Below are 72,089 nucleotides of genomic sequence, written 5' to 3'. Positions count from 1 at the left end.
TTTTAATGAAACATTAAATACTGCCTTTAGGGTAGTTGTAGAAACAAACTCTTAGGATGCACAAAGAATGGGATAAAAAATATTACTGAACATTTAGGTCATTACATCAATAGATGACCCCCACCTGGAGCATTGTCACCCTTCCCAGAAATGATATAACAACAAAGAGAAGGGTGATGAAACGGATTCAAGTTAGAGAGAGATTTCCATAGGAGGAGTGACTGAAAGGAGAGCGAATGTTATATTTAGAGATGGAATATTTAGAGATATTCTAAATAATGACAGATATGGAGAAGATAAATCGATCACTACTAATTATTCTGTCTCATAATACTAGAATTTAAGGAAATTCAGTTAACATTCAAGTATCAGAGGGGTAGCCGTGTTAGTCTGAATCTGTAAAAAGCAACAGAGGGTCCTGTGGCACCTTAAAACTAACAGAAGCATTGGGAGCATAAGCTTTCGTGGGTAAGAACCTCACTTCTTCAGATGCAAGTGAAATTAAATTCAGTTAAAATTAAAACTGATAGGAAATTATTTATACATTAGATAGATTCATGTATTTTAAAGTCCCAAGAGATCATTGAGATCTTTTAAGCTGACTGCTTGCATAACACTTGCTATAGATTCCTGTATCTTTCTCCAAAACGTCAGATTGAACTAGAAAAATATCTAGCATATCTTCTAGAAAAATATCTGGTCTTGATTTATAAACTTGAAGTGATGGAGGATCCACCACTTTCCTTGGTAAGTTGTTCCAATGATTAATTACGCTCACTGTTCGAATTTGTTTAGCTTCAACTTCCAGCTGTTGGATCTTGTTATGCCTTTGTATACTAGACTAAAGAGCTCTCTACTATCAGAAATTTTCTCCCAAGATAAGTACTTATAGGCTATGATCTTAACCTTTTTTGGATAAGCTAAATATATTGGTTTTGTTAAGTCTATCGCTCTAATGCAGATTTTACAGACCTTGAATCATTTAGCACTTTCTGAACTTCTCTGAATATTTTGATGGCTTGTTTTTAAAGTGTGGACACCAGAACTGAACACAGTATTCCTGTAATTGCTTCACCAATGCCATATATATGTGCTCTTCTCCTATTTATTTCCCTAGTTATACATTCACGGATCTTGTTAGCCTGAGAGGGGGTGGAGGGTCATGTTGAGTTGCTTGCCCACTAAATCCTTTACATATGTAGTTATATTAGCTAGGTTTAAAAATATAAGATATAAATGCTCATGCTTCTGTGCACAAGCCAACCAATAACTGACTGAGGCTAGAAGGAAATGTTCTCTACGGGCAATTTATTCCATAACTGTCCACTACATACATTATTATACTTGTCTTTGAGGACTGGATACTAGGAACTATTGGAGAAAGGATACAGGTTGAGATGGGACAATGGTTTGATTCAATTTAGAAATTCCTATATTCTATAATCTAGTCTCTGAAATATCTTCTACTTGTTAGACTAAATGCTATAGACCAGATCCTCAGCTGTTATAAATGAGTGTAGTATGGCTCCACAGAAATCAATTTACACTGGATGGGTATCGGGTATACATTACTCCCGTTATGTTGTCAAGGTTGTGGGAAAAGATGGCTGATTTACAATCCCATGGTTTTTTGGGTGGTAAGGGACCATCTGCCAAAATATTTAGCTTCCTCTTTAACAATTTCTGCAAGCTTGCTATGTTTTGTCAACAGAAAAAATCTGCAGCACATTGGAAACTAAAACTGTGAGGACAGGTAACTTCAAAATAAATAACATGCAGGCTACTGTACTGATTGCATTATTCATTTTCACATTTATATTGAAAAGCTTCCTTTATAATGCAAATGAAGTTGCCACAGAAACCAGTGATCCTGCCATAAAATTTAGGACCAGTTTTGTGTGGGGAACATGGGGTCTTGGATATAACTATCAGTGATAGGATTAAATTAAGAATCGGAAAAATAAAAATAGTTATTTTGCTGGTTGCTGGGAATTTAATGATTACATAGCTGTGGAAAAGGCCTCCTCTTCCTTTGTATCTCATCTTCATAATTAATGGTCCAATCTTGCAAATACTTTCTACTGGACAGTGTGATTCTGTCGTAAATAACACTGTTAACTACAGTAGGGTTACTCATGGTAGTGAGAGTTTGCAGGACTGAGCTTTTAGATTGTATGATGTTACCTTCTCCGTTTATCTTTGACAGTAAAGTCCCAAGCATATCTATAGCACTGCAGAAATGATTGTTAATATACTGTGGAGAGGGAGGTGGGGAGGTCTCTCCAGGGAGTTCTCCCTCAGTGGCTTCATATTCTCCCATACCCTGTAATTTCTACCCTGGGGAACCTGTGAGAGATTGGTTCTACCTATGAAATTTCCATAAGTACCGAACTAAGTGCTATTAAATCCATGGAACAGAAATGTGATGCTAAATTGGATACTTATACTCCACGACTGCTAAAAATTAGAGGATAAATGGAAATGCTTGAAGGGGCTCATTCAGCTAAGAATGTTCAAAGTGATCGTTTTAAAAATTTAAGGGACAGCCTGAAAAATTTTCTGCTCTTATTAAAGAAAATGCTATTTTACACCATAACTTAGAGCTCTTTGGGAACCAGTATAAAAGTTGATATTTTAGTCTGAATGGAGTGTTTGAAGGAAAGAGCGATATTGATACAGTGGTTGGTATCTATTTCTTTTTTAAACTGCTGCTGGAATTTAACTTTTAAAGTAGACAAAATATAATTCTAGTGGAATTAGAGGGGCTAATTCTGAGACGCACGTTCCAGAACTGCCTTACAAAACAGCTAGTTTCCTGTCTTTCACGTACTGGCTTCCTAAAACTGAAATAATGAAATATGTTCCCTATTTGAGGCATCATACCCATATTTCTTGATTTGTGTGTGTGTGTGTGTGTGTGCTTCTATAGTAACTCAGATATAACATGGAAAGTCAGATCTGCTTACATCAGGATATTTACCAACAAGAGCAGAAGTCCCAGTCTTAGAACTAGACTTTTTCTTTAACAAGAAGACTTTTAATAAAAAGTGACCTTTTCCATATAAGTGTCAACATTGTTATTTTCTTTCCTTTTGGAATAATTAATAATAATGCCCCATTTTTTTCAAAACTTAAAAAGCATTCTTAGTTTTTGTAGAAGAAAATTTTAAATTAAAATGTTCATAATGATTCAATACGTGTTTTTTTTTTTATTTAAAAACTTTTCAATAAACACATACAACTGTGGCCTGTTTACACCACTTTAGTGGTGTAAAAAAGGCTGTCCTGTAAATTAGAATTGGGCTCCGAGTAAGGAGTGAGTAGGATAAGGCCCAGCCTAGAGTCCAAATCTATCTTCATCCCCCACAGACAGAAATTTACTTTCTTCTCTAAGACCTGGTCTGTGCTTGAAAATTTTATTATTATCATGCTTCCTATAGAGGAAAAGCTACGTTGATGTAACTTTACGCTGATATAACTGCATCCGCACTGGGAGGGAGGGGGTTGTACCAGTATAGTCAAAGCAGTACAACTTTCTAGAGCAGAAAAGGCCAAACTAAACACAGTGGCCAACATAAACTGTAAATTAGCCAGATCCCATTTTACATTCACCTGAGAATTAGCTCTCTTCCTGAGGGTTAAAATTACCAGATTTTGTTGTCAGTACAACATAATAAAATTGAAATGTGTTATGCTGCCTAATATGTCCTGTTGCCCAATGAAATTTAAATTAGACATTACAGAACTTAAAGGAAACACAGTTATTCTTAGAATAGAATCCTCGGTGGATGCCATACTGCTTGCAACATTTAAGACAAGACTGGGCACAACACTAGTACAGACGCTCCCCGAATTACTCAAGCGTTCCGTTCCAGAACGCCTTGCGTAACTCGAATTTTGCGTAAGTCAGGAATGTATACCCGACCGTTACGCAAAAAAAACCCCCCAAAAACAACCCTTTCTAGTTTACAGAACTTTCTCCATAAGTGCAGATTTGCGTAAGTCGGGTTTGTGTAACCCGGGGAGCGTCTGTAAATGTACAGCAGGAAGCTATCCTGCATTGGCAGATGGAGTGGATAACCTAACAGGTCTCTTCTATGCAGTGGTGTTGTCTCTCTAATATCCTGGGACTGACACAGCTACAAGGTGGATGAGGTAATATCTTTTATTTAACCAACTTCTGTTGGTGAGTGTAGTAGTTCCGGGGTGGGGCTCGTCCCTTCCTGGGGCGCCTGGGAGCCAGGCTGCCCCGCGACAAAGCTAATAACAGTTCAGGGCTCAGACCTTTGGGCAGGGGCTGAGCACACAATTAACAGTTCAGGGCTCAGACCTTTGGGCAGGGGCTGAGCACACAATTAACAGCCCCGGCCCTAGATCAGGGCGGGGCAGCAAACCAATAGTCAATCAGCGGCCCAGGCCTTGTAGCAGGGGCTGGGTCAGTTTGTGGTAGCCCAGGCCCTAGGTCGGGGCGGGGCAGCAAACAAAAGAGGCCCAGGCTCCTTAGGCAAGGAGGAGGAGAGACTGCCACCCAGTGCGGGGTGGCAGGGGGGAACACAGGCCCACCCACTCCACTGTGTTCCAGCCCGGGACCCTATCCGCAGCAGTCTGTCTGCCGCGCAGTCAGTGGGGATCCTGACCGCAACACACTGACATGGGTTCAGGGTCTGCTATCCCCAGGCCACTTCCCATCTCCTCCTCCATGGGTACCTGTTCATCCTGAGTCTCGTCTGCAGTGTCCCAGATCATGGGCTCCTCCGGGCCCCGAGCACCAGGTAGGTTCGTCGCTCCCTCTGGGCCCTCGGCGGGGGGAAGCTCAGACCGCTCCCCAGGATACCGGGCCCTCGGCAGTCTCGGCCAGTCCTCCTCTGGATACGGGGCTCTCGGCAGGCTCGGCCAGTCCTCCTCAGGATACCGGGCTCTCGGCAGGCTCGGCCAGTCCTCCTCTGGATACCGGGCTCTCGGCCGGCTCAGGCCCGTGGGAGCTCAGGCACCAGCGTCTGTCCTCTCCCACTGCCGGCCAGCTACTGAGCGCTGTGGCTTGGCTTTTATACTTCCTGCCCCGCCCCTTGACTTCCGGGGGGCAGAGACAGGCGGCAGTGGCTCCGCCCACTCTGGCGGCTGTTCTGGCTCGTCCCTTCCAGGGGCGCCTGGGAGCCAGGCCGCCCCGCTACAGTGAGAAAGACAGACAAGTTTTTGAGCTTCACAAAACTCTTTCTGCATAAGCTCGAAAGCTTGCCTCTCTCACCAACAGAAGATGGTCCAATAAAAGATATTACCTCACCCATCTTATCATTCTTCTACCTCTGACTTTTATGAGTCTGTATTCCCCCCCACACACACACACTTTGTGTTCAGGCTCCTTGCTGATTTTGTAGACTAATTGCAGGGATTTATTATAATAATAATGTAAAAAGAAACAAAAAATACCTCTGCCCACACACTGCATATAGATTGCAAAGCTGGTGTTTTGCTGGTGTTTTGCAATCACTTTTCCCCTGTGCTGCCTTGTTCTGTGAAATATTTATCTCCAATGCAGCCAGAAAGTCTACTAGCCCCTGAAGTCTGAGAATAATGGTACTAAACGTAATGCCCAAACTTGGCACCTCCACTGCATCCAGCTGTGGTGGTTAAGCCTTTTTAGGCACATTTTCTCACTCTGTGTGTGTGTGTGTGTGTGTGTGTGTGTGTGTAACCCTTAGCTCTTTCCAGAAGGAAAAAAAAAATATCAATAAACTAGCAAATTGTCTGCCACTAAAAAAACAAAACAAGGACAAAACACTCTCTGTGAGGACTGGGCCATTCTTGATGGCCTTTTTTAATTTGCGTTTGAAACCATAACTGTAATATCTTAGCTCATTGTCAGAGATAAAATGAAATTGCTGCTCAAACTCTTGGAAGTTAGATAGAAGCTCCACACAACAGGGAATGGATTCTGAGCAAAGGGAAGCTTTTACACACTATAAATTATTCCCCTGCAGTTTTTGGTGGGTAATACTAACTGCATAATCTGTTGACAGTGGGTGATTGATGTCAGGCTACGTATCAGATTTAGCTGAAGATATGGGGGTAGAACTCTGTTGCAATTGGTATGCATACCATACATTTAAAAATAATTGGTCTGTTTTTGCTCTCACACCAGTTTAACATGAACATAACACCATTGACTTCAGTGGAGTTACTCCTGATTTCCACCAAGGTAACTAACATCACAATCAAGATAATTTAACATTGACAATCTGGCCAGTTACTGCCCTTTCTTTCTTCTTCCTTTACCATGACACTTTTAGAGCCCTCTCCCCAACCCAGTATGAACTAGGCCTAACATTAGAGTTACCATATCTCATAAATAAAAAAAGAGGACCCTCCACAGGCCATGGCCCCGCCCATTTCCCCACCCATAGCCCCGCCCCAACTCCGCCCCTTCCCCCACCCTAACTCCGCCCCCTCCTCCCTCCCACTCCCAGCCAGGGGGAAAGGGCTGCCCCAGTGCTACCAGCTTCACGGTTTGCCGGGCAGCCCCCAGACCCTGCGCCCCCAGCCGGCGCTTCCCCAGCGCAGCTGGAGCCTGGGAGGGGAAGCGCCCAGCCGGGGGCGCAGGGTCTGGAGGCTGCCCAGCAAACCGTGAAGCCGGTAGCGCTCGGGCTTTGGGCAGCCCCTATGCCTCCGGACCCTGCGCCCCCAGCCGGGCACTTCCCCTCCGGGGCTCCGGCGGCTCTGCGTAACTTACACTGTATAAGTTACACAGAGCCGAAGAGGAGCAGAGCCCCCGCAGCTGGAGGCTCTGCTCCTCTTAGGCTCTAAGAGCTGGGCTGCCCCAGCGCTACCGGCTTCAGGCAGCCCCCGTGCCTCCGGACCCTGCGCCCCCAGCCGGGCACATCCCGTCCCGGGCTCCGGCGGCGCAGGGTCTCCAGGCACGGGGCTGCCCGAAGCCGGTAGCTCTGGGGCAGCCCAGCTCTTAAACAGAGCCTCCAGCGGCTGGGGCTCTGTGTAACTGACACTGTGTCAGTTACACACAGCCCCGGCCGCTGGAGGCTCCAGCCGCCCCTGCTCTATTTAGGAGCCGGGCTGCCCGAGCGCTACCAGCTTCGGGCAGCCCCGTGCCTCCAGACCCTGTGCCGCCGGAGCCCGGGAGGGGAAGTGCCCGGCTGGGGGCGCAGGATCTGGAGGCACGGGGGCTGCCTGAAGCCGGTAGCGCTCGGGCAGCCCGGCTCTTAAACAGAGCGGGGGCGGCTGGAGCCTCCAGCCGCCGGGGCTGTGTGTAACTGACACAGTGTCAGTTACACAGAGCCGCAGCCGCTGGAGGCTCTGTTTAAGAACCGGGCTGCCCCAGCGCTACCGGCTTCGGGCAGCCCCCCTGCCTCCAGACCCTGCGCCCCCAGCCAGGCACTTCCCCTCCCGGGCTCCGGCGGCGCAGGGTCTGGAGGCACGGGGCTGCCCGAAGCCGGTAGCGTTCAGGCAGCCCGGCTCTTAAACAGAGCCGCCATTTTCCCGGACATGTTCGGCTTTTTGGCAATTCCCCGGACGGGGGTTTGACTGCCGAAAAGCCGGACATGTCCGGGAAAAAGAGGACGTATGGTAACCCTACCTAACATATCTAACTTCAGGGGATGCTGTATGGCCTGTTTACTTTCCTTAGCTCTGAGGCAGTTGTGGTGATCTTGGTGGGAGATTGCAAAGATCTTAAATATATTTCATGAGCTGGATTTTTACATATGTTTATTATTGGACAAAGGAAGGTTACTGGTGCAGTCTTTGTATTATTGTGCTTTTAAAATATCTCAAGAAACAAAGGATAGGCACTCCCTTTTATGCAATGAGATTATAAATCAAAATAATATAGTTTATGTTATTAACACCTGCAATTAAACATGTCTGAAGCTGATTGGTACTTACTCTGGTAATTTCCATATTCATTACTTTCATTCTGTGAAGCAAAATTTCTTACATGAGATGCTGGTCTGCTGAGTATATATAATAGGTTTCCAAGTATCACCAAATGTATGGAAGAGTGGCAATTAAATAGCAGAGAGAGGATTTATTTATTTTTCCTTTTAGGATCTAATCCTGCACTCAGACAATTCATATGAGGAAAAGTGAGCATGATTTGTCTCCTTGGCCTAATAGTCTAATTTTGTTGCAGTCAAAGTTAAGTTCTTTCCATTCTTAAAATGATTCTAAGTCATGAGACGTTAAAGGTACTGTATGTGCTTTAATGTTTTTCATCTCTGGATCCAAACAGTGTCCTAGGTCACAATTGCAACATTAGCCAGTATCAAGATTTCCAAAGTGGATATTTTGACACTTTCTATAATATCTCTAGACCCTGTGGCGCAATTGGCAGTTTGAAATAACTACCAGCCTCTTCTGCAAAGAGTTCAAGTACTAGGAAGAGCAGTCAGAAATGACTAATGAGATGCACTGGCAGAGCTGTGTGAGACCTCTTACACCACAGCTGCCTGTACTAACCCCAGCACAAGATGAGTTATTGATGCAATTTACAATAGAATTCCAAAGGAATTATATAATACGTATGAACTATAAAGGAAAAAGCCAGACCCTCAGCTAACCTACATCAGCATAGTTCCATTGAATTCAATAAAGCTCAGGATCTGCCCTAATGAATGTTAGCTCAATGCTCAATGCTCTGAGAGATAGAGATGGTCAAAATATTTCTGATATAGATTTCCTGCCCCCCGCTGTTTTTATCCACTTGATTTGATCAAAGAGGAATGAGGCCCCTCATTCAGCATAGTACGCACGTTCTTGCCTAACTTCAAATGTGCAGTCTAGTTTAAGTCAATGGGACTACTCATGCCTAAGTAGTCCAATTGTTGAACCAGAGCCTAGGCCAGTATGAATCAGTTGAACATCTTTTCTCCATGTCTTCTTTGGGTTTTCCTTAATGGGAGAGGATGCCAACTACTGATATGCTTAGGTTTTATTAAGAATCTGATAAAACAACATTTCAGTAACTTTACAAAGGAGGGGAGCAGCAAAAGTATTGCAGTGTTGCAGGGTGGCAGAAGCAAAATAAAGTGCCTTGATTATGGTCAGAAGTGAAATTTGGAAGATTAAAATAATTACAAAAGAAAAAGAGGGATAACTGGCATCTAGGTATAAGCTGTATATGTGGTGCTGCAGTTTTGGATGGGGAGTTGTACTGATTGATTTTGTAGAATTGTCACCATAGTTGTAGGCTGGTATATTCAAAAAATTGCCCACAAAAAGTTTTTTGGTTCACAGGGTGCCTGGGAAAGCATGTTGGTATCTGCTGCCTCTTTTATTACTCAATATGAAACAAATTGTAGCTAATAAAACTTACATTAATAGCAGTAAAATTGGATGGTAATAATTAATTTTCTGATGCCCTGTCCACTCTTAACATTCTTCCATATTATTTAGAGTCATAGAGTCATAGACTTTAAGATCAGAAGGGACCAATATGATCGTCTAGTCTGACCTGCTGTACAACACAGGCCACAGAATCTCACCCACCCACTCCCGCAACAAACCCCTAACCTATGTCTGAGCTACTGAAGTCCTCAGATCATAGTTTAAAGACTTCAAGGTGCAGAGAATCCTCCAGCAAGTGGCCCGTGTCCCAGGCTGCAGAGGAAGGTGAAAAACCTCCAGGGCCTCAGCTAATCTGCCCTGGAGGAAAATTCCTTCCTGACCCCAAATATGGCAATCAGCTAAACCCTGATCATGTTGGTAAAACTTACCAGCCAGACACCAAGAAAGAATTCGCTGTAGTAACTCAGATCCCATTCCATCTAACGTCCCATCACAGGCCATTGGGCATATTTACCGCTATTAGTCAAAGATCAATTAATTGCCAAAATTAGGTTATCCCATCATACCATCCCCTCTATAAACTTATCAAGCTTAGTCTTGAAGCCAGATATGTCTTTTGCCCCCACTGCTCCCCTTGGAAGGCTGTTCCAGAACTTCACTCCTCTGATGGTTAGAAACCTTCGTCTAATTTCAAGTCTAAACTTCCTGATGGCCAGTTTATATCATTTGTTCTTGTCTCCACATTGGTACTGAACTTAAATAATTCCTCTCCCTCCCTTGTATTTATCCCTCTGATATATTTATAGGGAGCAATCATATCTCCCCTCAGCCTTCTTTTGGTTAGGCTAAACAAGCTGAACTCTTTGAGTCTCCTTTCATAAGACAGGTTTTCCATTCCTTGGATCATCCTAGTAGCCCTTCTCTGTACCTGTTCCAGTTTGAATTCATCCTTCTTAAACATGGGAGACCAGAACTGCACACAGTATTCCAGATGAGGTCTCACCAGTATAACAATACTAACACCTCCTTATCTCTACTGGAAATACTTCGCCTAATGCATCCCAAGACTGCATTAGCTTTTTTCATGGCCATATCACATTGGCGGCTCAGTCATCCTGTGATCAACCAATACTCTGAGGTCCTTCTCCTCCTCTGTTACTTCTAACTGATGAGTCCCCAGCTTATAACAAAAATTCTTGTTATTAATCCCTAAATGCATGACCTTGCACTTTTCACTATTAAATTTCATTCTATTATTATTACCTCAGTTTACAAGGTCATCCAGATCTTCCTGTATGATATCCTGGTCCTTCTCTGTATTGGCAATACCTCCCAGCTTTGTGTCATCCGCAAACTTTATTAGCACACTCCCTCTTTTTGTGCCAAGGTCAGTAATAAAAAGATTAAATAAGATTGGTCCCAAAACCGATCCCTGAGGAACTCTACTAGTAACCTCCCTCCAGCCTGACAGTTCACCTTTCAATATGACCTGTTGAAGTCTCCCCCTTTAACCAGTTCCTTATCCACCTTTCAATTTTCATATTGAGCCGCATCTTCTCCAATTTAACTAATAATTTCCCATGTGGAACCGTATCAAATGCCTTACTGAAATCAAGGTAAATTAGATCCACTGCATTTCCTTTATCTAAAAAATCTGTTACCTTCTCAAAGGAGATCAGGTTGGTTTGGCATGATCTACCTTTTGTAAAACCATGTTGTATTTTGTCCCAATTACCATTGACCTCAATGTCCTTTACTACTTTCTCCTTCAAAATTTTTTCCAAGACCTTGCATACTACAGATGTCAAACTGACAGGCCTGTAGTTACCCGGATCACTCCCACCCCCCTTTCTTAAAAATAGGAACTATGTTAGCAGTTCTTCAGTCATACGGTACAACCCCTGAGTTTACAGATTCATTAAAAATCCTTGCTAATGGGCTTGAAATTTCATGTGCCAGTTCCTTTAATATTCTTGGATGAAGATTATCTGGGCCCCCCGATTTAGTCCCATTAAGCTGTTTGACTTTGGCTTCTACTTCGGATGTGGTAATAGCTACCTCCATATCCTCATTCCCATTTGTCATCCTGCCATTATCCCTAAGCTCTTCCTTAGCCTCATTAAAGACTGAGGCAAAGTATTTGTTTAAATATTGAGCCATGCCTAGATTATCCTTAACCTCCACCCCATCCTCAGTGTTTAGCGGTCCCACTTCTTCTTTCTTTGTTTTCTTCTTATTTATATTGCTATTGAATCTTTTACTATTGGTTTTAATTCCCTTTGCAATGTCCAACTCTACATGGCTTTTGGCCTTTGTCATTTTATCCCTAAATGTTCTGACCTCAATAAGGTAGCTTTCCTTGCTGATCCCTCCCATCTTCCACTCCTTGTAGGCTTTCTGCTTTTTCTTGATCACCTCTCTGAGATGCTTGCTCATCCAGTTTGGTCTACAACTCCTGCCTATGAATTTTTTCCTCTTTCTTGGGATGCAGGCTTCTGATCGTTTCTGCAACTTTGACTTGAAGTAATTCCAGGCCTCCTCTGTCTTTAGATCCACAAGTTCTTCAGTCCAATTCAATTCTCTAACTAATTTCCTTAATTTTGTAAAGTTAGCCCTTTTGAAATCAAAACCCCTAGTCACAGATCTGTTTTTGTTTATCCTTCCATTTAGTTTTAACTGAATTAGCTCATGATCACTTGAACCAAGGTTGTTCCCTACAACTATTTCTTCTATGAAGTCTTCACTACTCACCAAAACCAAATCTAAAATGTCATCCTCTCTTGTTGGTTCAGCAACTACTTGGTGAAGGAATCCATCAGCTATCACATCCAGGAAAATCTGAGCCCTATTATTATTACTAGCACTTGTCCTCCAGTCTATATCTGGGAAGTTAAAGTCTCCCATGATCACACAATTCCCATTAGTATTTACTTCATTAGAAACATTAAAGAGGTCTCTATCCATATCCAAATCAGATCCCAGTGGTTTATAGCAGACCCCAAGCACTATCCCAGGGGAGGCTCTAGTAGCTTTCTTCCCCAATGTGATTTTTGCCCAGACAGACTCTGTCTTATCCATTCCATCACATCTTATTCCTTTACAGTCTACCTCATCATTGATATACAATGCTACTCCGCCACCTTTGGCTTTATTTTTGTCTTTCCTAAACAGCACATACCCTTCAATACCTGTACTCCAGTCATGACTACTATTTCACCATGTTTCTGTTATCCCTATAATTTCTGGTTTCACTTCCTGCACCAGTGGAACTCTAGTTCCTCCATTTTGTTACCTAGGCTCCTCACATTGGTGTACAAACATCTTAATTTTTGCTCTTTGGCTTTGCTCACATTCTTTACCCGATAAGGCACAGACATTTTACTGCCAGTATCACCTATTAGACTGGTATCTACATTATCCTTCCTCCTTATGTCCATTCACCGACCCATGGCTGTATCCTTTCTTACTTTTTTTTCTTCCCTCTCAATGTTAAAATCCATCATGGAGATTACCTGGACATCTCCCAACCATCTTCCCCAAATTCCTAGTTTAAAGCGCTCTTAATCAGCTGTGCCAGCCTCCATCCTAGAAGTCTATTTCCCTCCCTACTCAGGTGAAGTCCATCCTGAGAGAACAGTCCTCTGTCCATGAATGCCTCCCAGTGGCCATACATCCCAAAGCCCTCCTTATAGCACCACTGCCTGAGCCATGTGTTGATCATCATAATCTTGTTACACCTTTGTTGCCCTTCGCTAGGAACAGGCAGAATCCCACTGAAGATCATCTGAGCCTCGATTTCCTTGAGCATCTTCCCCAGCCTGGCATAGTCTCCCTTGATACGTTCCAGTGAGAATCTAGCCATATCATTTGTTCCCACATGAAGGACATTCAGTGGATTCTTTCCCGCTCCCGTTAGGATCCTCTTCAGCCTCAGGTCCACATCCCGTATCTTAGCACCCGGCAGACAGCACACCCTTCTGTTCTCTGGATCAGCTCTGGTTACAGGCCTTTCTATTCTTCTCAGTAAGGAGTCCCCAATCATGTAGACCTCCCTTTTCCTGGTAATGGTGCGATTCTCTGGTCTATCCTCTGTTCCCTCTGGCTGAAAGTCCTCTCGATTCCTATTTTCCCTTGCAATCCTCTGCAACCCATCCTGTATCCTCCTGGGGCTCATATTTGGTGTTGTTATCTCCATTGACTCTTCCCCTCTTCCTATAGAATTAGCTGCTCTTCTCTTCTTCCTTGCCCTCCCACCTTCAGTGACCACCTGCTGTGCCCGTTCTTCATTTTTCAACTCTGCAAACCTGTTCCTGAGCTCTATTTCTCCTTCACTAGCCTGTCTTTTCCTCTACCTGGTTCTCTTAGGCAGATGCTTCCACTGTCCACTTTCCTCACACAGCAGTCTCCCATCGGAGTTCTTTGGTCCTGCTTCCATCTGCAAGTCTGAGCTTTTCCCTTAAGTCTCCTCATGTCTTTGCTCCATCATCAACCAGAGTTTCCACCTGCATCTCCAATCTTCTGATCTTTTCTTCCATTAGCTCTGTCAGGTGACACTTCATGCAGTCAAAACTATCTCAGGTACCCCCTCCAGGATCATGTACATACCGCAGCTTCCACATGCAGTCATCTTCATTGTGTCTTCCACTACTTGGGTCACTACCACTGCTGCCTCTGTATCTGTCATAGCCTTCCCACCTAAGTCCAGCCACTACAAATGCCTTCTCCTCCAACAGAACTCCAACTCAAACCTTGCACAGTGACTCTTTTTCCAATATTGCCTCCAATATAAAAAAAAAACCACTTATTATGGTAAGCTGACAGTACAAAAGCAGGAGCCCTATTGATATTTCCTATTGATTTGGCTGTTTGTAGACAGCTCTTCCATTTTTCTCCCTATCCATTTCTTTCTTTCTAATGAGAAATACTAGTAGTGATAATCTTTGCTGTTACATGAAGATGAGGAAACTTGGTCCAAATTACCACAATTGTGATCCCCACCCCCCATCTAGTGTTGCTGGGGAATCAAACTACAGCTGTTTAGGGTGAGATTCATTATCTGCATGCTAGCCTCCTTGCTGGATATTGGAAACTTCTATTAATCTTTTCTCAGCTAACTTAGGTTCATATGTCCTTTTGCGGAAGATACTCCTATTCATAAATCTGGCATGTCTAGGGCTTGTGCTGCATTGCCTTTATTATTATTGCATCACTGTTTTCAGTAATTTAGTTTTAGGACTACAGATATAACTGCTAGGGAAATATATGACTGACTGTTATCCTAACATTTTATAGCTCAGCCTGCACTACAGTTTCTTTAAAAACTTAACACTTTCCCTGTGACTTCAGTTTAACAATACAATTTTGTGCTCTGTTAATAAGAGCTGCTGGTATCATGGGATATTGGAATAATCTCTTTTCTGCAGTGCTTTTGACTTATTTGACATACAATTTTGCAGTGTTCCAAAGGTAACATTTTGCATTTTGACTACTAACTTATTACACCATAACATTTCTTTTTCCATGTAGTATCTACAGAACAGTCTTCCTCACTACCGTGACTCATGTGCATTGTTGGTCCTTACAGTGTTCTACTTGAAGACTTAAAAGAGAAAATGAGGAGAATAATCATTCCTGGACTTATTCTTAAAGCAATATGTGCAAAAGCTAAACAACAATCATGTAATCATCCTGAGCCACATTTCTAACTGGTTTTGTAAAGAGAGAACCACTTATTTAAATATCAGCCGCAAACGGGAAAGTCATTTCATTTTTCAAAGGGCAAAGGTAACCATCAATCATCATTTCCAACAGCTTTCAGAAACTGTTACAAACCAACCTCCCCAATGACCTCTTGTCTATTTCTCCTGTTGACCACTGAGCTAATCCACTCATCCCAGCCCCCCCGCATAATATTTTCCTGCCATTCATATTCCAGCTATCCTTTCTTCTTCCTACCTACATATTCGCTCATAATCTTTGCTCCTCTGTTCTAAGGCATCTGACCCCCAAATCATTGCTTATTCTTTGTGTTTCACTCATGTACACGTGCTTCTTTTCATATTGCATTTCTTACTTGGGAAATCTCTCATTGATCAGTCCAGGGTTCAAATTTTAATAAGTGCATGTGTTCAGGGGTGCATGAGGATCAAGGGGCGGGTGGTACAGGAGAGAAAACCAAGAAGCAAAGCATGTGTCAGTTCATTTCAACTTTTTATTTCTGTTAAATGAGTACTTTTGTATTCTTTTTGTGGGAGGAGGGTACACACAAACATCACACATAAAAGAATGCAAAGAATACTTATGTAACAATTATTTTTGATTACTATGGTTTATGGGCTTGTTCCTTACAGTATTTCACTTGGAGACTTGAAAGTGGAAAATTAGGAGAAAAATCATTCTTGGTCCTTGTGACACTGGTAAATCAAAAGCCAGCTCTGGCCAAGGGCAAAGGCTTTAGCTATGAACTGTCAAACTCATAGCTGGAAACCAAACTAGCTCACCTGTGTGTTAGTTTTGTTCAAAATAGCTATTAGTCTTCTAAGAATGTATTTAGTGTTTAGACTCTATGAAATGCTTGTAAGTCGCTGCATGCATTAATCTCACTTGTAATGTCTGTATTCCATGCTACAAGGTAAAATATACATTTTTGTTTTATTATTGTAAAAATACCTGCTCTGAACTTGTGAATTCAGATGGGAAGAGTGACTTCCCACTGCCCATCCAAGAGGATTATCAAAAATTAAGTAAGCCATTGTAGGACAAAGCTTTGTTGATTGCCCCATCCACTCATGGAGCAGTACATGCAGAAGGCCTCATCCCATCAGTTTGAATGTTGGAAGGAGGAAATAAAACTCACAAACATGAAGGTTTTTTATCTCTTTGCTGTTTAGAGTCTTGCAATTGCTGGAGCTAAGAAATAAAAAAAGCAGAGATCCCTGGGGCTGACCTGGGAAGACATTCAGTGCCGACAGATCACTATACCTCTGTTATCTTTTGGAACCACGGACTGAACTCATTTGTGCATATATGTTGCCTGTTTTAACCTGTAAATAACTCTCATTTCCTTTTCCTAGTTAATAAACCTTTAGTTAATTACTGGATGGCTACAGGTGTCTTTGGTATGAGATCTGAGGTACAAATTAATCAGGGTAAGTGACTGGTCTCTTGGGACTGGGAGCAACCTGAATATTTTGTGATTTTTGATGTATGTGACCATTTATCACTAAGTCCAGCTTGCCCGGGTGGCAAAATAGACTGGAGTGCCCAAGGGAACTGTCTGTGACTCCATGGTAAGACTGTTATAGTGATCTAGGAGTTCACATTTGTTACTGGTTGGTGAAATCTGATTATAGAACATACCACCTATTTGGGGTCTCTGCCCTGCTTTTTACAGTCTGCCCTGAGGTTGGACCATTCCAGACAGTGCAACAGACCTATTCTTAAAGCAATATGTGAAGAGCTAAACATTACTCGTATTCCATTTTACATGTTCACAAACATGCTTTGAGAGAGAGAGAGAGAAAATTGCAAATTGAGATGCAAAAACTAATAGGTGAATGAGAATATTAAATAAAAATGAAGTCAAGTTTAATTATCAGAGTTTATATGGAGTAAAATTAAAATAAATGTTGCATTTAAAATAGATTGCTAGTCTGGTCATGTAGTCTTCCAATGTTTCTACACTTACCCGGTAGTTCGGCGGCGAGCGATCGAACTTCCGGGTTCGACTTATCGCGTCTTGTCTGGACGCGATAAGTCGAACCCGGAAGTGCTCGCCGTCGACTGCGGTACTCCAGCTAGACGAGAGGAGTACCGCGGAGTCGACGGGGGAGCCTGCCTGCCGCGTGTGGACCAAGGTAAGTTCGAACTAAGGTACTTCGAACTTCAGCTACGTTATTCACATAGCTGAAGTTGCGTACCTTAGTTCGAATTAGGGGGTTAGTGTAGACCTGGCAAAACTAAACAAAACTAAGTGCTAGCTCCTGATACCCTTATTTTCTGCAAGTAGGACTTTAATTGATGGGCCTGCTCAAGGACTAAAATACTACTCAGTGTGAGTAAGGCTTTCAGAATCTGGCCCTAAGTTTATTCTATTTTTATTAATTCTTGTGCTAATACCAAACAACTACACATTGAAGTTTCCACTATAAATTTGACGAATGTTAGATTCAGTCTGTGAGATACAATGTTCATATTTTCTGATTTGAATTAATAGTGTAATGAGAGAGAAATGTTCTTAGGTGCTCTGCTGAAAACTAGTTCATTCTATTTTAATGTTAGATTCCAGCACTTGGGACATTTTCATCTTCCATTTCATTATCAGCTGCTACTTTCACCAAGTGATCTTCAATTTATAAACTGTCCATAGTAGCCAAATATTTTTCCAGCCCTTCTCCTAATCTAATTCCTGTTAGGATTTTAAACTGTCTAGCATCTTAATCCTCTGTCTATGCTACTGGAAAATCTTATTTTCCTGTTACAATACCATTTGTTGTGGTATTTTTTCTAAAGATACCTTTTTATCCATCTCCATTACCCAAGGAGCCTTTGACTGAGGAGGAGGTCGGATCTCTTGAGAAAGAAGCAGTTGAAGAAGTCTGGAGTAAACTTCCTCTTCCGTGTAAGGAGGATCCATATAATCAGGCAATAGTTCCTCCTGGAATTGAAAACTATTCTCAGCTTCATAGGACAATCTCTTCAGCCACAAAGCATGTCCAATAACATGTTCTGTGTCCGAACACTGAGATATAAACCTTAAAGGGGTTTTAATCATGTTATAATTATTGAAGACAAAGTCCTAAAATACTATATAGAAAGGCCGGTTGAAACTGGCTGCAAATGAGTAGCACGTCTATGACTCCACTTAAAAAAATATATAGCACCTGTTATGAGCTGAGTTAAACCTTTTATGGGTTGAATTAAAATCTTATTGGAATTGATGTGTGAATGCTATCTTCTGTTAAGTTGCTGTAAAAGACAGTGAAGGGGCCATATCTAAAACAAGGCCAAATAGTGTTTGCTCAGAACCTAGTGTGTTTGTGGAGGTTTGACTGGTTATTGTTCTGACCGGGGTGGATGTATGTGCAAGAAAGTGAAAAAGACAAGTTAGGGTGAAGGTAAGAAATGGAGAAGGACTCGGGGTGGGGGGAGTGAAGAAGCAGTGTGTGTAAGCATAGTGTGACACTGGGAGAAGCCTAGAGAATGCTTCTGGGTCAGGGAAGCTAGCTGAAAGAAGCTTGGATCTGTAAGCTAAGAAACTGCTCTTTTTGCTTTTGGTTCCTCTTGCCTTTACAGAAGCAGGACTTTGTAAATTCCTTGTAAACAAACAAGATTGCATCAAAGAAAATACCAAATTCCATCATCAATTTCTACTCCCAACTAGAAGCAGGACAAAGGGGGATGCCAGCCATGAGAAAATCCCTGTTTACCACCTGAGATGTCTGCTGGATCTAACAAAGACTATACCAGGGGAAAGAATTGGGCCCAGACTAGGAAGGAGTCTAGTCTGTGAAAGAAGTTGTTGGAACATCTTTGAGGGTGAGCAGTTTCTTAATGTATTAGGCTTAGACTTGCAAGTTTGGTTTATTTTGCTTTTGTGACTTTCTTTGTTCTATTACTTGAAACCACTTAAATCCTACTTTTTATACTTAATAAAATCACTTTTGTTTATTAATAAAACCAGAGTAAGTGATTAATACCAGGGGGAGCAAGCAGCTGTGCATATCTCTCTATCAGTGTTATAGAGGGCGGACAATTTATGAATTTACCCTGTATAAGCTTTATACAAAGTAAAATGGATTTATTTGGGGTTTGGATCCCATTGGGAACTGGGTGTCTGGGTGCTGGAAATAGGTAACCTGCTGGGTGGTTCTCAGTTAAAGCCTGCAGCTTTGGGGGCGTGGTTCAGCCCCGGGTCTGTGTTGCAGCAGGCTAGTGTGTCTGGCTCAACAAGGCAGGGTTCTGGAGTCCCAAGTTGACAAGGAAAATGGGCTCAAAGGTAATTTCAGCACATCAGGTGACAGTCCCAAGGGGGTCTCTGTGACCGAACCTATCACAGGGGGATATTGGATTTGAAGGCCTAGACACATCACAGACCTGCTGCTACTCCATTGAAATCAATTGAGTTTCAGCACCATAAAACAGGTGTAACAGTGAAACATCAAGCCCAGTGCTGTAATATGATGATGACCAAATAGTTAATTTAAATGTTAACTTTCCTAATAGGTTGAAAAACCTGGATCAAGATCATTCAGTACCATGAAAATAAGGGAGTCACATCATTAGCACAAACTAATTGGTGGACTCAATTTATTTGTATGTTGTTAACATTATTGTGGCTGGTTGTTGTAAATCTAATTATTGTCAAAGTACTCAGGGTTTTTTTTTTTTTTTTTTTTTTGGTATGGACTTCTATAAAAAAATAAAACCAGTGTTCCAATTAATTTACAGTGTAGGTGGCAAATAGCACATGGCATCAGCAGAAGAATACCACCCATTAACTGCAGACACTTGATCAGTTTTGACATTCTCCATGGAAGGATCATAGACTCCTCTGTGACAAACCACCTGCTACAACTTTCATGCCTTCTATTCAAGAGCCGCAAAGTTGCAAACATATTGGAATTGACCCAGATCCCACTATAGTCAAAGGAAAGACTCTCACTAAATGCAGTGGAAAACTGGATCTGACCCATATTCTTGTGTATTTCAGAGTACTGTTCTCATACCTGGGTAGACAGTTGTTCATCTGTTTTAAAGAGTTATGGGTAATACTATCAAAAGTGCCAAAGGGCCATGTCACCATGCCTCAGTGAGTCACAGCTGAGAATACCAGATTCAGAACAAACTACTGAGAAATGGGGCAGACCCACCCCTAAATGGGATTATTCTTCTATAAGATATACCAAGCCAGTAACAAAACTAAACTTCTGTCTCACCACACTGATTAACAAGAAGTCAAAAATGCAGTCTCCTTAGGTATGCTGGCCCTTGTTTCACCACCCAGACACTAGACATAATAATGAGTGGTTACTTAAAATCAATTTCATCGAACAAAGGGTTCATCTAATCCCAAGAGATCAGCCACATAGCCAGGTCAATATATAACTCAGAATTTACCCAATAATCATGCTGTTGCCAATCCTTTAGTATCTAATATCTAACAGTTTATTTAAAAGAGAAAACAAAGAGGAGAGAGTTATAATGGTCAAGGGAAACAAATACATACGCACATTGCAAAGTTCTTGGATCAAGTTTGTAGCAGTTATAGAATAAATTGGCTTGTAAAGTCTCTGGCTTGTAAAGTCTCTGGTAACTTCCAAAAGTTTGGAAGGTCCTCAGTCCATTGGTTGGATTGCTCCTTTTAGTGTAAGTCCAAAGTCCCAAATGAGAGCAGGAAAGAGGCAAAATGGAGATGCTTCCAGGGGCTTTTATGTCATTAACCATGTGGAGGGGATGTTCTCAGTCTTAGTTTTGGGAAATTACAGACACAAGATGGAGTCCAAGGTCACATGAGCTAGTCACATGGCCTTGAATGATTTGATGACTCATAAGAGCAGCCATTATCCATATTTTGGCTAAAGTGTCCACAGGAAGGCTCATTGGGTGGGGGACAAGCTTCTTCTATGCCCTATTATGTTTTTTAATGGGCCATCAACTTGAATAGTTCATTTACAATGTGCTGGCCAGACTGGATGTAAATTACCTTGTGGGTGTTACCACAGGAGCAAACACATTTGTAATACTAGTACCTAGTCGATATTCATAACTTTAGATACAAAGATGATACATGCATACAAACAGGATAATCATATTTGATAGATTGTGACTTTTTCATTGATACCTTACATGACATACTTTGGATACAATTTGTTGCAATTGCGTAACAGTGGCAATATTAATGATATAAAGAGTCATGTTTCCATCATACTGTGTCACAGACCAGATTTACAAAGGTAGTTTGGCTTTCAATGGCAGTTAGGTGCCTAACCTGTTTAGGCACTTTTGAAAATCCCCTAGGTGCCTAGCTGCATTTTTTGGTGCTAAATACCATTGTAAATTTGGTCTGAAACCTCACTCATAACTGCTAACTATCACCATTGAACTATTGTATTCGTAATAGGACAAGGATGGAGATGATGCCATAGTGAGATTGATACTTGGGTGCTACATACTGCGGTTACTCTGTTAACATGGAAGTCAATGGAATTATGGTCCTGCAGGTGTTAAAACTAACAGTTTCTGACTATAGGCTAGATTTTTTTCAAAAGAGCTCAAGATCCAATTTTCAAAAGTATTCAGCGTCCACAATTGGGGCCAGATTATCAGAGAAGCTCTGTTCCCTTTTAGGCACATACACAAGGGCCAGATTTTCAAAAGGGTTTAGCATTCAAAAAGGTTTAGCATCCAGCAGCTCCCATTGTTACACTTATAATCAGTTTTTCAAAAGTGCTCAGTATCCAATATGCTGAGCTGTTCCGAAAATCTGCCCACTTCTGAAAATCTAGCTTTACAGTACAATGGACATTGAGAGCAGGCCACTTAATGCAACAAAAAAGTGAAAATATTAAATACAATACTATAAATTGTCAGCTAAATATTAATTACATTAAAATTTAATTAATGATTGTTTAATCACTACTTTTCACTTCATAATTATTATCAAATATTTCTTGCCTGTATATTATGTTGAGCTCTGTCATTAGCAAATATCTAGTTTCCCCAAATTCAGAAAATACTCATTTTATGTATTACCTTTTTGCCTATTGCTATTCCATTCTTCAGAAGGTAGTTTAGATGATGGTACTTTGCTGATAATAATATGCAAAATATTACCTATTGTGAATGTCTTTTCAAGGGCAAGGCAATAACAGTCCTCAGTTTTTAGACACCTAAATATTATTCTTGCCTTCATTTTTAGAACTGATTTAGAGATTTTGTTCATTTATTTATTGTGTGAAAAATTATGATTCTGAGAAAGAAATCATTATCCAGTTTTTTAATGGAAAACTGTCCTCTAAAAGTTCACATTTTAAGCCTGTAAGCCCCACAAAAGTAAAATCCTAAATATACACACCCAGAAGCCATTCTGCTTAAGTGTCATCTGATATCACAAATCACTTGCCATCTGCAAACTCAGGGAAAAGTCAGGAGAAATAAAGGATTTCAACACTAACTGTACACAAAGGTTTTCAGACGGACTGTGGGTGAAATTCTGGCACATTGATTGGAAGATAATTTTGTAGTTCTCTTCAACAGAGTTAACATTTTACTCTGTATTTCAGCACAGTGTATAAGTGCCTGAAGACCTTCTATATTTAGTGATTCTTTATTCCTCTTTAATGTTCTTTCCAACTCTCACTTCCATTTTTTTCTATGAATGGAACAAAGCTGACACTTCTAACACCCATTCAGTACCCGAAAAATCATCCAGAAAATCACTAGTGAGAACCCACTTATGCACAATCAGTGCAGGCCAGCTAGGGATTGAGGGGAGCACAGGAAGACTGGCTACTCCTGAGCTCCATTGCCCAAAGTCCTTCAATTCTTGTTCTTCAGTGGGCTGGAGCTTTCCTCCTCTTTCCAAGCTCCACAAGAGAGAGGCTCCTGTCATTGTGGTGTTTGAAGCACTGGAAAACCTGAGGCTGAACTCCAGGTCGCTCTGTCACTGCACTTGCCATCTACAATTGATTTCTCCTTGCAAAATACAAACAAGTGAGTGGCTCAGATGAGGGATGATACTATGTTTTCCAGCCTGAATGAATTCTATCTGTGACTTTCCTTCATTTTCTTTCCGTGCAACCAATAGTCAATCCAACAAATCACATTCCCCCTTTATTTTGTGACTTTGCAAAGTCAAACTCCAGCATTCAGCAAGGTTTACTTTTGTCGAGTGTGCATCTGCTCTGTCACAGGAAGCGCGGGTCTCTGGATATCCTGGCAATGAAATGCAGAGGAGGGGCCAGAGGGCACAGGATGTTCTTCAGCTTCTGTGATGCTCTACCATCATTCATTTTGATGCTCACACCAGAGCTAATACTGGGTGCCTATATGCTCTGCTTTCCTAAGTTGTTCTTCCTAGTGTTTCATTTTGTTTTATATTAAGTATCTAACAAGTCAGTGATTTTCCAGGGTGTCTTGATGCCTCACACAAGACTGAGGAAAGTGCAGCCACTTTATGAAAGACAAAGAGTTCTTGAGAACTGGGGGTCAGCTACACTTGGAGAATTAGGAGTTAGAGCTGGCCAAACTCCAATGTGTGATTGAAAAGTTTAGTTAATGCGATATATATTAGTGCCAGGCAGGTAAAATATGTTCTAGATTTGTTAATTCCGTTGGAAGAAAGAACAAGAACACTTTGAAATGGATTTTTGAGTCTCTCATAGAAATGGTTTCCTGGATGTCATATGTCACTGTAAAAAGAATCTATAAAGTACTACTCCAAACATTGGTTAGTCTAGTTGTTCATGGGATGGACTATTTTATTAGTGGCCTGGTAGGACCTAATGGACCATATACCCTGGTGTAAATGGGCTGTTTCATTGACTTCAGTTAGGGTGACCAGATCACCCAGGTCAAATATCGGGACATGGGGGGGGGGGAAGGGTAAAGGGGAATGGGGGGGAGGAGCAAAAAAAAATGGCGGCAGAGCAAAAAAACACCCTCCCCCTCCCTCTGCAAGCGCTGTAGGGAGGCCCCTGAGACGCAGGGGGAGCGCGGGGCCAGGGTGAGTGAGAGTCCGGCCCGGCCCCGAGCACAGGCAGGACTCAGTCAGGCGGTACCTGGAGGGAAAGTAGGGGGGCGCAGGGGGCGGCTGTTCGCCCCACCTGGGCAGCGGGACTCGGGAGCAGCCGCTGCTGCAGCTCCTACTGCCGCGGCCGGAGGAAGTGGCCATGGCACTCGGCAGCTGCGGCTCTGGCGCCTGGGCCTGAACCCCCCGAGCCCGGGCCTGTTGCGGGGACCCAGCAGTGCGCACGCTGCGCCCAGCCCCTGGCCAGTCACGTCTGGGCTGGCTGCCCAGCTGGTGCAATCCCGCATGCAGCCCCGGATTGGGGGCAGCAGGCCCCAGCCCCCCGTCCCGCTCGGGTCCCACAGGGGAATGAACGGGGCTGGGCTGCCGATGCCTCCGCCCTGGGCCGCCGCGGGATTGCACCAGCTGGACAGCCAGCCCCAGACGCGACTGGCCAGGGGCTGGGTGCAGCGTGCATGCTGTTGGGTCCCTGCAACAGACCTGGGCTCGGGGGGTTCGGGCCTGGGCGCCAGAGCCGCAGCCACCGAGCACTATGGCCGCTTCCTCCGGCCGCGGCAGTAGGGGCTGCAGCAGCAGCTGCTCCCGAGTCCCACTGCCCAGGTGGGGAGAACAGCCACCGCCTTGTCCTGTGGGCCGCTCCCCTACTCTCCCTTCAGGTACCGCCCGACTGAGTCCTGCCTGCGCTCTGGGCCAGGCCAGACTCTCACTCACCCCGACCCCGCGCTCCCCCAGTGCTTGTGGAGGGAGGAGGAATGGCGTGCTTGGGGAAGAGGCGGGGATTTTGGGAGGGAGCCAATGGGGGAAGGAGGGGGCGGAGTCGGGGCGGGGGGGGGTCGAGCCATTCCGGGCTCCGGAGCCTTTGCTTGTTTGTCCAGTGTCCCGACCTAACATTGGTCGGGACACGGGACAAACAAGCAAATATCTGGACAGTCCCGATAAAATCGGGATGTCTGGTCACCCTAACTTCAGTTGAGTTTTATCCATTTATATAAGCAGAGAATGTCCCAATATTTTGTCTTCCATTGTCCAGGAAAGCACACTTAAATATTCCTCTACTTTGTCATGATCACTGGTCTCCGTAGTATATATAAATGCTTTCTTTTGATGGATTGTTCAGGAAGAGAGACAACTAGAGCACTGGCGTTGGGTGTGATGGTTGGAGCCTGATGTGCTGTAGCATAACACCTTTTTGAAGTCTTATGGGATGGCTGTTCCACTGACTGCTATCCTATGTGCAGCCTGAACCAAAGTGCAGGTGATGGCATCTCCACTAAAGTAAATGTGAAGTTGCAGTCAGCAGACCCTTTATAAGCAATGGGAAGCCTTCTTTTTCAGATCCAAATATTTCAGGCTGTGAGAAATTTTCATTCTAGTTTGTGGATAAGGTGACTCTGATTTTGATCAGATTATCAGCATCTATGCTAGGGGATGCATCATGGTACAGGTGGAACAGGTACAGGACTGGGGCTTAGAAGACCTGGGTTCTATTCCTGGATCTGCCATAGACCTGTTGGGTGATATTGGACAAGACACTTCACTTCTCTATGCTTCTGTCAGACAGGTGGGACAGTAGAGGGCAATTAACACTTATTGGGAAGCAGTCAGGACATTGCAGGATTTGGGGAGACTCAATGGGAATTGAGACAGGACATCATAGAGAATCAATCCTCTTGCCTTCCCATTCTGTCCTGGAGCTGTTATAATTTCCCAACATCCGACATACATCTTTCACCTTAATGCCTATGTTACAGACTACTGGGCATTTCACCCAGAAGTTACAATATGCAATGTCTCCCTTAGATGTAAAATCTCACTTTTGCAACATCCTCCTACAATCCTGCTGAGTCTGTCTTTTTTGGCTTTATATTCTGCAATTTAGTATCTTAGCCAGTTTCCTGAACAAGCCAAGTTTCCATGACCTCAATTGCATCATATTTCTTTTTAAATACTGTGTGTGTCTGCAAATCTGCTAACTTGTTCCTGCACTGCTTCTGTTTTTGTAGAAAGGACATATCTTTGTAGAAAGTTTACATATCTCTCTATTTGTTTCTTTGCTTTAAGAAATAATCATACTTTCCAATGGCTACCTTGGGTCAGATTCTGCCATTTTACTCCACCTTTTTTTCCCCCAAAGGTGACAACTCTATCCAGGTTTCAGAGTGGATTGGCAAAATTAATCTGGAAATCTTGCAACAACAAACTTATTGATTTTGATTTGGTTGGTGTGGAAATATCAGAATAGCTAATCTGAGCAGATCCAGGCAGATAAAAATAAAAATAGTCATTTTAAAAACTCAAAGTGTTTGGTAGGGCTTGAATTTTGGGTGATATTTGGCATCAGTCTGTCAGCCACCTTCTTTGTCACTGATAGTTTAGGAATTTCTCACCCATTACTATCTAAGCAAGAGACTTTACTTAAAAACTCCCCTTTATTTGAGATGTAATGTCTCTGACCCAGTCTCTGCTAGGACCCAGTTTACTCTACAGGCAGTCTCATTGACTTCAGTGGGACTGTTTGCTGAGGCCCTAATTCAGCAAAGCATTTAAGCATGGGCTTTGCTTAACTGAATCCAGGCCAAAGCAAGTAGTACTCAATTTAATGATATTACTGAGCCACGGTCATGTCCTAATATTGGTGGTAACCATTCAGCTTATGGTATTGTGATGGAGTTTATAGAACCTACACTACAACGGCCACTACAGAGCAGTTACTTGGGCTAATTATCTGACAAGCAACAGTTGGGATAAAAGGTTGCAGCTGAGAGGGAGGGAGGGGAGCTACTCTCAGGGAGCCTAAGGAGCATTCTACAGTAGCTGCAAAATGGAATCTGTGCAAGCAGCTGGAACTTCTAAGGGAACAGCAGTGGCATGAGCTGATCTTTGAGAGGGATTTGGAGGCAGAAAATGGTAGCAAGGAACTCAGGGAAGCAGTAGTGAGTCTGAGGGAGCTGACCTTAGCTGCTTAGTACAGGGTCCCTGGGCTGGAACTCCCCTACCTGCCTCCAAGGAAGGGGATGTAAGGCTCTCCTTATGCAAAGGGGTAAGGACTACTGAGCTCAGGGCAGGGCTATAAGCAACCTGGCTGAAGGATTGAGTTGGGAGAAGAGACCAACTGCCTGTGGTTTGGAGTCCCTGTGGACTGGGACTGCCAGAGTTGAAGAGACTGTTATTGAATGCCTGGCCAGGATGGGGAACCACTAGCCAGTGAGTGGCATTCCTACAGGTATGTTGAGCTGAGGGCAGACAAAATTATATTTGTTACATTGGGTGGGAAAATCAAGTGAGGCTCTCAAATATTCAACCACAATCTTGATTTCAGTGGGATTTCTCTGATTAGGTACTGAGTGAGGGCCTGAGGATTTGGGATATGCCTAAGTAACTCAAAAACATTTTGGTATACACTCTGTCACTGTAATAGCTTGATCTTTTAACTGAATGAGAGGGAAAATACCATGAAAGGAATGGGGTGGGGGTGGAGGGAGGAGGACAAGAAGAGTAAAACAGAAGATTATTCTGTTTGGCTCTGATCCTTTTTTTTTTGCTTTAGTAAGCAAAGGCCACCACACTGGACCTAATTATTCTACATACAACAAAATTCCTACTTAGTGCTGATTGTGCTGCACTGTGTAAAATTTCTCTGTGCAGCATGTAGGTGTTTTCCTATATCATGCACTGCTTTCTTTGGTAAGTCTACAAAACCAATACTTATGCAGCTCCCAATACAAACGGAGAGACTAATCCTATGGACTTCGGTATATCAGATTCCACACCCAGTGTTCATGGAAGAGAAAGGTACTATATGGCCTATGAATGTTGACATAGCAGAGTTGATGCCCCGTGGGATAAGGCAATGTTTTCAATCTATAATAACAGTAGTATAAATTATATTTAATTCTTTGTCTTGTTCAGTGTGTATTACATAAGGGGTGTGTGAAACTACTGTCAATAATAGTAGTAGACATAGTATTCAATCGGTGACTAAAATGCCTGAAAAGAACTTTCAGAAACCTCTTAAACTATTATTATTTTGTTTTGTTAAGAATGTATTTGCTGCTTTGCAGTCAGTTCACTTTATCACCTTGTAAGTACAACAGCAATGATGTGCCTAATGTTCTAAACAGGGCCAGCTCCAGGCACCATCAAAACAAGCAGGTGCTTGGGGCGGCACATTTTAGGGGCAGCATTCTGGCGCCGGCCATCATAGGCGCCGACTCCGGGGCATGGGGAAAAAGTGCCCCCGCCGCCCCAGCTCGCCTCCGCCCACTCCCCTGAGCGCACTACCGTCGCTCCGCTTCTCCCACCTCCCAGGCTTGCCACACGGGAAACAGCTGTTTTGCACAGCAAGGCTGGGAAGGAGGGAGGGAGGAGAAGCCGAGCGGTGGGCACTCGGGGGAGGTGACGGTGGTGGAGCGGAGGTGAGCTGGAGCGGGGAGCGGTTCCTCTATCCCACGTTACTTCCTGCACCCCCCCCAGCTCACCTCCGCTCCGCCTGCTCCCTTGAACGCATTGCTGCTCCCCCCTCCCTCGCCTGAGAGGGAGGGGGGAGAAGCGGAGCGGTGGCGCGCCCGGGGGAGTGGGCAGAGCGGAGGTGAGCTAGAGTGGGAGGTCAGGGGGGGACCCATGAAAAGTAATGGGGGGGGGAATGCGGCACGCCCAGGGGAGGAGGCGGGGCTGGGGATTTGGGGAAGGGGTTTGGAAGGGGTGGAGTTGTGGTGGGGCCGGGAGTAGGGGGGCATGAAAGAAAAGGGGGGGCAGCCAAAATTTTTTTGCTTGGGGCGGCAAAAATCCTAGAGCCAGCCCTAGTTCTAAAGAACAGTGAATGCAGATAGATATCTGTCTTATTTAGGGCCCAGAACTTCAAACGCTTACTCATCTGAACAAAATGTGAAAGAATAGCTCTGTGGTTGTCACATGGGAAATGGAACCAATAGGTCCAGAAATATCTCACCAGGGCCTGTGCCATCTGGCACTGGAGAAAGGAAGACCGACTCAATGTCATTTGCTGAAAGCTAGCTGTTAACATACAGGAATCTGCCATACCACTCCTTGCTGTATTCTGCTCCTGTTATGCATATGCATTTTAGGAACTCGAGATGAAATCTTGGCCCCACAGAAGCCATTGGCAAAACTCTGATTACATTCAATGAAGCCATGATTTCATACTACAGGTCTGTCTCATCTTACGCTGGGGTTACATTCCACAGTCAGCACCTAAAGTGAAAATCGTGTATAGTCAAAATTACATTGAGTGTAATGGTGGGCGGAATCGCCCACACTACAGAAACAGTATTTAAATTGTTATTTTTCTCTTTTTGTTTCTGCTGACCGTATAAAGCTGAAATCGCACATGTTAAATGCGCCTAAGATGCGACAGACCTGTATATCTCTCTGGTGTTGATTGTAGAATTGGTGTGTGTGTGTGCACGCACAGTTGAGCAGGAGTTCCTTTTTAATTAGAGATTGATTGAACCAACTTAATAAACTAGGTGTCTCTGAACCTTTGATTCAGAAAGAAGGACATGTATTTTGCTGTCTGATTTTCTGCTGATTACGACCAAGTGAGGTGGTTAGATCTTACAGTTAGCTGCTGCAGTAAGACCTTTTGTATATCTTTGAATACACTTCCCCTTCTATTCATATAAGTTCTCTGTAGGCTTCTACTGCTCCTCAGCCATGTTAATATGTCTGATACAGGCATTTCCACTGTCAGCAGCGAGAGAGGGGGTTGGGGATGCTTGTCGCTTGTGTGGAATGCATCTAGTAACTTAGAAAACATAGGGCTTTTTGCTGCAATAATGTGTGTGCAAGACAATCAGACTGGGTTACATTTTTCTACAATTAGGAGCAAACACTATATCCATTTTCTCCTTGGATTTTTACTTTTACCCACTTTCTTACTTTCCTTGCATTTCCATACATGATGGATGAGCCAAGTGCCAAATTTGCTGCAAAGTAAATTGTGTAGCTTCTAGACCCTGCTGGCATATGCCTGAGCAAACTACAACTTTATCCCTTGTTCCTGAGCCGTAGAGAACTCCTTATCTACTCCTGATTAAAGGAGGGTGGTGGATGGGATACAGGGGCATCAATGGAAGCTTTGTCATGTTGACCTAGCCCTTTTCAGGCAGAACTCCGGATTAGTCTCTATAGGCCGTGCTGCTTAAAAATGGATGGGTACTCTATAGCCTTCAGTGTTGAAGGTCAATTAGTCTGTTCTAATGGTGGTTTAAAAATGGCTGCAGAAAGATCAAATCAAAATTGTGACTAATAACTTGAATTACATAAGAATTAGGAAGTAGTAGTAATGACTGAAAAGGAAGCTAAACCACCAAATGAATTATTTGCTTGTAGTTTCCATTTTGTCATTGGCAGACATTGTGGCAATTTGGAATGAAGCCTGGGGAACCCAGTGTTTGCACAGCACATCCCTGGAGTTTCTGTGATTTGCTGAAAAGCAATAAATATGTATTCATCTGGTGTTTCCTCCTGAGGATGAGAGGTCAGCCTATCTTAGAACAGGATTCATATGGTTTGTGTGTGGAGGCCTAGTAGAAAAGGCAATGCCCTTGGGCATTCTACATGTTCCATGGGTTAGTAAAATTTCATTTCACTGTCTCCATATTGCAAACTCGGTCTCAAACTCAAACTCAAAGAAAATGGAAATGGTAAAATCACTGGACCGATAGCTGGTCTGTTCTTTGTTTACACTTCCACTGGCTGTAAACCCAATCTTCAGAGCTGTGCTATCTCTTTAATTGATACTACTGCTGCACTTTCCACTCTCCCCAAGTAATTTCTAGCAAATTAATATATCGAAAAGCACAATATTAATGCTGGTTAGCAATTTGAGAAGACTAGTGATGGACCACACCAAAGAGCCATTCTGCCTCTTCTCTCTCTTTTTTTTTTTAATCCCCCTCCCTGCCCCTAAACAAACATGGACATTACTCCTCCTTAGTGCAGAAACAACTTGATAAGAATGAAATAATTTACCACTGTTGGAGGGAGGGTAATATTTCAGAATGCTGTTTGCCATGGTATATACTCTTGTAATCTCAGCCACAAAAAAACATTAGGCACTTGTAGAGAATGTAACTAATTCAAAAAATCACTGAGCTTGTAAAGGGGATTGAGCCTGATTCTCCATTGCACTGTACTTTGTGTGGCAAACCTGTGCAAACTCAGTGTAAAATATACTATCATTCTGATTTGGTGGCATTTTCCTTACACTTTGCACAGCTGTAAATGTCTATGCAAGCTGCAAGGCAATGGAGAATGATCTAATTCTAAAAATGTACGGTGGTAGTGTCTAGGTGAAAGGATGCTGGGAAGACTCAGAAGACTAACAGTCATTTATACCAGTACAAAGTGGATATAAAACGCAATCATGATTGAATTAGTCCCACAGAGGGGATAATTCTGATTTCACTTAAACTGGGGCAAATCAGAAGTACCTTAATAAAAGTTAATTGAATTAGTCAGGTATAAAGTACTGGTGGATGTGGGATCAGAATCCGTCCTAAAGGGCACTGAGAAATGCAAAGGAGATAATCTAGAATCCAAATGATCAGTCACACTTTAAAGAGCTGGTTTCTAAATAAGCAGCCACAGGTACCAATACTTTGCAGTGAGAAGTCAGCTGCTTGGCAATTTACTGACACTGGTTTTGAAAACATATGACCAGTGGTGTGATCTGCTGCGCAAATGTTGGCCCTGGGAGAGAGTAGGGCACCCAGGAATGTCATTGTTAATATGACATTTAGAGGGGAAAATCAATGGCGGGGTGCAGGGGAGAAACAGACAGCCTGGTTAAGAGAATGCATCTGGTGGTGGGGATGAGGAAAATTCCTAACTGGTTCTACTTTCATATCCTGGCAAATTTGGACTTCCTTCCCCGTGCACCCCTTCTCCCCTTGTGTTTAATAGCATTGCCCAGGAGGAAGATGAGAAACACCAAGGAAATAGGTTAGAGTTTCCTAAAGTAGCACAAGGGTCTGGCCCAAGGCAGGTGATAGTGCTTGAATGGTGGTCTTGGAAAGTGAGTGTAGCTGAAGAGTCTTGTAGGTTTTTTTTGTTTTGTTTTTTGAGGGGGGAGGGTGGTGGAAACAATGCAGTGCTTACATCTGCATTTAACATGGATTTGAACAAGCAGATCCATTTACAAAAATATCACCCTGCTGACTCCCTATTAGCATGTTGCTTTTTTCGCCACACAGTCTTGTATTTAAAAAAAAAAAAAAAAAAGACTGCTCCATCACTTTATAATGCACATACGCCACCATAGTGAGAACTGATCTGGACTCTTACTATGTGGGGTATCTTTACCGCTCTCCTTAGCCTACTTCTCTGAACCTAATGGGAAGGTCTCTCCAACTTGTCTTGGAGACCTCTTCAGAAAAACAGGATGCTGTCATTTGGCTTCAGCTGTTATAACACAGACAGCAGCAGACACAGGGGAGGCCAAAACTGAATGTGCAAATAACATGAGCACCAGCTGAGACCATCTGTTGAGTTCAGTATATTTGTTAAACTGAAAATTGCTGCATTTTAAGGGCCAGTGTACAGCAGTGGGTGCAGGAGAATTTCAATCTTGCTTCAAGGGGGATGCTCCCTGAAGGTGTCTCTAAGATGCAGGGTGTTGGCCTACCTCAAGAAACAGCATGGAGAGCAGGCCATGTAGATACTCAAGAGTCCAAAACTTGTCAACCCCAAACATTCAAAAATCACAAGCCAGATCCCCAAACCATGAGATTAGTTTATAAATTGTGAGATTTCAAAATTAATATGGGGGTTTTATTGTCCTTCTGATTTTTTTTAAGCCTTTGTCATGCACTTGAGTCCCATTTTCAAGCTTTTCTCTATGAATATGAGGACTAAGCTTTCATTTTAAATAAATTTTAATTTTCTCAAGTAATTGTCTCCAGGAGCTGAGGTTCTAAGTAAAACATTAATTATTGTGAGACTACTGATAAAATTGCTAGAATTGGCAACATTCATTAGGCCATCCCCCAAAATTTCAGGAAGGGACTGAGACACATCAGACTTACTCGTCCCACAGAGGGCGGCTCAGTATAAGAATGGAATATTCCCTGGCCTTTTTGAGAGGGTGGAAGGATAGGAAAGATTGACTCCCTAGGTGGGGTCTACTGGCAAAGTCCTTTCTTCCTTGTTTGAGAGAAGTACCTCTCAGATGGGTGACAGAGTTGTGAGCAGTTAAAACAACAGGAAGAAATATGGCTAGAAGTATTTGCAATAGTGGTTTTTTTTTGTTTATGTTCTTTAATCCCCCTTTTCAGGGACTTATGGGATAGTGTCCTTGGCTTATCCCTAAAGCCAGCTCTGTATCTAACCCTGAGAGCAAAGGATTTTGTTTAACTTCTGAGAGTCCAAAATGTAGCCGAAATATGCATGTATGTTAGTTTTTATGGAGAGACAGTGCCAAATCTTGCCATGGTCCCAGCTGCTTTAGACCACTCCACTGACTTAAAAACTGGCATGCACAACTCCTGCAGCATCCTCTGACAGCAGAATTGAGCTGAGAGTCCAAATGTTGCTGAGAGCTGAGTATCAAGCACTTTATTTAAAAAATAAATAAATAAATCATTGACTACATCAGTCTTCACAGTGCTAAATACAGGGATGTGGGCTTTCCAATATGAACCACCACTACTTGGCTTTTGATGATAAAAATGTTAATGTTATAATCAGTGTGTTGGCAGGTGTTATACAATGTCTAACACTGGGGACCTGACTTTGCTGCCAATGCATCTACATTAGAAGAGGAGGCCTCAAGTGTATTGGCACTACAGGAAGTGTTGATGCCATACCAACTCTTACACCTACCATCATCCTTCATTTTATATCGCATATTTTCTTACCCAGTAGTGTAACTTAAAACCTTCCCAGTCTCTTAATTGTGGCTGTTTTGTGAACTGCGCAGATGCGCTCTGTGTAGATCCTGCAGTTCTTCCTTAGAATCCAGGCTGCAACAGTGCTTCATTCCCAAAAGATTCTTGGGCACATCTGAGAACAAAAGACACTGATAGGACAGGCTGAAACAGACTGCTTCAGGAGTCTGCGTTCAGTTCTCAGAAACCTGCCTTTAGACATAATAGGCCATATTCATCCCTATTAAATGGCCTGGACATAAGATTCAAGATGATTTGTAGGATCAGTTCCTGCTACTATTCCACAGGCCAGATGGAAAGTTATGTGACTGCTAGCTGCTTCAATAATGTTGAATTATATTGCAACATATTACTTGCACGGGATGCATGTAACACTGTGTAGAGTGAAAATATTGTTGAATGTTGCAAAAACACCCTTTTAGTCCTCCAGAAATTAACACTGTCAAAAATTTTCAAAGATCAGTGCAAAATGTAATTACTGTCTTCAGTTCTCCACGTCTGCTTGCTGCAAACAACACTTCCATGTATAAGTCAGCTATTTGCATAGATCATTGTACATGCTGTTACCCAGTTTGTGCCTGCAAACACGCATTGTGTGAGCCTTTTTAAAAACGTCACCCATATTGTTTTGCATTTCACAGTTGGCCTATTGGAAGGATGAGCGGGGGTTCCAAAGCAGATGGAACCTCTCTGTTTGCAGTACTCTGCCTCCCTATCAATAAATGTAGGATGGCTCCTGGAGAGTTATTTGGCTTTGCGTCTATATTTATGTTCATGTTCCTCACTGTGCCACAGAGAGCAGTAGAGAGATTTGAAAATGGAATAGGAGCCAGAGGGAGTAGAAGTGTAGGGAAGATAAAACACCAGAAGATGGCACTGGGAATTTTAGATTATCAAGGCTACAGGAGGAGGTACAGTCTTGTTTTCTCTGTGGCTTTTGTTTCAAAATGTGTGTGAACAATGCAGCTTCAGGATTTTTCCCTGAGAGGAGACTCCTAACTATGTAGTGATATGGAGCAGTACACAAATGAAGACAAGGCAACAGAGTGTGAAATACTTAAGAGATGTACTTTAGCAGCCAGGAGAGTCTCATGTTACATTACAACTGTAGTTTGGCTGCTGTGTATAAGTTAGCTCCTTCAGAGAGAAAGCAATCTGTGTGTGTTGCTCCAGTGAGGTAGAGGGTGTAGCTTCAAAGAGTCGGTCATAGCCTGGCACTGAGCTTGTGAAGGGGCTGCCCCAAAAGTAGAGAGAAACATGAGATGTTAAATTTGGGTATAGATCTCCATGTCCAACACTGTTCAGATCCAGGGTTTTAAACTATTACAGAAATAGGAACCCACTGCAAAACTTGGTTCCAAACCCAAGTTTTCATTGAGCTTTGCAAAGCTGGGGGACACAGAACTGAGATTTTTGCTTTGCTGACCATCACTACATACAAAGTTTTTTCCATACAGTTTACTGCAGTAGAACGCCCCCCCCCCCCCCTTTTTTTTTAAATGAACATTGATCTTCTGAATGACTGGTTATATGAACTGTTTCTCTGTGTGTCATCTTGCTGCTGCTGAATGGGACTTCAGCCAACACTCAATCCCCCATTAGCTCATAAACTAAGGGTTTTACTGTACTTGATTTGCACAAGCAATTGCAATTTGTGCAAACAAAGCAAAAATTTTACATGTGCAAAATTATGGACACGGAAAAGCGGAAGGTGAAATGTTAGAAGGCAGTTTGAGGCCTCTTTGAAAATGTGGTCCTGAATCTTATTCAAAGCCACTCTGATATTTACATATAGAAAAATACTAAGCCACATTCTAGATGGCAGATCTCATTGCTTTGGAGGGCTTGTTTAACCAGTAAATCCCTGGATTTCATTGAGCCACAACTATGGGAGTATAGCCAGGAAAGAGTGGGCCTGCCTATGGCACCTCTGTTCTCCAGCTATTCCTGGCTACAGGAATAGCTCCATGAGTAACCAGGTATACATTAGAGAAGGCTGGAGGCTGCTCTAACCTCCCTAGGACTGTACTAATCTCTGATTTGGAGAAATAAATGTGGCACTAGACAGGTGGAGCTGGAAACAGTGGGTTTCCTCGTGTCACAAGAGCATCTAACCAGTCTGACTGGCCCCAGAATCTAAGATACCACAAAGATGGCATAGAGCATGAGGCCCCTTCCCCTCTGAGCTGCAAACGTTGGCCACGGAGTTATGTACATTAATATTTTTCTTATCCCTTATTTTTCCTTTTCCTGCTTTAGTGTCCATTTTTTTATTTTAAAAGCATAAAATGTGCCTTGCCTCCCATGATGACAAATAGGTCCAGACCATAACTCCAATCATCAGCCTTTGACATTAGAGTCAACAGACCTGAAGCAATTAGTGGAAGTTCTGAAGCCTGGGAATGCAGCTCAGTGCTGTCACCTGTTGGTAAAGTAGGAGAAGAGGGCCCAGAGCTGCTTAGGAACGGCATGTCGGCTGCAGCTCCACTGGTGAGGGAGCTCTCTGCTGGCATCTGTTGGAGAGCAGGGAGAGTTGACTGAATGGGCCAGACTTCATTTGTATTTGTTTTGTGACAGTTTGGGGTATTTTGGTTAAAATTCAACTACATTTTGTACTTGGGGCAATTAAATGCAATTGACTTTGTTGGGGAACAATGAGGACAAGATGTTGACATTGAATGTGCCAACTGCCAACTTGACCGGTACTGTTGTCAGGCACAGTTGGTTGAGGAAGCCTGGATGGAACTGAGAGTTAAAAGAAAGATCCTTTGCTTTCTGTGAGGATTGCGGTTATGAGAAGGAAGACACCACTGATCGCTGAGCTGGGAGTGCTGAGCAGTGGGCAACCCAGCTTCTTGGCAGTTCCAAGACCATGGCAGTTTCAAGGTGGTGCTGGATAGTGTTGAGGAGCAGCAGAAGCTCCAAGGTGGTGCAAAGTGGTAGTGGTGGCACCAGCTTCTCTGAGGTGACAGATGGGTTAGAGTAGCAGTGGTACCTTCAAGGGGATGGATGGTACAGGGTAGTGGCAGAGCTAAGCACCTTGGGTTGAAGCCACAGAGAAAGCAGCAGTCTACTCAGGGGACGCTAATGTGGGCCTCCCTACTTAGCAATTGAAGCTGACCTCCCTCCACTAGGTCGATAGTGTAGTCCCCAGGCAGCACTGATCTGCTACAATCCTGGGATTTCCCCAACCCAGAACAGTGAACTGTGAGTGCGGAGGAGGGAAGTGGCCAGAACACATCAGACACAATGGCCAAAGAAGGATTGATTTTGGGACTACTGTTAAGACACTCTGGGTAGTGGAGACTTACCTCACAGAATTTAATTTTAATTACTGGTTTTCCCAAGTTCATTCTGTTGTCCTGTCTTCTCCTCACTGCTCTTTCCCCCTCCCCCCCCCCCGCAATAAAGTTATTTGTGTCAGCTCTTGGATGCAGTGCTTGCAAGTGGGGAAGTAAGTAATGCCAAACAGTGGCACCCAGGGGAGTGTATGTGTGCCACACATACATACATATAGCTTCACAGGTTTCTGGATGGAGACTCAAGCCAATGTTAGTTAAGCCTTTAAGGAAATCCCTGGAAAATTGAACCTGGCACTTTCTGCTGCTGACGGCACCTGGCAGAAGGGTTATATTAGTATGGTCTTGTCAAAAGATTTTTCATGCTGTCTGTTCCGGTTTGCCTGTATTTGTATTATAACTACTAGAAAAGATGCTACAAAGCTGCAAACTGAAGGGAAACAAAACACATTTTATGCTCCTTGGGGTAAAATGCTGGCCTCCCAGAAGTCAATGGCAAATTCAGTAGCACTAGAATTTTACCTTCTGTGTTTGCTGCTCTGCTAAAGAAAAGTAATGACAATATTTATGAATTTGCAATGTTTTTGTCTTTAGTGAGTATTGCAGTGCTGACTGGTTCATTTAGCAACTTTTGAAGGGAACTATAGTAACTTTATTTAACATACCAGCTCTTCATCTTTGTTATTCACCTGGTCTGATAAGTCATCCTGTCCTGCACATCACAACACATATTTTACTGAAGAAAACACACACACAATACAGTCAGGTTTCAGAGAGTATGATGAGGGTTAAAGCCAAATGAAGATTTTCACCAGAAGTTTTTTATAAATGTGAAATATTGGGATTTTTCACCAGTTCTGAATAGATAAGAAAATGTATTATTCTATAACGGGGGCTGGTAGTCATGCCAAAGTTAAGGTTGCCTAATGCTTGCAATTATAAGCATAAATTTCCAATTCCTTATAACTGCCAAATTTTAACTGTTCAGGCTAAAGTTTTATCCATATTTATTCTTGGAATAGGGCTGTGGTTTACTTATATTTCTTTTTAAAATTTGTTTCAACAAAAAAAATCAGAGTCAGGGGGAAAAATAGAAACGGTTAGTCCCTTTTTGCTACTGATGTACTCTGGTGTGTCAACGGTTTGGAATGGACACTTAAAAGTCAGCAGGAGAAATAATACTGTAGTCTTCATTATATGACTGTGTGTATATATATATATAGCCTGTATATGTGAAACTGGAGAAAACTTGCATGTGTGCAGAACAGCCTATTAGCGTCTTGCTGCTAAAATCTCTGGACCTTCCATTTGCATCGTTATGGATCATTCCATTGCAGGCCAGACATAGCACCCTGCGGACTGACAAAATGGATGGTGGTCCTCCTTTTCCCCCCTGTAAAATAACCTTGACATTGGTTGCAGCTGGTCTTCTTCATTTCAAGGAAGTGTGGCCATTATGGGGGACTCATTATTATCTCTTAGTTTGCTGATTGCTTCTTAGTGACCAAACCTAATTTTATATGCTTGGAAATTTACTGAGGCACTGCTGTGCCATGTGCCCTATTCGGCCACAGTGGAAGTAGTGATTACCAAATAACCTTTGGTTACTGTAGTCACAGTTACAAAGATTGGGTCTGAATCAAGTTGTTTGCCCTGTCTTACTTGTGTACAGTGAAGGTTTCTCTTCCACAAACCTGTAAAGTCAGAGTGGCAGTCCTGTTAGTTCACAGCTCAATTTAGCAAAATTTGTGAGGACTAAGCATTAGTGATTGCTTTGCTTATTTTGAGGAATAAAACACTGAGGATTTTACATTTGAAAAGCAGCTACTATTATGAATACACTTTAGTTACTTTTAATAGTGTTTTCATTGTGTCAAAGGTAAATTGAATTGGTTCCATTAAATCTCTGTCTCCAGAGATACAATTTCAGTGGCAGCATCTCTTAGTGTCACTTCCACTGAGATCATGATTGCTCAGAAGGAAAAAATAGCAACTGTGCCATTAGTTGTATTGTGTCTGCAGGGCTTTTGGAAGGTATACAATGTCAATGAAAAATGTCGCATACTTTTTTAGAATTGTACTGTTTTCAAATAGCAAAAATTTAACACACACAGTAGCTGAAGTAATATTTTTGCATCTAACTTAACCACTTCACTGCTGATCCCATGATTCAACTCCTAGGCTGACCAATATTGAAGAGCATTAGAACATCTGGACCTATCATGTATATTTGAAAGCAGTCAAACAGGTCAGTTACAAAGACAGGAAATGCATAGCTGAGAGACATTGCAGATGCACTTATTCTTGCATCAGCCATCCCATAAACAGATGGGCCCAAATGCAGTAGAGTCGGTGTAGTTCTGCTCCAGGGAAAAACAGGCCATAGAGAGGATGTGCACAGGGACTTCAGACTTCACCCTGTTTGGCCTAGAACCACTGTGGAACACAGCTCTTCCTATGAGTGATAGAAGGAGAGGGTTGGGACTGCAGATTTGGTACATTTGCATAAAGGTAGTTCAGGGAGGCTGGAACAGGCGTCCTCTGTCCTGCTGCAGAATCATGGGAAGACTGTGTCCATTCCAAACCCCTCCCCTATTTGTCTTCCTGTTCCCCACATGCTGTGCAAGACCTGCTTACTCAGGGTATGGACAGGAGTCCAGAATTTGCAGAATAAGAAAATAAGGACATACATGATAGGGCCCTGAGCCAGCTCCCAGAAAAGTCAATGGAAAAATTCCCACTGATTTACATGGGCATTGGACCAGGTCCCACCTACTACAGAATTTAGAGAACAGCAAGAATTGAAACCTCATGTGTTTATAATGAGTTGAGTGTAGTGAGTTAAAAGCAGTGATGAGTTTAAAAAAATTGTCTTGAAGGCTTTTTACAGTTGGATCATTGACTTTTTTTGTTTTAATATATTATCAAAAGGATAAACAACATGTTGGTAGGATGTACTACAAATTGCCTGCACTATTCCTCCACCCTGGTTCTTTTTAATTGGAGAGGATTTTTTAAATGACTTTGTGTTTGGCATGTCTTTGTTTTCCTGCATTGTCCCTGGGACTAGAGATTGGGAGTTGAAAGTGAAGATATAGTTGCCAGGTAATTGAAAAAAAAAAAAAAAAAAACCAAAGAGTTACTTTATAGATTTAAGAAAAATAACATCAAATAAGAGGAAGAAACATTTTGTTATAAATGGATTAATTATAATTGCAAAACAAAACCTAAACAGGAAGGCATTGTCACTTCAGAAGATAAGCACTAACCCTTATCCTGGCTGGCACAGAATATGAGAGCTTGTACTTCTTCCCATGCATGCTCTGCCACAGAAATGCTGCTGACTAAAGAAGATGATCTGGGGAAACTTTTTGGTGCCATGCTGTGTGGGGAATGCTTTGCATTGTACATTTCCACCATCTGCCAGCTAACATTAACTTCTGATGGGCATGTACTGTATTCAATAGCTGATTTGTGGCTACTTACATGTATCTTAATCTGCAGACCATGTTCCCACGTGGCCGAATAGTGGTAACTGGGATTATTACACTTTTGCTAGGCCCCATCTCTTAATAGGCTCATGTCCTCTGTGAGAGACTTGTCCCTTTCATTTGCATGGGCCTCCAAAACCCTCTTCCAGTCCTTGTGCACAATCATAGCCATGTACAGAACTGAACCTAATACATTTGGGCTTGTTGCAGGAATTTCTAGGTGAAAATTTACGGCCTAAATTATGCAGGAGATCAGATCACGTGGACTTAAAAGTGATGGGCAGGGGCAGGGGGGAAATGCTTTAGTAGTGATAAGCCAATATTCAGCCAAAATAGTCATTAAGCAATGTGCAAAAGAAAACCCAAAGTAAAGCACAAAGGAACAAAACCAACAACAAAACAAAGAATACAATCCCAAAGGGCTTTAAAGCACTCTACGGTTACATAGGAGATTATATAATGCAGACTATATATAATGGTTCCTATTACTGCTTGTGGCCTCTTAAACAGCCAGTAAACTAAGGGATGTAGGGAACCAGAGAGTTGTTTTACTATTTTAAAAGAAGGAATTATTGTCAAAAATCTGAAATGCTCCCTTTTAAGAAGGAAGTATTAAAAATACTGTGATGCTGCTCTTTGTGGAATCTAAGCACATAATAGTAAGGGCATCCAACAGTCCAACATTAGTCATAATTCTTCAAGAATTTCCATTAGAAACCTTATTATTCAGAGTTCTAAAAGTAAAAAAAAAACAAAAAACAAAAACAAACAAACAAAAAAAACCACCTAAAAGTGCATGTTGGTCTTAACTGGTGACATTCATGTCTGTATTTGTCTAGCTCTGATTTCTGTGCTATTATTTTCTGTTTTTTTTTTTCATTGACTGTTGAGAGTGACATTCTAATCTCCTTCCTATCCCTAAACCCCTACTAACAAATACAGAACCTCTCCCCAAGCAGAATTTTACCCTGAAAAGAGAAGTGGTAGAGATGCTGAAGTTCCCTAGGGACTTTGCTATTGTCATTGATTTTTATGTGGAAGACATTTAGAGACTGGTGATGGGTGACATTATAAAACCCTAAGATTCATTTTTGTCCCCCATTACCTGCATACTAGATACACCACAAAAACCCCCCATTGATTTCAGTGAGATCACCACAGAATTAGCCCCTTAACTGATATATTGATAGGTTTCAGAGTAGCAGCCGTGTTAGTCTGTATCCACAAAAAGAACAGGAGTACTTGTGGCACCTTAGAGACTAACAAATTTATTAGAGCATAAGCTTTCGTGGACTACAGCCCACTTCTTCGGATGCATATAGAGTGGAATAAATATTGAGGAGATATATATACACACATACAGAGAGCATGAACAGGTGGGAGTTGTCTTACCAACTCTGAGAGGCCAATTAAGTAAGTGGGGGGGGGGGGAAATTTTTGAAGTGATAATCAAGATAGCCCAGTACAGACAGTTTGATAAGAAGTGTGAGAATACTTACAAGGGGAGATAGATTCAATGTTTGTAATGGCTCAGCCATTCCCAGTCCTTATTCAATCCTGAGTTGATTGTGTCTAGTTTGCATATCAATTCCAGCTCAGCAGTCTCTCGTTGGAGTCTGTTTTTGAAGTTTTTCTGTTGTAAGATAGCCACCCGCAGGTCTGACATCTTACAACAGAAAAACTTCAAAAACAGACTCCAACGAGAGACTGCTGAGCTGTAATGAGTAGTATCTAGTGGAAGATATTAACTTATTAATGGTGATACTGAAGGTAGAAATATAATTCATAATGGAAAAACATTAATTGTAGATAGAAAAGAGAGATGAATCTGTTTACTTGTGTATTGTATCACTTACTTCAAGGTGTCAATTTTTTTTGTTCTGCAAAATATATTCTTTTGGTTGGGACAGTCTTTTTAGTTCTGGCATCTATTTTAAAATATGAGTTGTCAAAAGATTTGTCCTCCGTTAGTACCATTCATGCAATAACAGCATATTTTATAGCAATGCGGATCTTTTCCTCTAATCCATTCATTTGTTGGAAAATTATTTGGTTTTAGACATGAAACCACATCACTATATTGATCAACATCCGAAGCTCACTGAAGTCAATGGGAATCATTCTATTTACTTCAATAGGCTTTAGATCAGGATATGGGTCATTTTGTACACTTCAATTCTTTCAGGTCAAGACAACTGCCAACAAACTAAGAAAAAGGTGCGTTTATTACTAGTTAATTATTTCAGTGTGTATTTATTCATTGCCTGCTTGCAACTTATGAGTCTTGTGTTCTAGTCTACAAATGACTCACACAGGGACCCCTGAAGTCTGAAACCCCAGACTTGGTCTGCCTCTAAAATCATTGTAACATCAGGTCTTATATATGCAATTGCAGATGACCATTTCTTATGGGTTGCTGGGGTAAAATTTAAACGTACATGCTGCCGTTTCCTGATCTTTGCCTCAGGACCTATTGCAAATCTATAGTTTCAAATGTGCAGCAGATAAAAACAACCACAAATTCTATGCGCTAGTTGGCCTTGGATTTATTTTGCATCTTCTTCTCATTAGCGAGGTGACCTAGCACTACTAGAGTATCGCAAGAATGGCATCAGCATCATCCCCCCTCTCTCGTGCTCTTCCTCCCCGCTCCCTTGCACACACCGTATCTCACCTTGGAAATTATTCTAACACAATAAAATCATTCCTTGTATCTTCACAGATGATCAAAACAAGTTTGAGCTGAGACCCAAGCAGGAGGAAAATATCTGATTATTTTATACCTTTGCCATTTAAAAGAACTTAAATCAGGAGCATGATAAACTCTGGCCAGGAGAATCTTGGAACCAGACTAATAAACTAAGGCACTTTAGTGCTTGGAAACAGCAAATTTCACATACTGTTATCTTTTAATTTTCCACCTCATTAACATCTGAGAATGGGAATATAATGCTGAGTTTAGAGAAGTCCTACTCTTTTTGTCATTAAATGTATTTGCCTCAAGCCACAACTGCCTCTTAATGTGCATTTGTATACACATATAATACAAATAACACATGTGGAGGTGATATGATATGATAAATGGCAGACCTATGTAATAGATGCACTGTGCATGTTTGGACACCTCACAGCTGTGTCCACTAATCCAACTCTGTTTGTTTTCTAAAATCCCAAAGCTGAGAGCAGCTTCTGCTAGACTAGATTAACTTGCCAGAGAGGTTTCCTGTTCTCTCAAAGTTGGATGGGAAAGACTCAGTCTGGACTTGCTTTTCTATTGCTAACAATGTCTCCACTTTAAATTATGATATCTCATGGTGTTCCAGATTTACAAAGGGAAACTTTTCACCAATTGCCTTCAGCCTTTATAAACAAACAAAAAATGAGTGTAACCTGAGAGTAACTAGAAAAGCATTTCCTATGCCAAGTTATTGGGGGTGGGGATGCTAGGGGTTGAATTTAGGGACTATAATGGAAAATAGGCTTAACTGTGAAGGTGCTAGTAAGTGGATTGGTGTATATGGAAATTGTAAAGAATATCCATTCCTAAACAAAAATCCACTCAGACTTTTAAAGTAGTTTGAAGTAGTTAAATGAACAAAACAACTCTGATCTTGTCTGTTGGGGTTTTGTATGTTTTTGTAAAAAGTAGAAATAAACCATATCTGATGATACCTATGGGTACTGCAGCAATGCCCCGAAGTTCCTATAGCTGCAGTTCTCTGACTTGGCATTTGGGGTGTCAGATGAGGTAGCAAAGAATCTTCCCCAGCCCTCTATAGTAATGTTTAGTTTACTGTATTAAAGATGACAAAATAGAGCCTTTCGATCAATGTGAACTAAAATACTATCCTAGCCTAATTATCAGAATTTACCAAGATATTGACAAAGTTCTTAACAAGAACACTGACCAGTTCAAAGAGTGGCCTGTTGTTTTGTTTGGCATAGTGAGTACAACATACTATAGTATCCATAGACTCTGGTATCCCACATTGTGAAATCTTACTTAAATTGTTTAACATACTGAATGCCCGATTTTTGTTGTCCTTACTCAGGTAAATCTCCCATTAGAGGCATTGGGGGGTTGGCCATCAATGGGACTGATTGTTTAACTGTTTTTCTAAGTTAATTCTTCTGACAAGTGAACTTCAAAAAGTTCAAGAACACATCCGCACAATCTGAATTTTACTCAAACCTTAGCACAGCTACCCTCAACATCGAGGGATAAATTTTTCAAAAATGTTTGTAAGCTGTATACACAAAACATACCAATGTGGATGCAAAACCGTTATTTTTCAGTTTGCCACTTGTTAGTGCTTGTATAGCTGTAGATCCCCTCTTCTTGTCACTTCCTCTCTCTATCTGGATTTTTCCATAGTGCCTGCCATCACATGATCTATGTGCTTCCTCTCCCTCCTTCCAAGGTGCCTGGGAAGTATTTGTTAATGATGTCTTGCCCTAGATGGTGGATTTGTAAAGGTATTTAGGCACCTGAAGATGCAGATACTTGTGAAACAATCCCCCTAGGCCCCAATCTGCATCTTTAGGCACCTAAAAGAGTGTTGTAATTGGGCCCACAAATTTACTCTAATTGTGAGCTCAACTGTACAATATAAATGTATGTTCGTAAGATGCCCCAATAACCTATAATGTTGATTTTGGGAAAAGGTACAAAAGGGAAGAGATTGAATTAGTCCAAACAAAAAGGGCTATTGATAGAACTCAAGGACTGTGTTAAGAGCATGCTTGGTAAATAAGAAAAGTTGTGAGCTAAAATAAATCAGTGAACCAAAATTTGGTGTGTGGGGAAACTAGGACTAATTGGTAGACCAAATAATGCCCGCTATTCCCTTTGAGAGCCCTTAAAGAAAGGGGGGGGGGGGAATGGCTACTAGAATGAACTTCACGGTCATGTCTGCTAGCCCCATTGTCTGCTCGGATCCTGGGCTGCCTTCATCCTGGTCCCAAGCAATGTCCTGACCAGAGAGATGGACCCAGATGACATCACCACCTCTATTGGCTCCAGCTGAATCCCAAACACTACGTGGGATGAAACAAAATGATCGGACTCAAACAACAACAGCAATAACGTCTCCAGCCTATCTCAATTGTCCTTTTGAGGAAGAGCAAAGTTAGTTATCTTTGATATCATCGAAGAGACTGCCAAACATGGTTTTGTTTTTTCCTTTTTTATAAACTCTCTCTCCAGCTAAAGGGAAAGAGAACAAGGGATGTTAAAATGAAGCCTTATCTGGTACTTTACATTTCAAATGTTCTAATAAAAAGATAAAAGAATTTGTAATAGTTGTTTGCCATGATACTAAGCAGGCTGAAGTCTCTGTATACCAAACCGCGAACCTTGTGTAACACTGTTTAATGTCAGACAGTGACTGGGTTATGTTAACATCTTTGGATCATTTATTTCATCTAGATTAAATACACCAATAACTTTCCAAAGCTGGTTATAGTTTTGTTGAAAGTCAATGGGTGTCTTAGGAGCTTTTAAAAATGGTGCCCAATGAAATGGTATTGATTAGAAAAGCAAGACTATTAACAATAACCAAAGTAATAACTGAATAATTTGTATTGACACTTTAAAACTCTAAAATGTCACACTAATGTGCTTGCGTGCTAGTCACACACTCAATCAAAGCATGTAAATAATGGTTTTATAAAGTTAGACAACCATTCAGGGCTTGATCCAAACACCACTGAAGCCAACAGGAGTACTTCAATGGGTTTGGATTAGATCTTCAATATGTTCTTCTATTGGACTTTTGAGACTACAGGTCCATTCCAGTTCGCACGAGAGAACTTATAGTTGTTAAAACAACTACTTTCAAAGAAATCTATGTAAAATCTGGCAGTGCAATTCCTGATGGACTGTATTAAAAACACTCATTAGCTAATTATCAAGACATTTCTTTTGAGCCATATTCAATTATCCCATTGGCTCCAAATTATTATTCCAGTGTCAGTAAAATTACAAAATGTGTTGCTCAGAAGTGCCAGGCGACATACCAATTTCTTTGCACTGCCAAGTCTTGCCTTATGGTATAACTTGTACAATCACAAAATAGTGGAACAGAGTTGTTTCTTTGGAAAAAACTATATTTAGCTTTTTATCTTTCTAGATCCAACTCTGGCCCCAATCACCATAACTGAGCATCTGTGCCATTTGAATAAAATACTCATTGAAAGTTCCATGGAGAGAGCTTATAGATAAGAGGGGTAATTTTTGAACAACTTTCTCTGTTGTTCAGATCACACCTTCTGAAATTAAGGATGGCACCCATTTTTACAGTATGTCTAATTATTCCTTCAGAATTCATGCACTGGATAAAAGAATGAATGTTTGTAATGATGCTTGAGAAGGGCTAGATGTTAAGATACTTACTAATGTTGAATAGTATCTTACTCTACAAGCAGTTCTATTGAAGTAAATGGTACCATTTGTGGCTGAGATGCTTCTTAGTGGGGTGTGGGAAGAGTATGAAAATCTAGCCTGAGTGTTAATTTTCCAAGACTGCACCCAATGCCAAAATTTGAGACAAATTCAAAATGTAGGGGATGCACCTGACAAACAATTTTGCTATGGGATTTATTGCCTTTATCGTAAATTTCACGTTCTACCAGACCAGTTTCTTGTTTCACTGTTTCTATAGAAAAGAGTGAGACCGTATTGGGTGTGAACATAAAATGAGTGTCTTCCTTTTAAGGACAGTTGAAGGTCATTAGGGGGGGTCTCCCTACCCTATCTAATATTTCAAATAAGTTCACTGGAATCGGGTAACTATCTTGATGATCAATTACTGGAATTAAATAAGTGTTGCAGAAGGTCCTCTTGCTGGGTTTTTATTGCACACTTGAGATTGTTAAAGATTAAACAATAGGCATTTTCTCAAACTCAAACCAAACATTTTTTCACACAGCTCTCCACTTCCTCATTCTTGCCAGAATTGGCAATGGTTCACTTTTCATAGTTCTTTCTACAAATAAGAAGCACTGGAAATCTCTCAGTTCCAGAAAGACTGCTGATCCACTTTTGGAGGTCCAAAAGGTTCAACAAGAGCTTGGATAATATAATGCCTCACTTTTTTTTATGTAGTGCTTTTTACCAGTAGATCTCAGTGTTTTACAAAGGCCATCAGTATCATTATCCCCATTTTACAGCTGGAGAAACTGGGGGACAGGGATGTGAAGTGACTTGTCCAAAATAACTCAAAAGGCCAGTGGCAGAGTTGGGAATGGAACTGAGGTCTCCTGAGTCCCAGTCTAGTGCACTGCCCCTTAAGCAACACTATTTCCTGCACGTGCATATTCCATATCAATTTGAGTATTAAACGTTCAGTTCACCCTTGGGTGCTTTAGTCTGCACCTCTACAAGAAATAGTATGACTCTAGGCAAGTCTCTTCAAATAGTCATTAGCTAGTTGTTTTCTAGTGGAAACCTTTCAGTGAGTACATGTTAATGTTCATGATGTGGGTCACAATTCTGCAGTACTATTTTCCCTAATAACTACACTATTGTATTTTCCCTTCAGCTTTTTCTCCCAGGCACAGTGTACACAAGTGGAGATACTATGAAATGAAGGGAAAAATATAACCTAATTATCTACATTGTCCAGGAAGGGCCAATTAACAAGTTAGAGAAATGTGTTTAAATAAGCTATAACAGAAATTATACATATCCTCCTTTTGACTCTTTCTAAATTGTTGTTGAGTTGACTTCTCAGATTTAGCACAGGATTAACTAACTCCTGAAAGGAGTACTTTTAACACCAGAGCTTTAATGTTTCTGAACACAGATGAGGTAGATGTTTAAAAACACATGAATTAACAAACTATATTATAATTGCAGTAAAGGTTGTTAATTGTTCACTGAGCCTGGAATGAAGATATAGAGCATCATTTATTAAACTTTCACTAAATGGTATCATCAAAAGGGAACTCATGCAATTGCCTTTTGAAAAAAGGTATTTATGCATTCAGATTTTGTGAACACACTGGCTCAGCTTGTCCTTGATTCTTACATAGGTCTGCAATGAAAGTGCTGAGGGGGCAAAAATGAAGGTGCAAGGGGGATTTGGCTGCACAGAGACTCGGGGTGGGGGTGGGGGGTTCCAGATATAGGGGCAATGGAATTCTGCAGGGGAAGTCCAGGTGAAGGTGGTGGGGACTCAGCATGGTGGGAAGGGTCTTGGGGGGCTTGTCAGGGGCAATCTGGGTGTGGGGGTTCTTGGGGTGAAGGTCCAGGAGCAGCTGGATGGGGCTAAGTGGGGTGGGCCTCTGGATGCGGGGGGCTCATCAGGATGGTCCAGGTGCAGACGGGGTGGGGCTCATCAGGGTGGCCAGCACAGGGTAGGAGACACCAGCTAGGGCATCCCCAGCCCCACCTCCCTCCCCCGCAGTGGTTTACCTCTTCTGGCTGCTCTGGGTACCTAAAATGAAGGGCCTGCACTGCTGGAGGGGGGGGGGGGGGCAAGTGACTGCTCTTGCGGCTTCCCTGTCAGAAAGTCATGTTTTGGCAGGTAAGCAAAGAAATCTGCAAGGGACATGACTTCTGTGCACGCACAGTGGTGCAGAATTCCCACACGAATATAATTTGCACCAAAGGGAGAGGAGAGATGGAAAATGTGGAGGAGGTATGTTTTTCATCGGCTACATTGTACTACCCTAAAAGATGATGCAGCCTGTTCTTTTTTTGTGAAACTGGGGATGCGTTGGATGGGAAATGTTTGTTTTTTCCGCATATCTGGAGGAAAAAATTTGATATTGGAAAAATGTTCTCATCCCAAATCAGGACGAAAAGTCAATCTTGAAAATTTTTGAGAACTAAGAATCCAGAGTAGGGAAGGGTATGAGTCAATCCAAGTACTTTGTCTAGGATTTTGATATTTTTCTTTAATTTTTTTTACTAAAATTGGCTTAAAATTCAGAACAAAAGGTGTTTTGAATGACAAACCATTTTTTGTTTAAAAAATTGTTGAAATTGGGTGTTTTGACAATTTTAAAACTCATTTCCAATTTTTTTCAAAATGAGAAATTAATCAAAACTGACCCTTTTCTGTGAAGTTTCAGTCTGTAAGATGCAATATAGTCTGTAAAAGTCAACGGAACTAAGATCACATTCATCCAGGCAAAAGACAAAACAGGGCTATTATACGTCCACAATTTATATTACAAGAAGGTGTGGTTATATAATATACATCCTTGATCATTTTTTCCATAAGGTTTCTTCCTTGGATCATTTCTACATTAATCTTAACAATATCCAGTGGTGCAAGAAGAAATCATTTCTTGTGGGTACTGCACTGATGGGAGGGACACAAGGAGGGGGCATGTGCCCCCCCCACCATGTGACTTTGCCCCTCCCAATCCCAGGGCCCCCATTCTCTCCCCAACCCGTCTGACACCCACCTTTGTATATACAAACATCAACATGCTTAAGTACTCACTTTCCCCCCAAATATCTAGTATTCAGTTCATTTATATGGAATATGAGAGTTGGGTGAGGAGCCATTTCAGCATATGTATAACTTGTTAAAAGTACAACTGTATCCTAAACTGCTTTATGGTATTGTACCCAAACATTGCATTTCAATGTAGGATTCAACTTCTTTTATAGGAACAGACTCCTGAAACTCGTACCAGTCCACAAAAGTGGTCCATAGTCATGCAAATAGTCCCATTGTCTTCGATGGGATTGATCAAATGATTAAGGGTTTGCAGGATTAGAGTCCAAGTTTGTAAATTGTTCTGGATGAAACTGACAATGCCTGTGCTGTCAGATCAGAAGAAGCTTCATTCAAATAAAGGTGGGCAGATGTGTGATTCATCTTAATTCTGCTGCTAAGGGCATGTCTTCCCTAGAAACGCTAATGAGAGGAGTAGCTTCCAGCACTGGGAGCGTGTCTACACTGGTACTTTACCGTGCTGAAACTTGCAGCGTTCAGGGTGGTGTTTTTTCACACCCTTGAGTGAGATGGTTGCAGCGCTGTAAAGTGCCAGTGTAGACAAGCTTTTAGATGAGGAACATATTTTCAGCAAAGTTCTTGGCAGATTACTGAGGCAGCTGGCTTAAGGCTGTCAAAGTCTGGAATTATAATCTTCACTTATAGTTCTCTCACCCACAAAGCTGAGACATTTGTTTTCTTTGTTTTGCTGCTCCAGTTCCAGGTAACAAAATGCATGTTAGACTAGTTTACCTGCAAAGAAGAATTCTGTGTACACTGGGGACAACACCTGATTCCTGTAAGGCTGAAAAATGGCTGACATCAGAATCCAAACATCCTCTGGTCAGTGCAAGCAGAGGCTTTCCTCTAATGATTTGGACTTGATGTGATGCAGTATGGATGTCATCGATAATTCAGACCAATGGGAAGAAACAGAATAAAAAACAGAGTTTAAACCCTTCCCTCTTGAGGACTCCTGACCAAGGTAACAGCTCAATACATATGCTAACAAATGTAAACAAAGGCTTTGTTTGTTTTAACATATGTATTGTGCTGTTAAAGCCATTTAAAGAATGAACACCCTCCCTAACCCCGTTCTGCTCCTTTAAAGAGCAGAGCGCAGACCCACCCACCCTCCGGAGTGGGGGGGTAGCCCCAAGTCTTTCCGGTATGCCGTACCTACTAAAAATCTCTTGCCAATACTGCATATTAGAGGGTACCGCCCTACTTGCACTCCTGACAGAATCTCTATGAGAAGATCTGATTGTTAGGGATAGAAATACACTCCCTCTAGTATTTGGTCAGACACTTGGAAGAAAGTCTAGAATCCATTAAATATTGTTTGTTTAAAAACTCAGAGGGGGAACTATAAAAACGAAGAGAATATCCAAACACACGGTGACAAAAATGACATTAAATCTTCCTCTGTAAAACCAGGTTATCTTTCTTTTGGTCAGCTGGGGTCAGGAACTTGCATTCAGGAATTCTGTGGCTGGCAGCTGCCAGGAATAATTTTGATTGTGTTCAGAGGCAACAGCATGGAGTAACTTTCAATGAAATATCATTCCGTGGCTAGCAGGACTCCCCATGCAAAGAAAACTCATAGTAATGTCTGTATCTTCCTCCTTATCCTGGCCCTGGTGAGTTTTAGCAAATTATTGAACACCCTGTCTTAGCTAAAGATGACATTTGTTGCATGTCCCTACGTTGTTCTCCATTTCATTTTAAGTATGACTCTTTCTGTCTTTTCTTCTTACAATATGGGCAAGTAGCATCTTCTGAGTTTGCAAGGTGCCTTTCGTCTTTTTTTCAAACTCATGTGTTTATCCTTTTGTGTCTCGGTGTGATGCCAGACAGGCGCCTAAACCTTACTGTCTTGCTGAGTGCCCACACTTTTGTTTCCTATGTCTTAGGTTGACATACGTTAGTGACAAAGTATGTGGGTCATTGCTAGGATGAAGAATAATTTGCACTGAATTTCAGCTCATGAACTATCCACTATCATATCATCCTGTTTCATCAAATTATGTTGTTGAGAATTTTTATCCTTTGGATGGGTTGCTCATAACATTTACAAGTATTCAATAATTCATATTCCTAATCAGAGTGTTTACTGTGTTTCCCTGGCTGGAAGAGCATGTAAGCACTTCCAATGCAAATATTTCAGTGTGAGACTTTTAAAATTTGATTTCTGTAAATACTTGTGTATGCAATTTTAACATGTTTGCATGAACATTAATGTCAGTAAATCTCAATTTCTTATGTTTCCATGGAAAGTAAGGACTAAAACATGAGAATGACCAGAGCGAATTCACTAGAAATCCAAATGAATGTCTGAGGAACATGTTTCTCTGCTGTGTTTGCCCAGTACAGGTGCTTCTCCAAATTATCCACAACACTGAGCCTTTCTTGACCCCAAATAACATTAATGGCCTGTATTCCACCACATCTGCCCCCAGTAGGAGGAGAGGTAAAAAAGGTCTAAGTGGGATATTCCTTTCTCTCTGGTTGGCCACCTTCCCCTTCTGCAAAAATCCATGTGTCCCTTGGGCCATATGGATAAAGCAGGCAGTATGAGTGATGGAGGGCATAAGCCACACTAATTGGAATCAGAGTAGCAGCCGTGTTAGTCTGTATCCGCAAAAAGAACAGGAGTACTTGTGGCACCTTAGAGACTAACAAATTTATTAGAGCATAAGCTTTCATGGACTGTAGTCCACGAAAGCTTATGCTCTAATAAATTTGTTAGTCTCTAAGGTGCCACAAGTACTCCTGTTCTTTTTACTAATTGGAATGGTCACTTCTATAGGTTAAGGCCATGTTACAGAAAAACTCACAAAGAGGTCTTGCTGTCTGAGCTCCATGGCCTTGAGTGATAGGGGAGGTTTTTGCATTAATTGTCCATGTGGTTTGCACAGAGGGAGCATAGAGTTCAAAGTTTGCACTAGGCCATTACTGGCTTGTGTATGATGGATGCCCAATAGAAAAGGGGTGTAATTTTAACCAATGTAGATACAAATAAAGGGAAGTGCGTCAAGACAGGGTTGTACTACTCAGATCTTACCAAGCCCCTCAGTCACAAAGTGTGTGCTAAAATGTCCCAGGTTGTTTTGTTTTAGGATTTTGAACATTTATGTCTAAGCAGTAAATGGTAAATTAATTGCCTACAGGACATCTAGTGAAATAAAAGGTATATGGAAGCTTATAATCTGCTACTTTGTAAAGGCTCAGGCATGTACACACTGCAGTCAGTGGCAAAAATCCTATTAAGTGGTGCAGAATCAAGCCATAAACTACTCTGAAGTCCTATAAACAATTGTGTTGAAAGAAATTATTCTGCCCGTGTGTGCTTACCCTGTAGCCCAATCAAATAATAGTCACTTTCCTAGAGGACAAGACTTTCTCCTGTGCCAGTGAAAACAGCATATTTATATAATTCTTTTCCTTGAATGTTATTGAGATTAATATTAATTAAGCTCTCCTTAGGTGACTTTGTTTCTTAGGAAGATTTTTTTTTTCTGAGATATCACAGCTCTTACTACTTGCATTTTTTACCGTCGTGTGTGTGTGTGTATATATATATTTACATAAAAGTTAGCTGAAACATAAAATATTTATGCATCTATTTTCCATGTGCTTCCTCCCCCCCTGCCATTTTCCCCTGTAATAATTTGGAATATATACATCTGCTTATGCAGCAAATTACAGGAAGAGTTTGCAGTGAGCAGAAACTTGGCAGAACCCTGTACTTATTAAAAATGCAATTATTACAGTCAAAAGTGGTTCAGAGTCGATAGAACTGCAAGATTATTTCCTTATAATTCTTCTGTTGTGATGACAAGGATGAGATAACATTGCAGTTCTGGTAAATCCTGTTTTGCTTTATGATAAAGTTTTTGGTCTTCAGTGGAACCAACTTGTAAAAAGCTAGAATAAAAATAGATTGTGTCACTACAATAAAATGTAATCAGAAGTTAGAATGTGCTGGAAAAGGAGAGCTCAGACATGTACCTTATAGAATGAATCACTTTCACTGTTAACATTTCTACAAACTTTCTACTCTGAGTAGTCACTACTTTTGAATATTTTTAGAATACTGCTGATCTGTATAATAATGTATTTACATATAATAGGGACTGAGACCCAGTGGGAGTTAGGCACTTAAATACCTTTTAAAAATCTGGCCCTGAGTTTCTCCATACACAACAGGAAATTTCTAATGATTGCTGTATTAAATAACTGATTTGAGACATTTAAAATAAGTCAGGCATTCTGTGAAAACAGGCTAATTGTCAGACACCAAGGAATGGAATACCATTAAAACAATGACAGTAGAATGACATAAGCTATATGCCAAGTGTTTGGACACAGGTGTTTAGGGAATGACATGTACTGTACATAGAAAAGAATCGGTACACTGTATTGAGATCCAAGAAAGTGATTCCATCTATAGCCTCTCTTAATGTCATAAGCTAGAAAACGAGAATATGTTTTCTTTTGTTTTTAAATTTTATTATAATTGATCAAAGGGGGATGGGTTGTGCTCTGAAATCCTAATGAAGATTTTGACAAGCAAATTAGCTGGTGAAATACACAAAAACACACTGTTTTTTTTCATATACACTCCAAATGGGCGCAGCCCTCCCTGGAACTCTTTGTGAACTCACTCTTCCTTGGCACAAGGTGCTCTGGCCCTTCACATGGGAATCTGGGCATCTCTCACCTTTTGCCTAGGTTCCTCACAGAGCATGTAGCTGAAGAGGTCACATGACTAGGAATGCTCATGTGAGAGCAGAGTTATATAAAAAAGTGACTCTTGGAGAGGGTCAGAGATTGCTGGGTTCCTGTTTGGGATGGAGTCAGAAAATGGCCACCACCTGGGGAGTGGAGTGGTACATTCAGGCTGGAAGAAATGGCTATTCCTCTAAACAGGGATGGAACAGGGGAGTAGAGGATAGCCAATGACTCCTCCTTAACTAAGATGTGCCACTTGAAGTGGGGGGTGTGAGCTGGTACCAATGTGACTAAAGGGTGAAGGGCTGTTACTGAGAGTATTGAGACCCCAGACAGAGGACCGTGGCTCAGAGGAGAAGGACTTTGCGAAGGGGAGAAGATCTTTGTCTTCATTTGGACTGTTCGTCACAGAATGGGAGGACTCTTGCTTTGGCTGGAGGTCTAAATCATCCAAACTATCCCTGTACCAAAAGGACAATGTGGACTAGTGTAGGGCGACTGAGACACTGTAGTGAAGAAACTGAGGTCTGACTGTATCCAGGTATTGGAGAGGTAAGCTGAATCCTCACGCTTAATGTAGACTCTGGAAATCTAGAGGGGGTAGTACTTTGAATTAGGCTCTGTTATAATACAGCTTTAGCCAAATCCTGAAGTGAATGTAATATTCTTAATCCCATATTGTGGACCTCCAGGCTGGCTTGAATAGCCCTGAGGATAGCAAGCTGATCTATGATTTGGACCCACACAGGACTAGACCTGAATTGTTGATCCCTGTTTTGTCTTGGCAGATCTTAATGCCCACGGGGCATTGATGCCAAATCACAACTTCATTGGGAGACTCATGATATCTGGAGGTTATGAAGCTCTCCCTTTTTTTTTTTTTTTAAATGAAAGTTAAGGTTCTAGTCCTCATGATTTCAGTGAACCTAAGAGTCTCAACAAATCAAAGGAAAACATATTATATTAGTTGCAAGCAAGCCAGGGTGCAACATAATATGGCCTTGTATCTTCAGAAGTTAAGACAAATCTTTGAGATTAAGAGCCATAATCCTATATTTTTCATCAAAAATATCGGAGTATGTTATGACATTTGAAATATATCTTAGAAAAAAATTATCGTGTTCTTCCTATTTTATCCTGCTATACTGTACATCAATTAAAGGAATATTGGAAATAACTGCTCAGAGCTGAGAAGAGAATCTATTTAATTCCACTTCATTATGAAATGCTTTTATCTGTTACTTACTTTAAAAACTGTTCATGCATTTTGATTTTTCACACTACCCTTCTTCCCCGAATTGATTTAAAATAAACTGAAAATTAGCTGCAAATTTATGGACAATGACAAGCATCCATACACTTAACCAATAGAAAAAGTTGAATATTTTACTTTTTCTCATTGGTATTGGTTTTTCTTTGGCTGCTAAGCTTTTAGCTATTTTGATTTTGTAATTTAGATTTTCTTAATATTCTGATTATTCTTTAATGGTCGTGAGACTTTAAGAATACCGCTACATCTCATCTGCAACAAAATCACTTCAGTCTCTGGAAATGATCTTGGTTTCATTACAGTGTGACACATACACTACTGCAAAGGTGCATGCTGGAAGAGAAGCTAAACAAAATCATTAATTCATCTTTAAACCTGAAACGCTGACAGAATAAAGAACTACAATATTCTCTCTTTATATTTTCCATGTTAAATACGTGTTTAAATTAAAGTTAATCAAAGAACCTTGAGGTTGCTATTTTGGCAGAGAATTTACGCTTCAGTGTATTGCAATTTCTTCCCTGAGTTTAGCGGTGGTTTACCATATACCATGTCTATTTTTATATATATAAGGATTTTTTGTTAATTAAAAATTGTAAATGACCTTTGAGTGCGTAGTGTATGAATACCTGGTGTCCCACAGAAGCCAATGGGTGTCTTGTCCTTTGTCTGTGGAACCAGGATTTCACCCAGTGCTCTCGCTCTTCATACCTGTCATTACATCAAAGGTGCAGTTAGAAGTGTAAACCCACAAATAATTGTAGTATCACTCCACTTAGCTAAATCCCACATTTTAATTTAAATTGGCTAGGCCCCCTCTGGATTTTGTATAATCCTTTGGAATGTGATTGATCCTTAAAGCCAGCCAATATCTCTCCACTGTGTATTGACTACTTAATGTCAATCATCAGTAGACTACTATTCCACTAGGGTTGGAAACCAGAGCACGGTTACTCCTAACCCTGTTTGTTTGGACCCTTTTAATCTGAAACCCTACTTGCTAAAGGCATCTGTCCTCCCCTGAGATTGCCATAGAAACTATACGTGTAACATCTTGCATTTCTCAATGCCTCATCCCCTTTATTCCTCCCCTGCACACACACACCCCATGTTTCAACTATGTTGAACTAGAACACATTTGTAAAGTCCCAGCGTGCTTGATCTGGTATTTGTTCGTCTGAATTGTAAACAGTAGAAAGACAAATACTAATGAATTATCCATAAGCAGATCATGAAGGGATCCTGGGGAAAAATGTGTAGAGGGATCCCAGTCTCCAAATTTCATCACCAGAGATGCCAGCTCTCCTCTTATCTCCTCAAACCATGCATTGTGTGCTTTAGCAACCCTGTATATTGGTACAACATTATCCATCTGTCAAATATCATTGTGGTCATGAGGAAATTAAGTATTTATATCCATTGCTCATACTGATAGCTAGTCTATTGTATTTGAAAGCTTCCTTACCATACATAAAATGCACCCACACTGACTGTAGGTGTCAACATGTAATTAGTACATTGCAGAATATGACATAATGTAACCGACGCATTAATCTTGGGTGTCACAACTTTAGAAGCACTGCTTTTTTGTTAGAACTGTGGATGGTGGGATTGTGTAGCTTGATTAGAAGTACAATATCACTGAAAGGTAGATGGATGTTACCAAGAAGCAGCAGGAAAATACAAGAACTCTCTGACTCAAATTATATGATATGCATGTTTAGCGAGTTTGCTAAGCAATGTGTGATTATCAAGAATTCTATTTGCTTATTAGATTAAAATCTCTATACTACATGATTATTGCACAAGATATTTCTGGGTACTATTCAGTTTTATTTTCAGAGGCTTAGTAATGTTCAATGCTAATTTATAAGACTGAGAGGACTATTTGCAATATTTTAACTTGAGAACTTCTTGTAAAATGAATTGAACAATAACTGACATTTATATTATTCCTGAAAAGAAAACAGCAAGCTGTTCAAAAAAGGCACATTTTTGTGTTAATTGAACCATTAAATTAAAATTATGGATGCACGTAAAATAAAGTTTAAAAAAAGAACGCCAGGAAAGCCTGAAGGAATGAACTAGCTGCATTTGTTGAGTGTTTTCTGTGATACACTATAATCCATTAGTACTAACTAATGCAATGTGGGCCCAGTATTACCTCTTCCTCAGCAGTTGCCAGACAACTATGGAATGGGGTTCAGGATTTGAGAACAATATGCAGGGATTCATTATGCCCTGCTTCTAGTGGACTTCTGCTCGGCACTCTACTTTGCGGGAGGTCCTATGTTAGGAAGGAATGGGGCATAGCCCAGCTGTTACATGATCATGTGGATTGACCAGCCATTCCTCATCCATGAGTGAGAGCATATCAATGCTCTGAGATTATAGTAGTGGCCTGGGAGCAGCTTTGCTTTTGTTTTTTGTTCCTGAGGAGCAAAGATTACTATTCTCTAGATCCTGCGAGATCCCAGCAAACAGCCAGAGTACTCAGGGCCAGGATTAGGCCATAAGAAAAAAAAAAGATATTGACTGTTGTTCATTTAAATCTTTAAGGCAAAAGTGGCAGTGTGGTCTAGTGGATACAGCACTAAACTGGGTTCTGTTCCCAACTCGGTCGCTGGCCTGCTGGGTAAACTTGCACAAGTCACTTCACCTTGCTGCTAAATGCTGACAAATGGTATCCAAAGGGAGATTATTATTGAAGGTTAATTTAAATCAGCCTCTCACTCTTCTTTCTTTTTCCTCACCCTTGTGTTTATCTGAGTCCAGTTCTCTAACCTTATTTACTGTCCATTTCTGAATAGCCTAAATTGTGAGTTATAGTTGTGGGAGTTATAAGTTAATATGGTGACTTATATGGTTTAAAATGTTGTTGTGGAATGCTATTTGGTTCAATGAAGTGAATATCCGATTACCACGCAGAATTGTTTTGTGTTGATCATTGGCCAACTCAGCTAATCAACAAGGCCATATAAATTTCAGGATCAGCAGCGGAGGTGGAATTTGGGACCGTTTCCAAGATATCTGCCATTGTCTCTTAAACGAAAGGAGAATCTGTTAGCCGTTGGAGTATTAGAATTTTTATCTTCTGAGAGTCCACTATTAGAGGGTAACATAATTACAACAATTGGGAAGGTCTGAGATTTTATCCATAGAGAGCTGTGGTATGCTACTCTGAAACCTCAAACATAGGAAGAGTTTGAATGACACAATCCAGAAGAGTATCTCTGTAACTGAACCCACTGCAGAGCACTGATGTAGTACAGTCCTTGCTAGATGTCTGGTAGCATGAGCTGGGGACAGCAAGCACTAGATATGCTCCAAACACAAGGCTCTAGACTGATGGGTTCTCATTAGCACTCTGAAGTTGAGAGGAAGTAACTGAACTAAGTTACTAGAAATAAATCAAATACTCTAGGTACAATTACTGTCACACTTGGACCATTGATCAGTCCAATAGTTCATAACTCAGGGATATTTAAAGGATACGGGGATATAAAGATGATGCTCCTCAGGCCTAGTGCACGAGAAATTTCCCCTCCAGTCCACCCTCTCTCTGAGGCAATTAACATTGGCCTGTAAATCCACCAGCTCTCTCTTCCATGGACTTGTAGGGGGCCTGTTTGCATTGTCCTCCTGATGTTGCATGTACAGTTGTGCCGTTTCTCCTGCTTACAGGTTACCACGCTGTATCCTGAAGCTCTTGCAATTTTTGACCAGTTGCCAGCAACAGGTTGCTTCCCCGCTCAGCTCTTTGCTTTCAGTCCCATTACTCAGACCTCTTGCTACCTGGCCTTCCCTCCCACAGTTAGCTCCTATAGCTGCTGCTCCTGTGCTTTGACAGCCTCTGGCTCACTACCTAGCCTCAAGATGTTGCTTTGTTTGTCTGCACTCCAGGGATCATGGATCGCTGAACCAGCTAGATGTTGAGCTGGTTAAGTGCCCTCTCCTGGCTAGATTCTTTCCTCCAGCACGAGGAAAGGAGGGTTATTAAGGTACCCAGCAGTGACCTGAAAGGTCATAATAGTATTCTCTCCCCATCCAGAAGCAGTGGGTATGTTGGCAAACAGCTTCCGGTCCCCATATTTGTATTTTTAACTTAAAGGATAGTTAGTCAAGGCTCAACGTACTTTCAGGACCATCTTTTGCCTTATGACCTGCAAAGGCATTTGGGATCATCCTGGTTGTCTTTGTTCAGCCTTTCAAAGTTCGGGACAGATTGGTATTGAGTCAGGCTTATTCTGTTTTATGGTCTCCCTCACTGAGGATGTCCATCAGTTGTTTGAGGCTATTTGGGTGAATATATTTGGTTTAGTAATTTTGAGCATTTAACTTTGTTTCCTTTGCTCTGGGAGGAGGTGAAGGTGAGTGCTGGTGGAAATGCTGTAACTTGACCCATTTGTCTATTTAGGATTGTTAACGTAACCACTGTGGCCTGAAGCTCTAGAGGATAAGGAGCTCTCTTCTCCCATCTGTTAGGGTGAGTTTCATCTGCATAGAGAGACAAGGCAATATCTTTTATTGGACCAACTTCTGTTGGTGAGAGACACAGGCTTTTGAGCCACACAGAGCTCTTCTGCATGAAGAGCTCTGGGTGGCTCGAAAGTTTCTCTCTCACCAACAGAAGTTGGTCCAATAAAAGATATTGCCTCACCCACTTTGTTTCTCTAATATCCTGGGACCCACATGGCTAAAACTACACTACCCAGAATTCCTCCAGTGATTCTTTGAGAGTCACCATAACTGCAAAATCTCAGAATTAGTTAGCCAATAGAACTGAACTGAACAGAGAGGAAAAAATGGGAAAGAGCAAGAAGTGCATGACTAGGCAAGAACTCTGCTCATAGGTTCTGTGTGCCTCTCCTCCACTGAGGATCCAGTGCCATTGGGAGGATTGTTTGATAATTGTAAACCTTAGGGTATGTCTATACTACGAAATTAGGTCAATTTTTATAGAAGTCTATTTTTAGAAATCGATTTTATACAGTCGATTGCGTATGTCCACACTAAGCACATTAAGTTGGCGGAGTGCATCCTCCCTACCATGGCTAGCATCGACTTAAGGAGCAGTGCACTGTGGGTAGCTATCCCACAGTTCCCACAGTCTCCGCCGCCCACTGGAATTCTCAGTTGAGCTCCCAATGCCTGATGAGGCAAAAACATTGTCACGGGTGATTTTGGGTACATGTTGTCAGTTGTCCCTCCTTCTGCAACCACCCTCCCCCCTTCAAAATAAAAGAACTATTGTTTTGAAATCATGCATTCTTTCTTTAGTCATTAAAAAACAAAATGAGATAACGGTCATGGTAGGGGTGGGGGAGGAGGGAAGGACAAGGTCATGTTGCTTATTGTAGACACACTAAAAATCAAACTGTTTGAATGACAGCCTTCTGTTGCTTGGGCCATCCTCTGGAGTGGAGTGGCTGGGTGCCCGGAGCCTCCCCCCCAAGTTCTTGGGCATCTGGGTGAGGAGGCTATGGAACATGGGGAGGAGGCTAGGCAGTTATACAGTGGATGCAGCGGGGGTCTGTGCTCTTGTCGGCTTTCCTGCAGCTCCAACAGATGCTTCATCGTGTCTGTTTGCTCCCCTATTAGCCTCAGCATCGCGTCCTGCCTCCGCTCTTCGCGCTCACTTAATTCTTTCCTGGCCTCTGCCACTGAATGTCTCCATGCATTAAGCTGTGTCCTATCAGTATGGGAGGACTGCATGAGCTCGGAAAACATGTCATTGCGAGTGCGGGTTTTTTTGCCTTCTAACCTTTTTTGCGATAACCTCAGGGACGGAGATAATAGGGGGAGAGTAGAAACATTCTACGCTCTACAATTCTGGGGGGACGGCATGGTCACCTGTACTGCTGAGTTCGCCACGCTGACCAAACAGGAAATGAAATTCAAAAGTTCCCGGGCCTTTTCCTGTGTACCTGACTAGTGCATGGGAGTTCAAAGTTCTGTCCAGAGCGGTTACAATGGTGCACCATGGGATAGCTCCGGGAGGCCAATACTGTCGATTTGTGTCTGCACTACCCCAAATTCAACCCAGCAAAGTTGATTTTAGCGCTACTCCCCTTGCCGGGGAGGAGTACAGAAGTCAATGTTAAGATCCTTTTAGGTCGATGGAATGGGGTTGGTTGTGTGGACACATTCATTTTTAAATCGACCTAACGTGGCTAAATTTGACCTAACCCCGTAGTATAGACCAGGCCTGAGTGAACTCCTGTAAGGGCCCTTCTACCCAGCTACTAACTAAAGCTGAAATCACTACAGCTGGGTTTAGGTGGTAAAGTGACAAGACAGACCATGCAATGTTTTCCAAGGGCTTGGAGACAGGCCTGCTTGAATGCACATCTTGACTCTGGGACATCGCTACCCACTGATACCAACCTGACTGAGGCTTAATGGTTGGGGAACGGGGAAGTGATGTAGTAAAGGGACATTTGCCCATTGAAGATTCACTCCAGCAGGTGAGGAACCAAGTTATTGGACTATTGCTAATGTTGCCAAGGGAGACTGTTTTATTGCTTGTTTGACAGGTTGCTGTGTTTTCCCAAGTTGATGCTGTATTCCTTTTTTTCCTTAATGAAATTTTCCTTCTTTCATACACAGACTCGGTGCTTGTGAGCGGGGAAGTATTGCCTATTCGGGGCATCCAGGAAAAGTATTTAGCGATCCCTGAATTACTGGGTGGAGCTTGGTCTGGTGATGGTTACCAGTTTTAAGAGGAACCTCTAGCTACTTGAACCAGGTCCTTGTTGCTGCCGACTACATCTCACAAAAGGTTACCTTAATTATTGAACTTGTACATTCAACACTCAGATACTTTTAGTGGCAATGGACATCACATACATCATATCATAGAGATGGGGGAAAACAAAATTGTCTGCAGTTCTGCAAATTTAGTCTGTTGGAGCAAGTGAAGTTTAGGACCTCAGTCAGACTGTGTTTTTAATTCATTTAACAGTGATGTAAGTACTTTATTTTGAAGGAATAAGCCTTCTTAATTCTTTCTTCCTCTCTCCCTCTCTGCCCCCCCCCCCCCCCAGTTATTTAGTGAACAGTAAATTTGCATCAAGTTCAGAACTGGATTTTGCTAGCCAAGAAAGTACAGAAGGAAGCAGGTGGAATGTAAGCATGCCAGAGGTGTAGCCGGTTGACTTGCATAGTGCAGATACATGTACAAGGGGATGCCTTCACCATTTCTCCTTCCTTTTATACCCAGGGTCTGCTAGGCATCACATGGAACATCATAGCTCTACAGGTGGCCTGGCCTTACTTCAAGAGTTCATAATCCCTCCTTCAGCTCATCAATACTTGCTTTGGATAAATCTGTTTTACTTGAGCTTTATTTCCAGCCCTATAATGTCCCTTAATCCTTTGTTAAGGACTTAGTTTTTTCAGTCCTTTCCTCTAACTTACTTTACTTTTACTTACATATTTTTCACAAAAGATGCCCTGATTCACATTGCATCGTACAAATTATACTTCCAGCTAAGTGGTATTCTGCAAGACTTACATGTATATAGTTTTGTATAAACTAATTTTATTTTGGTTCATTGATCTTTTTAATGAAAGCTTAAGCATTTTTATGAGCAAAAATCTTATTACACTGTACAGAGACTCTACTTTAAACTTTTCTTCTCTGTTATGGTACATTTTAATAAAACTTTTATTGGCTTTTTCTGATGAAACACAGCAGGAGATGTTTCCTTCATTAGAAAATTTAAGGTGCTAGAGAAACCTGAAAAACATTGCATTCTTGTTTTCAGTTTTGTTATGCTTTCCTATATCTATATAAATTATACAAATTGATTCTATATATATATATATATATATAGTTAGTGCGAGTTTTATATAAAAAGAATCAATTTATATAAACCTTTGGAAAATACTCCAGATTTGAATGTGATAATCTTTCTAGATCTTACCTTGTGGCTTCTTTGCAATGCATAATAATTATTGAAACTTGGGTTTATTAAGTTTCCCTCCTGTTGTAAATGGATATAATACACATACTTATCTGAATATTTTATTTAAATTGCACTTTCACCAATGACATTTCATTTTGCTTCAGCAACAGATGCAAATGTAAATTTGATGCAGTTTATTTTGTCTGCAATATGACCTTTTTGTGCCAAACTTGGGTGGGTAGGTTTTTCTGTGTGCACGCGCGTAGGCTTCATAGAGTACTTTAATCACCACAAATATTCACAAAATGACTGCAGCATAGGAAAGAAAGGCATTCTCATGTAAATGAGTACTTTAAAATTCTGAATGGCGTCTGCCGAGAAATAGGAAATAAACGGCAGGGAATTAAAATTTCAGAGGATTTGTTCAGTATGATAATTCTATTCAAATATTTTATTTTCCTTCTCTGACTACCTCCTGTATCTGTGGGGTACAATTGAAAGCAGGAATCTACATTTAAATGTAAAGTTACCAGGAACTTCTTTGATTACTTTTAAGCTAGTGTTTATTTAATCATCTCTCAGGAATATGCACCAAAGTGACTCTTAATTTGTGAACTGGCTGATCAGGGAAGGGGTGAGATGGGAAGGGAGTTCTGGTAAACATCTTTTTCCTCTCCAGCCACTACACCTGGGGCTGTAATCACCCAGAAGATTGTACATTCCCTTCTACCTGTGACTATAATTACCACCTCCTTCCCTTCTGCCTCTTTTTTTCAGGGAAATACAAAATACCGTTAGCCAATATTTGGGGATTGTTCCTGTTAGGAGAAGAAATTGATGTTCAGAGTAAGGTATTTTTTGGATGTTTCCTTGCTCTATATCCTGAGCCTCTTTTTCCAGCCAGCACTCTACAAAAAAAGCTCTGTCTCTTAGATTTCTTTCAGGATCCTGCTACAAGTGCTTCTCTGGTTATCCTTTGTCTTTCTGCTGCCTTCTCGGTCTGCCTCTGTGGTGTTTCTGGCTGCTTCTCTTGCACCCACACAATACACCCCACCCCGCTGTGTTTACATTCACTGCCAAAACAAAGGTTGCTTTGGAGCAACCTAAATTTGTTTTTATGTAAGCAAATACTTGCCTCTTTTCTACAGTTAGCTATGAACAGGTGGGATGAGTTGGGGAAGCTGTCTATGTACAACTTAAGAATTTAGTTTGATGTTATAACATTACATAATGGAATACCTCAAATGTAGTGTCAGCCATGAGTTGACTGGACAGTAGCATGTTCCTCCCAGGTCAGATACAATGTGGGTCATGTTGTATTCATTTAAATGGAATATATGGACCCTAAAAGTTAAAGCTGTTTATATGACTTGGAGCTGTCCAAAATTAAATTGCATACCAAACCTTAGTATGCTTAATACTATGGTACAAACACCATTAAAAATCTTGTAATACAGATACAGTGAAAAAAGGAAAAAACAGTTGAGATATTTGAAATGTGAAGTATTAAACAGGCTTTTATTTTAACATCCCTTGTTCATTTTTCCCTTTAGCTGTAAAAAGCCTTTAGACAGAAAACACTTCTATGATAGTCTTTTAGATGGTATTAAAGATTGTGATAATGTCCTTTTTTGGAGAAAAGGGAGTTAGTTGAGATGAGCTGGTGCTGTTGTTGTTGAAATCTGAACCCGTTACCTAGAAGACGAAACAAGACAAAAGCACACAAATGGGGAGAGTAAAGAACAGCAAAGGGAGAAAATGCAGCTTTTATCTGTGGCGTTGACTTTCACTTGCAACTCCACAGCTGGAAAAACAGTTTTTTTCAGACATTCCAAGACTTGATTAACTTGTGCCAGAATCGGGCAGTTTAGGGCATTGCTTTGAGATGTGTCTTTGGTAGAGACTCTCAGCAGTATTGCAAAATATGAAATTTTGGTTGGCTAAGACAGACTCTTATTAGACATAAGGCAAAAGGAGAGAGATAGGAAATAAGATAGGAAGGAAAAGGACACAGGGAAAGGGAGGAAAATTGACAAAGTCTTACAACCCAGATGGTTCAGGCTCTAGCCAGAGTGGATGGAGATGGTAGTGTCATCTGAGTGCCTCTTTCTGACCCAGTCTGTTCAGAGCATCTCAGGATTAGGATGATGAAGGCCCAATGGTGTCTCAGGGGATTCCAGAATCCCAAGAGCCAGTGGTGGTGGCAGCCATGTTGGGAAGGAAAACAAGGTTCACCATTCTTTTAGTCCTCAATTGCTGCATTTGTTTCTTGATTTCCCCCCGCCCCCCCAAAAGTCTTTTATTTTAAGGACTCCAAAAGGGAGCTATGGGAAGAATAACCTATCCCCTCATTATTTTGTCTATCAGTTAGGCCTGATTTCCAACATATCCATTTCGGTTAATTGATTTCTGGTCCCACACTTTTCTTGTTTACTAGCCATGAACTTAAAATAATCCTTGAATTATATCAATAGCTCATTTTTGTGTAGACTAATTTAGTCTCTCTCTTCCTTTTGCACCTTTTCTCATCAACATGTATTGTCATAAGTTATTGTAACATTTTGTAAACTTTCAATACTTTTCAGAATTGAGCTCATAATTAGGATAAATTTGTAGGCCAAATTATTACAATAGTCATTAGACCTTAAAGATTGCTTATTCGGGTGGAAACATTTTAGGACAATGGGATGGCTGAAGCCTCAGAAGACCAGTTCCACTAAGTTTCTCTGGAGGGGGCTGGGGAAGTGGAGAGTGGAAAATTCCCAGTAGCAAAACAAAGAAACCAAGATGTTGATGCGAGCCTTTAAAAAACACATAGGCTATGTGACTGAGGAAGACTTGGACACATGAGAAGCTTTGGGCTGGAGAGTGGAAGTGATGGGCATGCTTTCATAGCAGCAGAGGATCCTGTTTAACTGCAAAACGAGCCAGGGTCAATGGAAGCAAGCTGACTTGGAGCAGAGAGGGAGAGAGACTCCATGATTTTGAAAAGAAGCCATGTGAAAGAGAGGGGAATCATGGACACCCCAGAGGCCTCCATCCCTAAGCCTAGAGAATGCTCCAAGATGGTGAGAAAAGTGCAGCAGGGAAATGCAGTTACATGTTTGTTCTTTGTCTGGGTCTGTATTTCTCCTGCTTTCTAAAGTGTAACTGTTTAGAAACCCTTAAAAAGCCTGTATACGTATTCGCTTTTCAATATTGCTGCCCCTGAAGAGTTAAACTGTAAATCCAGAGCGCTCAAATGATTGGACTTTGGGTAAAGGGTGTGTTTTTAAGCTACAGGAGAGTCCGGAGGGAGAGGGGGGAGTCGGGGATCAGCAATGGTTCTGAGGGCCAATAGTAGCTGGACCACTTGGTCCCATTTCTGTGAAGAGGTAACAGACTGCCAGCCTGTGCCCTGGAAATGTGCCAGAGGTGACAAGAAGAAAACCATGCTGGAGCCAACTCCGATCAAGGGAAATTCAAAACACACAGGTTCCGTGGATTGTGACTCAACAGCAGCCTGTGGGTGTCTGGTGGAGCTTTACCTCAGCTTTGTGTGTGACAGTAGATCATCTGGAGAGGCTAATTTATAAAAATAAGTCCCTTATCAGTATAGAGCTGTTGCCAGCCTTTTGATATTGCAGCTAGCGCCGTGATATATAGTGCATGGGAACTGATGGACTTGTTCAGATTCTAAGAGCACTGTTCATTGTAGATGCAATTTACTACTGATTCAATGCAAGTACTTCACACGTCTGGTTTCCCATTGTAATTCTAGTTTAGAAATAAGCATATGAGGTTCATGCAAATGACCTAGACATTGCACTGAATAAAGCACTAATAATTTGTTGCACACTCCATTTAATGACTGGCTATTCATTTCTGAAGGACAATTATGCATACTAGTCAGTGAATCCGTCCAAATGTGCTAACCCCACTGAGTGGTTCAGCTCTAGAAAATTATTGTATTAAATTATATACTTTGGCATTTAAACAAGAAGAATGACATTAAAACAGTGAGTTCTGTATAAGTGACATGACTTGAATTAACTACTGAATACTGACTGGTGACTATTTGCTTTTAATTGCTTCTAAAATAGCACGTACAAAGGAAAGAAAAGGGAAACGTTGTTAAACACTATATCAGTGGGGAGCAATTCAACATCATTATCTCTCTAATAATCTGTCTGGAATGGCTTGGATTCCACCAAAATGTGTTCACATTAATAATTTGGATTTTGATCATCAAACTTTTGGCACCAAATTTGCTACTATATACTGGTATAAGGTTCTTAGTGGCAGCCTGCTGAGTGGAAGGGTGTAGCAATGCAGCCAGCTGTAGTATACCCAGGGGGAGGTTCTGGCAACACAAAGGATCTGCAACCTCCCAGTGCTCTGGGAGCACACAGATGGCCACTGGCTCCCCAAAGTGGGCACCGTTGGCTGGTGAGGGCCTGACTAGCAGAAAAGGGTTGTGCAGAGTCTGCTCATTCCTTTGCAGTCCCCATCAGAACAGATCATAGTGAAACTCCTAAAGGAGGGTAGTAGTTAAAATGCAGCCTGCTTACCCAACTCAGGAAATCCATGCCCTTGCCACTGGAGCATGGTGGGCCAAGATGGTGCGGGAGAGGAATCTGGCCGCATACATCACTTGGTGACAGATACATTTGAAGGCCTGGTTTCGTTAAGCAAACAAACTTTTTTTTTTTATGCTTAATTTTATTTATCCAAAAAGTTTGGTCTGGGCAATACAGAAGCACACGTTTTTCTGTCACAGGCATGCTTAGTCAGTATAATTTTTAGGCACAGCTTTTGGTCAGTAATTTAATCTGAACCAGTCCATTTATTCATTACTTTTTACTTGTCTGGAAGTTATGCTTCCAAATACTGCAAATTTTTTACAGTAAAGAGTATAATTATAAAACACACCAGTTTTAAAACAGGTTGGTTAATTGTAGTTATTTACTAGCATAATTCCATCTTCTAAACCCAATGAAGGGAAGTGCTTCAAAAGTCCATTGTTCTTTGTTGGTTTTTCCTGTGGTAGAATATTGTGACAACCAACATTAGCGTCAAAGTCCTTGACTTGGTTTCTGCTTGTCAATGACATTTATTCTCATTTATATGGTAGACTGAGTAGTTTTAAGCTTGGGAAGTCTTAAGTGCTAGGTAGCTTAATGGATCAATAGTGACCTTTACCAGTGTGACTGCAATTAAACCTGCATATGAACTAAAATGAGTGGCTGGTTCAGCATAAACCCCAACCCATAAATCCTGAAGGAAAACGATTATATCTGATGATCCTATGCTTGTACATTTAAGTGTTTGAGAATCCTCTAAAATTGAGAGTAGAGATATATGGGGAACATGGAGAATTTGTGTACCTTAAAGCCAAATCTATGCCATGTTTTTCTTGAAACTGACAACACTTCTGTCAATGGAACTGGCCTAATTATTTATTACAAATAATATTTGCGAATTTAGCCTGTGTTTCTGTTTGCAAATCATACTGATTTCTAGGAATGCATTTACAGAACGATTTGTATGAACAAATTCAGTCTATGGGCTCTTTGCAAACTGTTCACACCAGATTTTCCTTCCTCACGGTGTGTGTTTGGCCACCTAAATAATATGGAAGTGTTTCTGTTCCCTGACTGAACCTGTTTCTTGGACATCTTTGTTTTACATTTACATTTAAAGAGTGTGTTGTAGAGTAACTAGAGCAGGGGAATGCTGATAAGTCTCCCGAATGCTGCTCACATCTCAATCAGAGTCACTGTACCCTTGGCCAAGTCATTTAAACCACTACAGTACATGGTATGAGGTTTAATTTAAATGCTAGTCAACACCTTAGGAAGGGTCTCTCTATGGCCAATAAGACTCTGCCACCCTTACCTTACAAAATTGGCAATTTTAAAAAATGGTGGTTGTGACCTACCACGTTACAATGTAGACTAATGAGCAGCTGTGCCACTGTTTACAAACAGCCTTCCAGCATGCAAGCCACACCCTGAGTGTTTGTGCAATGTCAGTCTGACAGCCACACTTGGGTTATACTCTGGCTCCCATTAGCCTTGGGGGGAGGGATAGCCCATTGGCCTGCTAAACCCAGGGTTGTGAGTTCAATCCTTGAGGGGGCCACTTAGGGATCTGGGGCAAAATCAGTACTTGGTCCTGCTAGTGAAGGCAGGGGGCTGGACTCAATGACCTTTCAAGGTCCCTTCCAGTTCTAGGAGATAGGATATCTCCATTAATTTAATTTATACTGCAGGGTTACCCCAACAAACTCCTTGTCTTCAATTTTCCCCCCAGAAATGTCTGTCCCATACTGCCCACTCTGCTCCTGGACAATACAAGTTTAGAGAGAGTCTCTTCTACATACATAGTGGCAAAGGAGGGTACCAAAGGAAGTGCTGTAGTCATCATGAATAGGTTGGAATATGAACGAGAGGCTGCTAGGCAACTCTCTAACACCACTTTCTACAGGCCATTACCCTTTGATCCCACTGAGGGATACCAAAAGAAACATCATCTACTCAAGAAACTCCCTGAAGAAGCTCAAGAACAAATCTACACAGACATACCCCTAGAGCCCCGACCAGGAGTATTCTGCTACCCAAGATCCATAAACCTGGGAATCCTGGACGCCCCATCATCTCAGGCACTGGCACCCTGACAGCAGGTTTGTCTGGCTATGTGGACTCTCTCCTCAGGCCCTACACTACCAGCACTCCCAGCTATCTTCAAGACATCACTGACTTCCTGAGGAAACTACAATCCATTAATGATCTTCCAGAAAACACCATCCTAGCCACTATGGATGTAGAAGATCTCTACACCAACATTCCACACAAAGATGGACTATAAGCCGCCGGTAACAGTATCCCCAATAATATCACGGCAAACCTAGTGGCTGAAATTTGTGACTTCGTCCTCACTCACAACTATTTCAGATTTAGGGCCAATTTATACCTTCAAGTCAGCAGCACTGCTATGGGTACCCGCATGGCTCCAAAGTATGCCAACATTTTTATGGTTGACTTAGAACAACGCTTCCTCAGCTCTCGTCCCCTAGTGCCCCTACTCTACTTGTGCTACATTGATGACATCTTCATCATCTGGACCCACGGGAAGGAGGTCCTTGAGGAATTCCACCAGGATTTCAACAATTTCCACCCTGCCTTCAACCTCAGCCTGGACCAGTCCACACAAGAGATCCACTTCCTGGACACTACAGTGCAAATAAGTGATGGTCACATAAACACCACCCTATACCAGAAACCTACTCACCGCTATACTTACCTACATGCCTCCAGCTTTCATCCAGACCACATCACATGATCCACTGTCTACAGCCAAGCCCTAAGATACAACCGCATTTGCTCCAATCCCTCAGACAGACAAACACCTACAGGACCTCTATCAAGAATTCTTAAAACTACAATACCCACCTGCTTAAGTGAAAAAACAGACTGACAGAACCAGAAGGGTACCCAGAAGTCACCTACTACAGGACAGGTCCAACAAAGAAAGTACCAGAAAGCCACTAGCCATCACCTACCCCCCAACTAAAACCTCTCCAGCTATTCATCAAGGATCTACAACTTATCCTGAAGGACAATCTCTCACTCTCACAGACATTGGGAGACTGGCCAGTCCTTGCTTACAGACAGCCCCCCATCCTGAAGCAAAGACTCACCAGCAACTACACACCACACAACAGAAACACTAACCCAGGAACCAATCCCTGCAACAAACCCCATTGCCAACTCTGTCCGCATATCTATTAAAGGGGCACCATCATAGGACCTAACCACATCAGCCACACCATCAGGTGCTCATTCACCTGCACATCTCCAATGTGATATATGCCATCATGTGCCAGCAGTGCTCCTCTGCCATGTACATTGGCCAAACCAGACTGTCTCTATGCAAAAGAATAAATGGACACAAATCGGACATCAAGAATTGTAACATTCAAAAACCAGTAGGAGAGCACT

The 72,089-nt window shown here is 41.7% G+C and overlaps 1 long non-coding RNA gene across 1 annotated transcript; it reads left to right on the top strand.

The window, feature by feature from the left end:
* Positions 1 to 26,825: 26,825 nt before the first annotated feature.
* LOC135973571 (uncharacterized) lies at positions 26,826 to 67,921 on the top strand. Its single transcript, XR_010590477.1, has 4 exons — positions 26,826 to 27,266; positions 62,807 to 62,978; positions 64,885 to 64,953; positions 66,786 to 67,921. It is a non-coding gene; the product is annotated as an uncharacterized LOC135973571 (long non-coding RNA).
* Positions 67,922 to 72,089: the final 4,168 nt, after the last annotated feature.

The sequence above is a fragment of the Chrysemys picta genome, chromosome 9, assembly GCF_011386835.1.
Source record: "Chrysemys picta bellii isolate R12L10 chromosome 9, ASM1138683v2, whole genome shotgun sequence".
NCBI classification, from domain to species: domain Eukaryota; kingdom Metazoa; phylum Chordata; order Testudines; family Emydidae; genus Chrysemys; species Chrysemys picta.
Note: the sequence above shows the minus strand (reverse complement) of the source record. Positions and strands in the feature narration are given on the sequence as shown.